Source organism: Hydra vulgaris, chromosome 09 (genome assembly GCF_038396675.1).
Source record: "Hydra vulgaris chromosome 09, alternate assembly HydraT2T_AEP".
Classification (NCBI taxonomy): domain Eukaryota; kingdom Metazoa; phylum Cnidaria; class Hydrozoa; order Anthoathecata; family Hydridae; genus Hydra; species Hydra vulgaris.
Genome location: NC_088928.1, coordinates 63036856 through 63107500, shown reverse-complemented (window position 1 = coordinate 63107500; position 70645 = coordinate 63036856). Strand labels below are relative to the sequence as shown.

The following is a 70645-nucleotide window of genomic DNA, read 5'->3' as shown; positions in this document are numbered from 1 at the left end:
GATAGTGTAGGGTAAATTCCGTGTCTTATAGTATTGGCTCAATTGTGTTACTCCTGGGTGGCATAGTTTGATATGTAGTTGTTGTAGTGTACTAAGATAGGTATTTATGGCAAGACATCTAAAGAGTGCATCTGCTGCAATATTTTCTGGTCCAGATCTATATGAAATATTGAACTGATATTCAGATAGTTCTAAGCGCCATCCTGTAAGTTTGTTACTTTTTTTTTGGAAATTTGATTTTAAGTGGAGTATTTGGGTAAGGTGTCACTAAAGATGTGGTGGTTAGTTGGTCTTTTAGTTGTTTAACGACAGAGAAAGCTTCTTCTGAAAGAGGGATATTTTTGCTTATTGAATCTCGAGAATTAGTTAAGATGATAGTTAGGTTGAAGCAGTTAGGGATCCATTTAACATAGTATGCAAAGAAGCCTATCAAGCTGTTTAATTGTTCAATGTTAGTTGGAGTAGGATAATTTTGTAAGGCCTGGAACCTTTCTGGATCTGGTTTCAGAGTTCTGTTTTGTGTTAGGTGTCCAAGAAAACAAAGTAATGTTTGAGAAAACTTATACTTTTCATTGTTCATTTTCATTCCAAAATTGTTTGCTGCTATTTTAAATGCTGAGAGATTTTTTTCGTGTTTTATTTGATTAGATCCACATATAATAGCGTCATCTAGATAAAGGTAGGTTTTTTTAGTTTGTATTTTGAGACAAAATCATCCATGATGTGTTGAAAGATGGCTACTGCATTTGTGCATCCAAATGGGAGTTTTTTAATTCATACAACTTTTTATTAGCTTAGAGGGCAGTCAATGAATAATCTTTCTTTTTTAGTGGGATTTGGTGGTAAGTATTTTTTAGGTCTATTTTACTGAATATGCTGTTTATAGCTACCTTATTTAGTAGGTCATCTATTCAAGGACATGAGTAAGAATCCAGAGGAGTATGTATATTTATGGTGTTGGAGAAGTCAATAACTAGACAAGGTTTTTTTGATAGGTTTGTGACAAAGTATTGGGCTCTCCTGGGGCTTTGACTGATGTGAATAACATTGTTTAAAAGCAGAGTAATTTCACTATTAATAAAGTCCATATTCAGATTGTGTCGTTGTGAAGGTGTTGCAATTGGATTGAGTTGGGATGTGGTTTCCTATTATTAAGGTACTGTCATATTGGCCAAAAATTTGTGCGTGTGAATTATCTGCAAGACAGATTGATTTACTGACATTTGTGTTAAAGTTAAGATTGTTCTCAGGCATAAAATTTAGATTGTGGCCATATGTGGGATGTTATCTTGGTTGATGTCATTATTACATTCGTAGTTTGTTGTCGCACCTTTTATAGGTGTTTTATTTGGATATTTTGGTTTTATGCTGTTATTTTGAGTTAGTTTGTTACTTAAGCAGGCAGCTGCCCAGTTTCCTTTACTTCCACAGGTATTGCAAGTTGAGTTACGGGCATTGCATTGAGACCTGTCATGTTGTTGACCCCCTCACCAAATACAAGAATGTTTTGTAGCCACAAAAATAGGACGTTGTTCAGGTAGGGAAAAAGTTTTAGTGTCTTTGATTGCTAGTTCCATAATTGTTGCTGTAAGTAAAAGTTTTTCTAGTGAGTGATTAGGTGATTCTAAAAGGCATTGAAAAATCATCGGAGATAAAAGACCAGCTACAAATGCTACACTAATTAACATTTTATTATGTTCATTTAAGGTTAATGGTTTTATAGTAATTTTTCCATGAATTGGTCGACAGACTCAGATTCAAGTTGTTTTGTTGATCTTAGCTTGTGATGCACCATTATAGGTGTAGTTTTTTTTGAAAATTTATTGTCTAAAATAGTTAGCGCATCTTCAAAGTTCAATTGATTCTCAGTTAGTGGGAAAGATTTAGCACCACATAGAACAAATAAAACATCTAATTTATCTGCATCTAATAATTTAGCTTTTAAGATATATGTTTGTAGCATTCTTTTCTAATATAGATATTCTTCTTCTGAGGGTTTATCTTGAAGAGTTTTTTAGAATATTTTATGATCCATTGCGTTAATAAGATAATATAATAAAATTGTTGTACACCCGATCAAGACTAATACAAGTAATTTAGTAGTAAGGTTTTTATTATATTATCTAAAATATAAAGGAACACAGTATATATAATAACACATTATTGCAATAACACAATATCACAATAACAAAAAAAAAGTTGTGTTAATATATCCAGGTTAAAATATTCATGTCTTGTTATAACAAAACTTTCTTCAGAATACTTTCTGAAGCCAGTTGACAATGACAGTACATGAGAATCAAATAAATTGTTTATTTTAACAGCTGTATATTTAGATGATTTACATACATTATACCCAGCAATATAAGCATCATTATGTATGGTTGAAAATTTTTTAACTATAAGTGTGGATTCATTTTCACAGACAAGTTATGTGGCAGTGGTGTAGTGGTAGAGCGCTCACTTCATAAGCGAGAAGTTCCAAGTTCGATTTCCACCACGTCCCCGGTAGTACCACGCTCAACTTGTTTCTCCACACAGCAGCCTTGTTCGTCAAGGTTCGTGTTTTAGAATTATAGAGTTAAGAGAGGGTTATAACCTCAAGTAGTCTATTCATCTGTAGGGGCCTTCTTGGCCTTGGGGAGGTGAATTACAAACAAAACAAAAAAAGTAGATCTTTCCAAATTGCGATACAATTACAATCTTTCCAAATTTTGGGAGACAAAGTTTGGTCAACCCTAAAACTACAATTAAGTCTGGCATGTATTTTACATCATCTTTGATTGCATAATTTGCACAAAAACACTCTTCATATAGTGTAATTTCACTAAAAACAGACATTGGTAACGGTAAGCAAGCAGACATAATTTCAAGACCAGGACCTACATCTACGTTGAGTATAATTTGACAATAATCAAAATAAATTTGATAATAAGCTAATAATTTGACAATGATCAAAATAAATTTGACAATAATCAAAATTTGACAAATCAAGATGTAATTGTCTTTGCTGACGTCATGTAATACTTTTGCAAACATTTTTAAAGTTGTGCAAAATGTGACATTGCTCCTTTGCATGATTACTCTCAAATCGCATACACCAATAACTTGGTGAAGGTCCCAGTTGTAAAATTTTGGTAGGATAGGGAACAAAAAAATGTTGTTTTAGAATAACAGTATGTCCAGAAAGTATTTCTGTAAACAACTTGTGATGAACGGTAATCATCTCTGTTAAATAAATTAAATGAACCATCAATATTGGAGCAAAGATTATTCCACATATTTCCAATAATAAATGAATTAAATGAAAATACTGGTTATCAGTTTCTACAACATTGCCAAGCAACAAACAAAAAATCTTTCTGAACACCAACTTTGCATTATACCTAACTTTTTGTTTTTAGAAACTTGTTTTTCACGTTTTATTGGCAAAGGCCTGTTTTTTTTCAATCAATGCCAAATTTAAAAGTTTGCAGACGGCCATTGAATTCCTTAACAGTCAACAGATAATCAATTAGTAATAAGTGATGAATAACTATTTTTAATTCATACTGTAAACAAACCTCAAGTATTGCATTGAATGTAAGTATGCATTGAATCTAGGCAAATGTTATCAGGAACAGAAAAATACTTGACAAGGGATTTTGTTTATATACACCAGACAATTTAAAATATTCAGTATCACCAAAAAGTACTTGACAATCAGCAATATGACATTCTTTAGTTCTTAAGTCTAGATCGTCTTCATAAAAAGTGTTGTATTTGTTCTTTTGTTGTATAGCAGTTAATTGCAGCTCTTATTAGCATTAACATTTGAACTAAATCCAAAAATATGGTGCAATACAAGGTTGTCTCCAGACCACATAACTACTGCACCAAATATACTAACGTAATTTCTTTTTATATACAATTTTGTGAGCTTTAGTTTTTGAACCTAAAAGAGTTTACTATTTCAAAATCATCACAGTATATTTGAAGCTGAAGAACATTTGGATGTTTTTGATATAAAGGGAGATTCTTATATTGTTCTGCATCACTATAACACGTTTATTTAATGTTACTATCTATTTTATCAACGGTGTACTTTGAAAGCAGCATAGAAATGGTTTCTAGCATAGGAATATATTGCATATTTTTATTTACATAATTTATATTTTTAATAAGCTTTATGATGCATCTCAGATCTGAACCCATTGGTTATTTCAATAGGTGCAACCATTCCTTTTTGTTGTAAGTATTTTCTTAGCAAGTAACGAGATGTAATTAAACTACATTTTACATACTCATTCAATGTCATTTAGAACATCATTTACTCTGCTAGCGTTAGTTTCATTATCGAGTATTGTTTTTTGTACTCTTTCAATTACTGTGGATAAAATATTTTGAATACTTTTTTCCTGCATACTGAATTACAACTTCACTTGTTTTACGACATCTAAGAGTCATTAAAACATCTAAAATCATTTCTTTTTTATTTTCCACATATAATGCCCTTGAAAAAATATTACTACTGTTATCTTTATCAATATGTGCTGCTGTATAAATACCTTGCTGATCTATTAGCTCATCATTGCTTTCCACAGGATAAATGTTTATACTTTCATATTCCATATACGGACCACTTGGATGCTTTCTATATAAATGATTTTTAAGGGCATGGACACAGTCATATGTTCTGCAACAACCACCTTGTCTGCAAGGAATTTTACAATTTTGTGTAATAGAAATACCTTGGCGATAACGAAAATGTTTTAAAAGATCTCTTACAGTCTTTTATGATTCTGAGATTGACTCACAAAATACAGAAAAGTAACCCATTGTTTATACAATCGTATCAAGATGTATATATTAATAAAAATGTTACAAGTAAAAAATGCAAACAAAAAACTTAAAAATATACACAATTTTCAAGTTATTCAAAATTTTAATTTAAAATAGCTACTTTTTAAAACTTCAATTTTTTTTAGTTTTAATGCATGTGTTTTTTGAAAAATTTTTAGCGCATATCTTGTGTCAGCAAAAAAGTAGAATTTGCATTCAACACATCCACTTTAGAACGATGTTAATAAATTTTAACATTAACTTGTGTTAAATGAAAGCAACAAAAGAATAAGTGTTGGTTTTAGACACAAGGTTTTTTACAGTGTAACTGCATTAAGATTTCCTAAAAATAATGAAGAAAAGTGAAAGAAAGTTTAAATATAATGGTTTAAGTGTAATAAGTCTGTACATTTATATAAAACTTTGTTTTATGTGTTTAAAAATATGAATTTATAAATAATTTATATTAGTAACATTAAATAATATATATTAGTTAAACTAAATTTATATTAATGAAGTTTAATATTTTATATTGGTAAAATGATCAATTTTTACAACTATTTTTGTTTGTGCACAGAATCAATGCAAGCTTTTTTTCCAAACTAATTCCAACAAAGTTGCAAATAATAATAAATAGTTGCAATGCAAAGCAAGCAACTACTATTTAAGTTAGGAGTTGCAAGAGAACAAAGAATAACGTTTATTAAAATACAAAAGATTTATTGAGAAGTATTGTTAAAGAGAAAGAAACTGAAGACTTTAAAAACTAACAAAGAAAATGAAGACTTTAAAAACTAACTAAAAATTTTTGCAAATCAAGTTATTAATGCCACCAACACTGAGGTCTGAAGATAAAATGGCTAAATTCAAATTATTCTTACAAAAAGCAAGTAAGTCTGAAGAGTTGCCACAGAGTTTCAGAAACCTTACTACCACCTGACCTCAGAACCATTATATTGAGTTTTAAAGTTGTACCCTCTTTTGGAGATAACAGTAAAAGTTCCATAGCAACTATCATGGAGATATATGCAAAATGCCATCAGTAGAGTAATTGTCTTTGCAGGAAATGATGTAACATAGTGTACTTACTTGCCAGCCTAATATAGGAAGAAGGAGTGTTAGGCTACTTAATAAATTTTTTCTGCCTTTTTTGACATGGTTGGTATATGTTTGAGAGAGTTGCATATAAAGTTCTTTGATTATAGCAGGTTTGAATGTAATACTAAAAAAAAGAGTTGCCTCTTCCACTGTAGTAGGTTTGAATGTAATAAACTAAAAAAATAAAATGTTATTTAATTTTGAATTAATTTAATGTAAAAGTTAATAAAACTAAATTTGTTAATTTTAAAATAATAGTTTATTGTAATATATCATATATTAATATGTTGATTTTTATATATACATATTATTTATGTTATATATATTTATATATGTATAAAATATATCAATGAGTTAATTTATATATATATATATTTATATATATATATATATATATATATATATATATATATATATATATATTTATATATATATATATATATATATATATATTATATATATATATATATATATATATATATATATATATATATATATATATATATATATATATATATATAGGGTGCATCCAACGCCCCATACATTCAAAAATTGATCTGTCCCTATTCTTAAAACTTTCTATTGGTTCTCACAAGACACCCTGTTAAATTTTTTCAAAATTGAATGAGATTTAGGGGGGCCACCTCAAGTCTGAAACTTGCAACAAGACCCTAAACAGAAGGAAAAAAAGTTTTTCAAAAGTATGTCATGTTGGGTCTCAAAAGAAGCGAAACTTTATAAAAATTTCAAAAATAGTTATCATTTTTATGTTAAAAATACCTTGAAAAATTTTTTTGACAAAAACATGAAAAAAAAGGTTTTTTTTAATTTTTTGTTAAAAAATAATAATTTTTATGCAATAAAACTTAGAATAATAATTCTTGTGTAAAATTTTGTTATTTTTGAAATTTTTATAAATTTTTGCTTCTTTTGAGACCCAACATGTCATACTTTTGAAAAACTTTTTTTCCTTCTGTTTAGGGTCTTGTTGCAAGTTTCAGACTTGAGGTGGCCCCCCTTAATCTCATTCAATTTTGAAAAAATTTAACAGGGTGTCTTGTGAGAACCAATAGAAAGTTTTAAGAATAGGGACAGATCAATTTTTGAATGTATGGGGCGTTGGATGCACCCTAATATATATATATATATATATATATATATAAATATATATATATATATATCATTTATGTTATATATATTTTTATATATAATATATATTAATGAGTAGTGATATATATATATATATATATATATATATATATATATATATATATATATATATATATATATATATATATATCACCGCAATTTTTTTTTATTACTTAATAGACTGCCTGCCCCAACCAAACCCTCAGTCGATGAAGCAGCTCTCCCTTGGGAGTCAGGCTATAAGGTAGTCGATGTAGCAATACTCCGTTGCTAGTTAGGCTATTTGTCAGTCAATGTAGCAGCACTCGGTTGCGAGTCAGGCTATTTGTCAGTCGATATAGCAGCACTTTGTTCCGAGTCAGGCTTTAAGATAGTCGATGTAACAACACTCCGTGTATGATTTACAAAAAATAAAAATAAAAACATTTTATAAAAAAAAATAAGAATAAAAACATTGTTTTAAAAACATTCAGAATGTTTTAAAAACATTCTGGTCAATTAAATTTGCGTTATTGCAGTTTTTTTAAAAATTGTTTAATTTGTAATTAATTTAACGATTTTAACTTTCTGACAACATGCAAATGTTGGACGAAAGTCAAAAGTAATTAAAAGTGATGTATTTGTTTGCATAAGAATCTTTTTTTTCTTTCCGTACTCCTAAATACTACAATCTATCTATATATATATATATATATATATATATATATATATATATATATATATATATATATATATATATATATATATATATATATATATATATATATATATATATATATATATATATATATATAGATCTATAGTTTGTTGGCTTTAGAAAGAGCGGAAGGAAAAAAGTGATTCTTACGCCAACACATACGTCACTTTTAATTACTTTTGACTTTCGTCCAACATTTCCGTGTTGGACGAAAGTCAAAACCATTAATTTAATTACAAATTAATTGTTATATAAAAAAACCACTAAAACGCAAATTTAATTGACCAGAATGTTTTTAAAAACATTCTGAATGTTTTTAAAAATATAAACAATGTTTTTATTTTTATTTTTTTTAATAAAATGTTTTTATTTTTATTTTTTTTAATAAAATGTTTTTATTTTTATTTTTTTTAATAAAATGTTTTTATTTTTATTTTTTTTACTGTAAATCATGCGCGGAGTGTTGCTACATCGACTATCTTATAGCCTGACTCGCAAGGGAGTGTTGCTACATCGACTATCTTATAGCCTGACTCGCAAGGGAGTGCTGCTACATCGACTGACAAATAGCCTGACTCGCAAGGGAGTGCTGCTACATCGACTGACAAATAGCCTGACCCGCAAGGGAGTGCTGCTACATCGACTGAGGGTTTGGTTGGGGCAGGCAGTCTATCATTATTAAAAAAAAAAATTCCGGTCTTGCATTTTAATTTTTACTTTTTGTCAACAAAATATGGAAAAAACTTTCGGACAACATCTAAGGGTTCTATATATATATATATATATATATATATATATATATATATATATATATATATATATATATATATATATATATATATATATATATATATATATAGAACCCTTATTGTTCCATATTTTGTGTTCTATATATATATATATATATAGAACACAAAATATGGAACAATGACAAACTTTTTAATGTCATACTTCATAAAAAACTCTTAATATCTACTATGTCCTCTTTTGCCTTAATCACAGCCGATGTTCGCCGGGGAATAGATTCATACAAGTTAGTTATAAAATCCTAGGGTATGTTGTGCCATTCTCTTTGAAGTACTTCAAAACATTCTTCAGCATTTCGGGTAGCATGTTCAACCTTTTTTCTGTCCAGGTAATCCCAAATATGCTCAACTATATTCAAATCTGGACTCTGGGGAGGCCAGGTCATTAATTTAAGTACTCCTTCATCTGCCATTTCGATTAAATAATTTTTTGCCGCTCGGGAACTATGGTTTGGGTCATTGTCCTGCTGCAGAATAAAATTATGACCTATTAGTCTCATTCCAGATGATACAGCATGGTGCCTTATGATATCCACTTAACATTCCTGGGTGAGTACCCCCCCCCCTATTTTGATCAAATCACCTACCCCAGCTAAAGATAAACAGCCCCAAACTTGTAAAGAGTCAGCTCCGTGTTTAATAGTAGGGTTTAAACACTCAGGCTGATAGGCTTCTCCAATTCTTCTTCAAACGTATTGGCGTCTTTTCGTTCCAAAAATTTCGATTTTGGACTCATCGGTGTACAGAAACCGATTAAACATTTCCTGGGCTCAATCTTTGTATTGTTTTGTATATTTAAGTTGTTTTGCTTTATTGCCACACCGTAATAATGGTTTTCGAATTGCAACACACCCTCTTAAATCTAATTTGAGTAGGTGTCGTTGAATACAAGAAGAGCTGACATTTTCCCCAGTTGCTGTGTTAATGTCTTTTGCCAACTTGGTTGATGCTTTTTTTTCTATTTATTAAAAAAGGGTTTTTAAATATTTATTGTCATCTTTTGTTAGCTTAGGAGGTCTACCACTTTTCTTTCTATCTTTAAGGGAGCCAGTTTCAATAAACTTTTTAATGATTTTTGTAACAGCAGTCTTCGAATATCCTTTTTTTTAATGTAGTTATTATGACACGTTGTTTTAATAAATAAACAAAACAAATCCCTTATGTTCCCTCATCAATTTTGTTTATTTATTCAAAATAATATATTCTTTCAACTTCTTTTATATATTTTTAACCTTAAGTATGCTTCAAAAAAATTACATAGAAAAAAAATTGTAAAAATGTCTAATTATACAAGTGGTCTAAAACATAGTATTCACAGTACTGTATATATAATATATTAATAAGATTTTTAAATTTCTTGCTTTTAGTCTTTAATATTGTTAACAAAATCAGTGTAGAGGAAACGAAGAAAAAAATTGAGTTGTACAAAAAAGAAAATGAAAGATTAATAAAGAAGAACCAATCAAAACTTGTAGGTCATTTATTCCTTTTGAATTTTTTTGTTTTAAAATTGTTTTTAGTGTTACTTTGTTATTGTTCCGTTGTTTTGTGTATTAGTAATATTGTTCTTTGCAGTTGGTGATGTTTTTAATAATTTTTTGCAACAAAATGAATGTTTTAATGAGTTTCTTTCTGCAAGCAACAGGTTCATCATTAAGTTTTACTAAATTAAAACCCTGAGGTCTTGATTTGCCAACCAAAAAAGCTAAGGTAAAGCATCCCTGATAAAATGTTATTTGCTATCTTGACTCACCAAATATATTTTTGAAATTATTTTTTAAAACAGGAGTCAAAAATTGCATTTGTAGCATCAATTAGAGTTACTAAGAATTAATAAAGAATGTTAAAGAAATTTGTTGACAGAAGACTATAGAAAAAAAAAACTATAAATCATCAGGTTCTAAATATAAATAAAAACAAAGTTATACATATCAATTATCAAAAAACATTAAACCTGGAGAAAGTTATGCTATGTCAACATGTTTTCATTACAAAATTTGTGAGAAAAAAATGACTGTGTCTAGCTACGTTTACAATGTATTTTTGCACTTTGCCTAAAAAGTTAGTTATAGTAATATCATATTATAGTTAATTATGGAGGTTAAAGCCATAATATGCAGTTGGTTATAGAGGGTGAATCCATAATATGTGGTTATTGTGGAAGGTAAACCCTTAAGATATAGTAAGTAGAGTATGTTATATAGAGCCAAAACATAGTTAATAGGACTAATTTTACACTCAATAGAAATATTACTTAACAGAAAAATGATGTTAACTAAAAGGCTTTCAACTAAAATTAAAATATTTTAAATTAAAAGAATGGTGCCGTTAGTTGGTAATCACTGTTATAGATTCAAGATATATCATTGAGAGATTAGGAATGTGGGCAGTAGCAAGTAAATTACAACATTTTTTAGGCCCAAAAAATATGTTACTAAAAATTGTGTCAATATCTGAGTCAGTTTAAGTAATAAGTTTAGAGTATAGAGATTAGTTTAATTTTATGATTTATCACCATACTACCATCAACTTTTATTTGGTTTGAACAATAAATCTTTTGAATTATTTGAAGAGTTTATTGCTGAAAAATATCTTGCAAACACTTATCACACGTCAAGTTTCACCTCCCAAGGCCGAGAGGTGGCCCTCTTGGCATCTTTCATGAAGATTTTAATGAATTGTAACTGATATGTTATGAATTGCAACTAATATGTTCATGATATATTCTGATAGGTTCATGCGATGATAAAATGATTGCTATATTTTCTTTTTTTTTTAAATCAGTGATTTTACTGGGTACATACTCTATGGATGCCCCCTAACCTAGTTGGACCTGGTCACAAAGCACAGTTGATATGAGAGAGATTAAAAAAGCCAGATTTTTTTTTTTTACATCTTCGCTTCCAACAAGGCTGCAAGCAGCCACTAATTAAAGTTCGAAGTTACTGAAAGAGAAAAGATGAAGATTGTAGAGCAATATAACGATTGACAAACGACTTGAAAGATTGCAAATTATATAAGTCAGGAAAGCAAGATGAAGGAAACAAATTCCAAAGAGCTGATGTTTAAAGAAAAAAACTAGACGAATAAGCCTTTTTAGAGCACTTAGGAACAGTGTTGTCCATCAAGGACAACTTTTATGCTACGGTTGGAAAGGAAAGATTCAATGATCTTAAAGGTAATGCCGGATACACCATAAGAAGAAAGCTTATGGAGAAGACCAGCATGCCAAACTTTATCAAACGCTTTTGAAATGTCAAGAGCGGTGGCCTTAACCTCTCCACCTTCATCTAATGCACAATAAAACCTGTCAGTTATTACTGTTAGCAAATCAGCTGTAGAACGAGAAGATCGAAATCCATATTGATGGTCAGAAAGTAAGTTATTAGATTCAAGATGAGAAATTAAGTGTTTGTTAATTAAAGATTCAAAAACCTTGCTTATGATAGGAAGAAGACTTATGAGACGGTAGTTAGACGAATCAGATCACTCTCCAGAATTTTTGAAGTTAGGGATAACAGATGCCGCTTTCAGCAGGCTGGAAAACAAGACTCTGATAAGCACTTGTTGAATAGTTTTGAGAGTATAGACAACTGCTCCGGAGAACACTTCTGCAAGAAAATAACAGGTATGTTGTCCGGGCAACAAGCTGTAGAAGAGTCTAAGCAGGAAATCACTTTAGATACAGATGCTGGAGTGATATAAATTTCAAGCAATGGATCAACCTGTTTGTTGGCAATATCAGGTAGAACGCAACTAGTGGAATCAAGAGATGATACTGATGAAAAGTTTTTATCAAACAATTTAGCTTTGTCTTTAGGTGAGGTGACAAAGTCTGAACCATACAAGAGAGGTGGAATTATAGATTTACCCTTATTATTGATATTATTAAAGATTCTCCAGAAGTCACGAGAGCCTAATTTTTTAGATGAAATACGAGATTTCATGACCTGAGAATAGCAGGCTTTGGCGTTAGACAAAACCTTTTTACAATTGTTTCTAGCAGTAATAAACAGACTTCTGTTTTCTGGAGAATTGTTTTGCTGATAAATATGGAAGTAACGGTTTGGATTGGCAATCGTAGCAGCACAGTGTGAAGAAAACCATGGAGGAGAGTGAGGCTTGACCTGGAATCGTCGAGAAGGAATAAAAGATTCCATGCCAGCCTGCATCCACGAAGTTATGTAAGAAGCACATTTGTCGACAGGAAGACGAAAGATTTCTACCCAAGGGCCATCACGAAGAAAATCACGGAAAGAATCCCAGTCAGCTTTACTGTAGTTGTAAGAGGTTCGATAATAGGGGGATTCAGGTGATGAAGAAGAATGAGATATTAGTTTTAAAGAGATCAAACTGTGATCAGAAGTACCTAAGGGTGAATGTGGAGAAACTGAGCACTGACTAGGATCAGAAACAAGACATAAGTCAAGTAGAGAAGGTAAATGATTAGGGTTGTCAGGAAAGCGAGTTGGAAAGTTGACTATTTGAGTTAGGGATTGAGAAAGGCAAAAGTTGTGGGCTTTAATGCCTGCAGAGTCACTGACACTAGAGCCAAGCCATTCAGAGTGGTGAGCATTAAAGTCACCGACAACAACTATATTAGCTGATGGATAAAGAGAAAGGGCTTGGTCAATATGATCAGAAATAACATCAAAAAGAGTGCAGTCTTGAGATGAAGGAGAGCGATATAGAACAAAGAGAAAGGCAATAGAGTGAAGTGGTGCTAAACGAAAGCACATGAAAGAATAGTCTGTGGATTCAAACCTAGTTTCACAACAATTGGGTGAATTCTTACGAATGTAAATTTCGAGGCCAAGCATGTGACTATTGCAGTCTTAACGAATTAGAGGAAGATAACCATCAACACTAAGATCACAAGATGAAACAGCCGAACTCAAATTAGTCTCACAAAGAGCAAGTAGGTCTGGTGAACTTTGCAAGAAATAAGACTCAATAGAAGAAAAGTTACTTCGAAGACCACGAATATTAGTGAATGATAGGTTTAGAGAACTTAGTGACGATGATGGTTTTTTGTGTTTTATAGTTTTTGGTACTTTATTCATTTTTAAATTAGATTGAAGAACTTGACTCAAAGCATAGATAGTACTCAGAACACTGTTTAATAGCCCAAGCAATTGCCTCATTATTACTAATAAACCCTAAGCCGTAACAAAGGGCTCCAAATGTGGCCTTTGCAATGCACACCAAAAGTACAAACAGGGACACCACCCATGCGCAACATGGCACTGTTAATACTTTGATATTTTTCAGCTGTTGATAGAATCAGCCTCTCTGAGAGCTACCACAGAGTTCGGGAAACCTGACTACCAGCCAGCCTCAGAACCATTAAACTGAGTTTTAGAGCTGTACCCTCATCAGGAGATAATAGAATGAGTTGCCTAATCATAAAAACAGAGACACAAGCAAAACCCATGCATTGAGTTAAGAAGATCCAGCATTCAACATCCTTCACTGGAAGCAATGTATTAAAAATACATCTGTGCCAGCTTAATAGATTAAGGAAGGGGTGCGAGGCTGGTCAACAGATAAAGACTAGGTAGGCCTCCTAGGTAAAGACTTTAGGGGTAAACAGAATCTGTTTACCCCTAAAGTCTTTACCTAGGAGGCCTTCTACAAGACAGTAGGCGGATGCATTTAACATCTGCCTAAGATGAGTATTTTTATAGAGACACCATCTCTAGCCTTTACTCAACCAAGAGCCCCAAGGCAGAGGGTGTTTTAAGTGGGAGTTGGCATCTCCTAGCCTTTGCCTAAAAAGGTGTATCCTACAAGGCAGCAGGAAATGAAGCAGATTGTACTGGGTTACATGTTACCAGTAGCAGGATAACCTGATCTGACTGTATGGCTGTGATTATCTGACTGTGATGGCTGAAATTGATTTTTAAAGTTTATATAAAAACTTAAAAGCTTTCACTGTGTTTACTTTTTCAGAGCACATAGGGGTTGTTTTTTTTTTTTTTTTTTCAATTTTTTACATTGTTTTTTTAACCCTATAATTGTAAAACATGTACATTGATAAACAAGATCACTGTGCAAAGAGACAAAATATAGAATTTGTAGGTATTTTAATGAGTTTCTTAATTCAGGGTTCATGGCACTCAGGGAAAACCTGGAAAACCAGGAAAAAGTTTTTAAATTCTGAAAAATCAGGGAATACCTGGAAAATTCAGGGAACTTTTTTTGAAAATCTTTAAAATCAGGGAAAACTCAGGGAATGTTTTTTAGTTTTATATAAGATTACATGATAGATACAAGTTGTTATTTTTGAAAATATATTTTTTATATTTATTGGACTTTTATGGTTTCGTTTCCTTATTAAACTACTTTTTATTACTTAAAAACCTTCCTTTAACAGATTGCTATCTATTAATTAAGAAGAAGTATTTAACTCCTTAAAAAATTCTAATAAAATTATTAGGTGAACATGGATTCAGTTGTGAAAGTATTATATCCTTCAACATTAACAAGGAACATTATATACTTTTCACCACCCAAACTCAGGGAAAAAGTACTTTAAATGAAAATGGGTGAAAACCAGGGAATACTCAGGGATAACTCAAGGAAAATGGATTTCTAAAACTGCCATGAACCCTGTAATTTGTTTACTGCAAACAACTATCCCAAACTGCGATAGTGTTTTTGCAGTATGTATGCCACAGTATTGTAACTCGCAATACTATGGACATTCCTATATTAATGAATGACAACTCTAAAGAGCAAGAAAGCGGTTGACTATTTTTGTTTTCTAGTAACTCCTAACTTAATAGTGGTTGCTTGCAGCCTTGTCGGGAATTAATTAGTTATATAAAAAAATTTGTCTGGTTTAACTTTAATATTAAAGGAAATAGTCCAGTTTGACTAAAATATCAAGGTAAATTTGTTTTTATGAATTTTGATAATATCATTTTTCTATCATAGAACCAGGAGGAGGCAATGTATTTGGCTATTCTTCAAAATGAAAAAGAAGATTATGCAAATAAAAGAAAAAAAATTATTCAAGAAGAATTAGACACAGAGAAAAGAAAATGTAAAGAAAAAGAAAATTTGATTAATGACTTGGTAAGTTTTTTTGTTTTTTTTTTATTGTTGCTACGGAATCCGTTGATGTATAAAAGTATTTACTAAGATCAAAACTGATTTGTAAAATTATCTAAAATATGTAGCAGTAAAGATGCATGGCATGCTGGTAGATGACAACCTGCTGAAAAGTAACTTATTGAGCTGGGTTTAAAAATATTAGGTTAAGGGCAGGTCTACCGACCCAAATAAATTTTTTATTAATTTTCAATAAAAATTCTCTTTAAATTTAAAGTGTGTACTATCTTAATGTTGTCTTGATGTTGTTTTTTTTTGACAGTTTTGTCAGACAAAATCTAAATCAAAACAAATTTAGCAAGGCAGTTTTAGTAAGGCAAGTTTATCTGATGGTTTGTGCTGGCCATCAACATTTACATAAACATTTTTTAAAAAACTAAATTATGGAAAAATTAAAATGATTCTTATAGTTGTTTTAATTAACTCAGTGTTTTGTTCTTGTTCAGTTTGTTGCACTCATTTTAATTTGCTTTTGTTTTTTGCTCTCCCATAGTTTCAAGAATTTTTTTTCCCCAAATATGTTTCTTTACTCCCTTAGTTTTTCAGTTTATGTTTGGTTTCATTTCAATGTTTCGAATGTCAATTTTATAAGGTTTTACCCTTACTGTGAAGAATGTTCACAATTTCAAAAGTTCAAAATTTTCACCTACTTATTTGAAAGCGAGAAATAAGATTTAGTAAGTGATGGTTAAGATTTTAAATATTGTTTAAAGAAGATTTTTCAGCAGAGATGCATTGTCCAAGAAAGCACTCCAGATTTGAAAGTCACAAAAAGATAGTTTCTTCCTGGTTTTTGGTATCCATGAGTTCCAAAAATGTAATGAAGTTTGTAGACTACTTATAGGGAAAAAGTTTAGAATTTTAGGTTAGAGGAACAATTAACTTTCGAAATTCCACGTTTAATAACAATAAGTTTCAAGTTTTTTTTATTTATTATAATGTTATTGCTGTCCCCAAGGCTGTGAGGGCCATTGCAGTCAACACAAATTTTGATAAACAAGGCCGCTACGTGGAGAAACAAGTTTAGCGCGTTACTGCCTAGGATGTGGTGGGGATTGAACTCAAAACTTCTCGTTTACCACTACCGCATATCAGTCATTAAACCTTGTAAATCGTTTTCTTATTGCAGATCGTAAGTCACCCAAGTTTTAAAGTCTGAGTCCTTTTGTTATTCGGCATCCCTGCTTATCAGTTATCGACACTATAAGACACCTCTTTTTAAATATAATTATATCTATCATATTTTATAATCTATATATATTTTTTTAATTGATAAGTTTTTTAAAAAACAAAATTTTGAAACTGAAACTTCAATGGAATTCTGCAATTAATATTTTCAAGTTTAATCTAGGTTGTTGATAAACCAAATTTCAAATTCGGCATCGAAGTCAAAACTGAAGTCAATTTTGCTTTTTTATACAAGAACTGATTTTAACAGCTTCTTTAATATCAGTTCTTAGCTACGACTCATTTAAACTCTGATTGATAGGATTTGGTTTAAAATCAACAGTTCAAACTCTTCAAAAAATAGCTTTCCAACTTGAACTTAATTGACAAAGCCATAAAACTTACACTTAACAATCTTATCTGTTATAAAGAAAAAATGTCACTTTTAAAACCTTCTGAAAGTTTAAATTTCCTTATATTGGATGAATTCTTAATTCTTTTAATATCAATGAAATTAATATTTAAAAATATTGTAAAGATAGCTTTAAAGACTTACACTTTACACCTTTCAAATTTATTAGTATGCTTTCATCAAACGGCCTCTTACTCAACAATTTAAAATCCTTTGTTGTATGTCCCCGCTGTTATGCTGTAAACATTAGTGAAACCACAATATATTACACAAATTCTACTAATCTTTATTTTTTTTTTTTTTTTTTTGATTATAGTGTTTTATATAGTTTTCTCTACCGATGAGCTCAAAATTAAGGAAGATATCCACATTGAGATGGAAAAACTTTCACTTAGTAACCACAGTTTCACTTAGTAACCATAGTTTCACAGTTTAAAACGTTATCTTAATTTTACTATAATTTATTATAACAATTTTGTTTTATTCAACGTTACTATAACAATTTTAATTTTTTTTTTACCCTGTAGGAGTAGTTTAAAGATTTTCATTTAAGTTTTTAAATATTTTATGTGTTTTTTATTTTTTTACAGAAAAATGAATTAAAAAATAAATTCAATCATGAAGAGATCAGAAAATGTGTGTATGAATTCTATTTAGATTACAGAAATGTTGTTAAAAAATTTACTTATGACCACTTTAGAATTGAGAATATATCTAAAAGTATATAAAACGTAACCCTGCCAACTTGCCAAAATTGCGTTCTATCAAAAATATTTGGAGTATTTTAAACAGCATCTACAAAATTATTTGGCATGTAGAAAGTCTTAAACAATTAGGTTCTAGGATCAAGTATCGTCTCACTAAGATGGATAATAGTTGATATCTACTATAGCATATTTACGTGAGCTTATGCTCATTTGTTTTGCTTATCTATACGGCTTTTTTTAGGAAAAGAAAAAGAGTAATGATGAAAAGATCGCTGCCCCATCCCAAATTCTCAGTAGATGTAGCAGCACTCCACTGCGAGTTAGGCTATTTGTCAGTCGATGTATGTACTGAAGCCCCCGGCAGCAGGCTATTTCAGTATGACGTCTCACTACTCACCTAAATCAGCAGTATAAGATATATGTTTATATATGTAATATTTATGTACAAAATGGTTGTTTTTTAGATTTATGCTAATGCACCTGCTGAAGAGGTAATTGCACGGCATGTAAACGTCAAACGTCGTAAAGAGGAGGAAGAGGCTAAAAAATCATTTTTTTTCTCCGAAAAAAAGGTAACGCATTTTACTTTTTTTTTTAAATAAAAAGAAGAAATATTTAAACGAATAACGAGTTCTTTCATTTGTTTATTAGAAAAATTTAAAACTAGTGAGTCAACCTATAATAGAAGCTCCATTATTTGAATATAAGGCTCCAATTATTGAGTGGTTTGGACCTACTCCTCCAGACGAAACTGATATTATCAAAATTGGGTAAGATACTTCTAGAAAGTGCTTTCTTATTCAAAGATTGCCTAAGTTTGAAATTTAAATAAGGTACTTTATTTTTAATCTTTAATTTAGGTATTTAAAACATATTCGGTCTGCGCAACCTGCTGAAAGAGCTGGTGGCTACACCGAATCGATTGCTTGCAGACGAGCATTGCAAGAAGCATTTGATTCTCTTTTCATATAATAGCGAGTTTCATAATAATCTAAAATAATTTTATTGAGTTTACAAAACCTACAGTTATTTCAATAAAATGTATTTTTTATTGATTTAGTTAATCGATAAGTTAGTAGTTTTAGTATATCTTCTTTTTTAATGGACAATTCAAAACCAGGATACTTAGGCTTGTCTCTTGAAGTTAGTAAAATTGTTTTTATACAACATACTTATAGATGATTTGTTTTAGTCTTGACCCAAACCCTTATTAGATTTCAATCAATGTGTCTTCCCTTACCTTTTTCTCATTACTCTAATAAAAAAGTAAAAATGTATACACAAAATAAATAAAATGAAATTACTTGGTATCAAAAAAAAATTCATTCTGGCAAAGTAAATTTAAAACATTTCTGAACAAATTTATTTACTGTTAATTAAAACCTATTTGAAAGTATTAGTACATAAAACAAAGTTCAAGAATCTGTTATATAATATAAAGATATAAGACAATTTTGATGTTCTTGTATAATATTTTAAAAAGTTTCTTGATAAATGTGGCTATTGTATATTTAAAGGAGATATTTACTGACGTAATTGTATTTCAGTAAGGGTGTATAGCTTATATTTTTTTAAACAGTAAACATTGAACTTGATGATTTGATCTTAGAATCTCTATTATAAAAAAGATATAAAAAAACTTGTAAAAGTTCAAAAAAGACCAACTAAATTGATACCAGAATTAAGACATCTGGGATATAATCAAAGACTTAAAATATTAGATTTAACAACTTAGAAGTTCAAAGACCAAGAGGTGACTTATCCAATAATATAGATTATATAAAGGTTTTGAATCTATTAATATGAATAAAGTCCATATACAAATGCATTCAATCAATACACCAAGTCCAGCATTCAATATTAGAGGCTATAAACATCGTGTTAAAGCAGAGTTAGTTAAAAATTATTTAAGGAGACAACGCTTCCTTACAAACAGAGGTGTCTTTGGATAGAATAGTTTACCGGAACGGTAAACTATTCTATCCAAAGATTTAAACTCTTTGACTGTAGACTCAATAGTCTACAGTCAAAGAGTTTAAATCCAGACTTAAGCTGATTGACTTGCAATTAATATAGAACAAAAAAAACAGGTTGCAGTCGAATTTTTAGGCAACTATTGTTTTGGCTGTCATAGATATTACCTGGCGTTCTATCTCAACAGCATTTGAATTATTAATTATTATGATGGACCCAATTGTTTAAATCGAATAAATTGTTTTTAAATACCAATAAAACTAAATACACTTCATAAAGAAACAGATATTCTTTTAAAACTTCCGGACCTTTTTTATACAAAACAAATTTATAAAAAGAGAGCTAGATAAAGTTTTAAGGTGTGGTACTGGATGAAAATGTAACCTGAAGGGTCGATATAAGTGATGTGAAAATAAAATATCAATAAAACATTGGTATAATGTACAAAGTTAAGCAGCTATTAAATCTTGTTTGAAAAACCTGTACTTTTCTCTTATTAGTTGCTACCTTAATTATGCAAACGTTGCCTGGTGCAGCGAAAGTTAAATAAAATTCTCAAGCAAACGAAAACAACAAAAAAGGATTATCTCAAACGAAGATCGTTTCTCACTTAATTACTATATAATAAGCTCAATATTTTAAATATTTAATATATAAAAGTTAAGTACTAATTTTTAATTTATGTGATATTTCAGTCTGTTTAACTCAGACGTAAAATACAATAAAAATGTCACAAAAACATACAACACGATTAGAAAAGTAAAACTTGATACGGTTATGATTACAACAGAGTTTGTAAAGTTCAAAAGTATAACCATGATTACTTAAAAAAGAATATTTGATAAATCAGTGTTTATCATTAAGATTTTTATAACCACAGAATTACTTTAGCCACTACTTTAACCACGGTTGCACTATATCATCAGCATAAAGCTTAGGTTTTATGTAATTGAGCAAAAGCTGTGCTACAAAAAATTTTAACATTCATTTCGTGTAGTCGAGTAAAAATAGCTCTGTAAAAATTTTTTTTTTTTTTTCAATTTTATTTAGTTGAGTGAAAATTTAGCATATTTTGGGCGTATCTCGCATATTTTGTCATACAATGTAGGGTAGGGTGAGGTGACATGGATTGTAAGGGTAATATGGATATATTCAATAGTACGCATGGAGTAAGTTATCTATACATAATGCTAAAACCTGAAAATTACCAACAGTTTATACACATAATTAGCTTCTTTTTTTTTGCATTAACAATGTTTATATTTGATTTAAATAAATAGTTAAAATGTAAAAACATTCTATTTTGAAAAAAATATAAAAAACATTACGTTTCAAAACTTTTGCCTGCAGACTTCAGTAAGATTACTTATTCAAGAATAATGATGTAAATTTATTAGTTGGACCACGATATAACAACATGTAAAATTAATTTAATAAAATAAATTTTATTTGTTTTATTATCATGTTTTACTTTAAAATCAATCTTTAAAGTTAATTTTATAATATTTAGATAAATAATATGACTGAAATATATTATCATGCCTAAAGTAAAGTATCAATGCAAGACTATTGGTACATACAATCATAGCAAATTAATGACTGCCATACAGCTTGATAAGGAAGCGGAGTATATTATGTATCAAAGCCTTCTGGCCAAAAAGAGCAAAATTTTAACAGCTCAAGATGTTGTCGCAAGGTTGCAAGAAAAAGAGAAGAATAAAACTAAAAAGAAGACTGTATCATTAAAAAAAAGAAAACTCCTAGTCATAAAGCAATAGTATGACCTTTTAAATTCACGAAAAGCAATAAGTGTGATATATGTATCAAACATATTATAATTATATGTATTACCCCACCAGTGGCGTAATATGGATATATGAAAGGTGTTGTTAAAAATGAATTAGCAAGTTAGCTATTGAAACTATATTTATATTCTACTCATTGTGAAGTTATTGCATACACCCTGAATGTAAAGAAAAATAACAAAAGTTTTTACGGTGGTTATTAACTTAGAAAAAAACTTATATAAAAAAATATATTTAAAATTCTATCCATATTACCCCATCCCGCTCAATTGTTTTTGTTCAACTGCTAAATTAAAAATAATGCGTTTTTAATGTAACTGGGTTGCGCATTCCAACGGAGAAAATTGTAATAAACTTTATAGCAAATACTAAAATGGTTACTAAACTTTAGAAATGGTTCATAACTTTAGGAATGGTTTATAACTTTAGAAATATTGAACGGTGGAAGATGGTTTATAACTTTAGAAATATTGAACGGTGGAAGATGGTTTATAACTTTAGAAATATTGAACGGTGGAAGATGGTTCATAACTTTAGAAATATTGAACGGTGGAAGATGGTTTATAACTTTAGAAATATTGAACGGTGGAAGATGGTTTATAACTTTAGGAATATTGAACGGTGGAAGATGGTTTATAACTTTAGAAATATTGAACGGTGGAAGAAAACAACATAATGCTATTAGTTTTTCCTAAAAAGTACCTTTCTAAAGTAAGTTTCTAAAAATCTTTTTTCGAGATAAAAAGTTGAAAGAGGCTACCAGCCCTCCAGTGTCGTCAGCAATTTTACCATATTTGTTATTAACTGCAGAAACGCTAAAAGTTTTAGAGCTCTAGCTTGCCTGAACGGAAGTAAAGTCTGAAAGTGAAAAATCAATCACAAGATACCGAGACAACAAACAAACAACACATTAAATAAAAGGTTGTAAAAAATTGCTGATTTTTCCTGTTGTGCTTTGTGATTTTAACAAATAGTTCGTTATTCTCTTTATTTCTTGGTAAATCAGTGAAGTATTTTGAAACAAAAAGCCCAAGATTATAACAAACTTTATAAATCTATTAAAATTTTCTTTTTTTTAAATTAACTTTAAGTTAATCAATAAAAAAGGTAAATATCGATTGGCTAGACAAACATTTTTTATACCAACGGCAAACTCAATAACCTCACTACCGATAATTTACTGATTGCCAGAGTATCGGTTAACCTCGTATTTCTTTACTCCAATGTAAAAACTGAAGAATAAGGAGAAAGCCATTCTTACATTAAGAAACGTATTTTCAAATTTATATTTAATAAAATATCTAATTTATATAAAAAAAATGAAATAAAAGCCAACTAGACATAATTTGATGAAAACGTTTTTTTGGTTGAAAAAAAAAACATTATTGGGTATTTAATTTGGTAACAATGAGAACACGGAGAGCCTGATCGAAAGATGTACATACGGCCAATCCAGTCTAAAATTAAAATTTAAGATATTTTTCTTAAACTTATTCTTATTATGAAAACAAAATTTTTAAAAATTATTTAAAATTTTAGGCATCTTGCCACCTTAATTTCAAAGTAAATCAAAAATTTTAATTTAAAAATTATTTGATTCAATAACCTTTTCAGGGCACCAATCAAATGATGCTATAGGTTGTGTTGAAAGAGTAACATTTTGTAACTTAGCAACAGTTCCAATCACACCAATCAGCATTCCATCAGAATCTTCGGAAGTGCGAGATGACGGATAAGAGCTACATAATTCAAATATAAAAAAATGTTGATTCAAAACTTTGAATTACAAATACTTTTTTATAATTTACAGACTTACTATTTCCAGAGATTGAGGGACCCTGTGCCACCAGTAGTCATAAAGATGTCGCGATTTTGAGGAAGATGTTTCACAGACCATATTGTTGAGTTATGAGCCTATACATTATTAAAAACTTTAAAAAACATTTTAACTATTAAATAATTTAAAAAAAAAATTAAGAAAAGTTAAGATGAGGCAGAACACAAAAATTCGAAAATTTATAAATTATTTTGGAGCATTCTGCAACTGAACGAAAAAGTAACGTACCAGTGGTCAAATATTAGAACTTTTTAAAATAAACGAAAAAACTAAATGCAAAAAAGATTTCAAGTGGTACCACTACAAACTAAATGCAAAAAAATTTCATGTGGTAGTGGTGTAGTGGTAAAGCGCTAGCTTCAGAAGCGAGAGGTTCCGAGTTCGATCCCCACCACGTCCCTGGTTGTACCGCGCTCAACTTGTTTCTCCGCGCAGCGGCCTTGTTTGTCGAGGTTCGTGTTTCGGAGTTATAGAGTTGAGAGAGGGTTATAACCACTATTGAGTAGCCTCCTCATCTGTAGTGGCCTTGAGGAGGTGAATAACAAAAAAAAAAAAAGTAAAATTTTTGAAAATCATCTGTTAAGAACTTTGGCATATAAACTTGACACGAGTAGTAAATAACTGAGAAAAAAACAAAATAAATAAGAACTAATTTTTAGACAAAGTAAACTAATAAAAAATAAAAACTAATAAAAAAAGAAACATTAATTTAATGACAAATATAGACAAAGCACATAAACAATGTATAGACACATCCCCATACCGTAACACAGTGGGCAAGAATTCACTTTAACTGGACGAAATTGATAACTAAATAATATTAGGGCTATATTCAGTAAAATTAAGATGACAACTAATATGATGTCTGCGCTTCCTATGAAGGTATTTTTTTAATTTTGTTGCTATGGATACCTATATTTTGCTTAGCAACAACCTACTTTTGGCATATGCTTATATTTTACGTGGTAAATCCACTAAATTTGGCATGAGTACCAATATGAGATAGCGCTTCTAATAAGTGATAATTTTTTTTATTTAATTACTATGGATACAAATATTACTTGGTTACCAGATAATTTCTTTAGTTACAAAGAGGTAAATCGATTTTTGAATACACTTTTTCGGATTTTGACTCGATAATTTTGAATAACTATTAAACATTTAGGTAATTAATGTTTTAGCAAAAATAAAAACAAAAAATAGTGCAAGAAAACAGGCAATAATAAATAACATCAAAAATTTATAGAACAAAACCATTTGAAGATTGTTTAAGTAATTGTAAAACATTTGAAAGAAATGTTTCATGATTTGTTCGGTGTGATGTTGATTTACGCAGTGATGAAATAACACTAGAGAGTCACTAGAAACTAGGAGTCTATTGATTACATCAGTATTTGTTGCTTTTCTGGATGTTTTCGACTGAAATTTTTGCATTAAGATTTGAAGTCGTTATATCTAGCCTCTTGAGCTTCCTCTGACATAAGTCCTATGGGTAATGTAAGGGTTTGAATTATCTCATGTCCTTGTATCAATACTTTGTGCACAGATTGAGCCATGTAATACCAGGGATAAAGGGACACCAGGGATACCCAGAATTTTAGCTGTTTGTTCATTTACTCCAAAAGAACGTCTTGAAGTAACTGTTTAAACTAGATCAACCACGGGAAATCAACAACAAGTCCAATTTTATTCATAAAATCAGTTTAATTACAGATACCTTTTCTTAGTGTTCTTTAGATCTTGCTTGTAACTTTCTTGTTCTTTTTTATATGCAATGTGCAAAATCCTCTCAAAAAAACGAATCCATGCACGGAGACTGGCAAGACAATATTTGAATTCTCTGTGAGTATAATCTATATTAAGGACATCAAGACTATTTATACTTTTTAGAGACACCAAACACTGAACAGTATTGGTATGAGTCAAAAAATATCGTTTGTACTTTCCCATCAGTCATTGTTAGTTCAATAATACAATTCACTTCGACAGAATATCCGCAAACATCTAATAAAATCATACTTTCTATCTTACTTTTAACATACTGATCTTCTTCGAGCACAGATTCCTTGGAATCTGTTTTGTATGCAAATTCTAAGGCTCTGCAATAGGCTGTGGATAATAACTTTTGATATCTCAAAATAGACACCTTTTCATTGCTGTTGTTAAATCCAGTTAAATCCAATGGGACTAGACAAGTAATAAATAACAATTCTTCATGCTTTAAATCTCTGCTCATGTCAGGATTAAAACTTGTTTATAAACGCTTTGGCCAATAGCACCATTAAAACCAGACACATGAGAGTGTCATTTTTTTTATTGCTTTGTCGTTTATTATTAAATGTTTCGGCACAAGTTCCTGAACTATACAAATTCTTTGTAAAGTATAAATCATAAAATCTTTTAAAGGAACTAAAGCTGAATAGTCCTCCACTGTTATATTTCTAGGATAATACTTCAACTTTGCATCCCTGACATCATTGTAAGTGGGGTAGATGTTATATTCTTTCTCCATTCTTTCTAATCAATTGATATCCACTTCTAATCAATTGATAGGAAGCTTTTATCAGACTGGCATCAATTATTAAGGTAAGTGCTTCGTCTGCTGAATATTTACTTGCTTTATCTGTACTTGAAATATTTAAAATGTTCTTCGCAGCAATAACATTAGATTCATCTCTTAATTTCTTACAAGCAGCAAAAAATAATTCATGGGATGAATGAGATTTGAGCAAGCCAGATACACCCTATTTTTTAGTTTTATTAGAACTATCATCAAAAAGATGAAGTCTACTTGCAATTGGTTCATAGTCTTTTTTTCTGACAATTAAATATTCATTAAGCCAATTCACTAACTTCTTTTCAAAATTTTTGACAGTATAGTTTGCAGATTTTCACTTTTTTTTATACAAGTAAACAAATTGTCGAACAACATGCTTAAAATCAACGTCTTCAAATTCAGCAATTTTTGGCTGAATAAATTTTAATATATCTTTAGTAATATTTTGTTTTGAAATTCCAAGATTGTTTTTATAGAGAAAATTATGAATGCCTAAGTTTAATAAAACCATATCTAAACAATTTTTATAACAAATATTTTGTATTTAAAAGTTTAATATTATAATATATATGCTGCGTGGATTACTAATTATTGTTAGTTATAAAGTTATAATTGTTAGTAATTAAAATTAAATGTAATTAAATTACTGTTAGCATTAGTTAAATTACTAACAACTACCAAAAACATTGTTGCTATGCTATGCAAAATAAGGTATCCATAGCAACCAAAAAAATTTAATGTGTGAATCTCATTTTAATACACACACCCAATATCACGTACTTAGCGCAAATAAAAAACTGTTAAAACAACACTAACATTAAATATGTTGTTGCTATGCAAAAATAAGCACCATAGCAACCAAATTAAAACATAAAATCTGAAAAAGGATGTTGCGTTTTGATTATTTACTTTGTTTACTTTAGAGTAGAAAAACTTATAAGAATTAGAATTGTTTTCTGTGCAATTTTCTACTCTTATCAACACAAAATATGGATAGAGCCCTAAGACCTTCTCGCTTATATACATTACCGAACTCACCTTCTGCAACAAAATTATTGTATACATTGGCTCAGTACATTTGAGTATTATCCATACATCGGCTCAGAATATTTAATTATTATCTTGATGAACTCAACAAATTAAAAATCCTGACTAATTTTGTTGTGCCCGATGTTTATGAAATAGTAAGCGATTGTCCAATTATAAAGCAGCAATACAAGCTTTAAAATCTGTGTACATCAAACCATCAAATGAGATTTATGCATGACACCTCTTGCCAACAGCCAGTAAGCAACAGCCAGGAGAAAGTTTTGATGAGAATTTACATGCTCTTAAAGTTTGAGCAAAAGAATGTAACTTTAAACAGGTGTCTGCTATTAAATATTGCGATAAATATATTAGAGATGCATTAATAACAGGGATAAATAAAAAAGTCAAAGCAATTTAACTTAAATTCTGTTTCAAATTACTGGAACTGTGGGAATCAAAGACATGCTAAAGTTGTCTATCCTGCTAGAGAGTCGATTTATTTTAAATGTGAGAAAGTTGGTCATTTTGCCAAGTTATGTAAATCTTCTAAACTTACAACAGCAGTGATAAATCTTGTTGATCAACCTTTGAACTCATACAATCCTTCTCTAACTTGACTAGACTACCCTGAACATAGAACTAATTTAAAGAACATTTCTGCTTCCATTTCAGCTTTGACTAAATCAATAATTGGTATGTTGGTTAATGGTTCATTTGCAAACGCTCTCATTGATAGTTTTATTCACCCTCGATTGGTACAAAAAACTAAACCAAACAGTTCATAGACACAACCAAAAACAGGTATCTATGGCTTCATCTTCTTTATCCAGTACAATTGGTGGAGTAGTTTTTGTCAATATTTTAATAAAAAATGAGCATTATAAACTAGTGAAACTTAACATCTTAAATGAGTTACGCATGGATGTTATTCTGGGTCTTGATTTTCAAAAACAACACAAAGCTGTAACCCATAAAAGACCACCACTATTAATTTGTGGTTTGTCGAAGTTGAATGTATTTCCACCTAGTTTATTTGGCAATTTATCGCCTAACTGTAAACCAATAGCTTCAAAATCTCATTGGTATAGCAAGGAAGACCAGTCATTCATTAAAATGGAAATACAACGTATGCTTTAAGAGGACATTATTGAACACGCAAATTCTTCCTGGAGAGCTCAGGTAGTTGTAACTAAAGGAGAACGCTTTAAAAAAAGATTATTCATAGACTACAGTCAAACAATAAATAAGTATACTCAACTAGATGCTTACCCATTACCAAGAATTGATGACTTAGTAAACAAAATTACTTAATGCAAAATATTTAGTATAGTTGATTTAAAATCAGCCTACCATCAAATTCCAATTACCAAAAATGAAAGAAAATTTACAGCTTTTGAAGCAAATGAGAGGTTGTTCCAATTTAAGCGAATGGCTTTTGGAATTGAAAATGGTGTTGCTTGTTTTCAATGTACCATAAACGAATTTACAGAAAGAGAAGGACTTTAAGATACTTTTGCTTATCTAGATAATGTAACAATATGTGGTAAAACCCAAGGGGAGCATGATAGTAATCTAGAAAAATTTCTCAAGTCAGCTAAAAATATAAATCTTACATATAACCATGATAAATGTAACTCCTCCTAAGATAAAATTTGCATTCTTGGTAATCTTATAGAAGAAGAAAAACTTAAACCAGATCCCTGTCATCTTCAACCTATGAAAGAGATACCTCCTCCTTATGATGCTAAATCCATTAAGTGCATCATCAGACTATTCTCATACTACTCTAAATGGATTCCAAACTTTTCCAACAAGATAGCTTCTCTTACTAGAAATACCAAGTACCCATTAAATTATCAGGGTGTAAATGATTTTAATCAACTTAAACAAGAAATTAAAAATGCTGTGACATTATGTGGACGAAAATGTTTCGTTTGAAGTAGAAACCGATGCATCTGACATTGCTATAGCTGCAGTTCTTAAACAAAATGGTCGCCCTGATGCTTTCTTTTCAAGATTATTTCAAAAACCTGAGCTCAAACATCCCTCTATTGAGAAAGAAGCTTGCACAATAACAGAAGCAGTTAGACATTGGAAACACTACCTTACTGGTCGCTATTTTAGATTTGTTACCGATCAGCAACCTGTGTCCTATATCTTCGAAAAGCAACATAAATCAAAGATTAAAAATGATAAAATTTATAAAAATTGAACTATCTTGCTATAATTATGACATTTTTTACAGGAAAGGGAGACTAAATATTCCAACTGGCACATTTTCTAGAATACATTGCTCAGCAATAAACACTGACAACTTAATTCAGCTTCATCAATCACTCTGTCATCCTGAAGTAACCAGATTTTATGCTTTTAATAAAAATCATAATTTACCTTTCTCAATTGATGATGTTAAACTAATAACTAATCAGTGCAAATTATGTTGTGAATGTCAGCCTAGATACTACAAACAACTAAAATCTAATTTGATAAAGGCAACACACCCACTGGAATGTTTGAACTTAGATTTCAAAGGACCTCTTCCTCCTGAAACTAATAACAAGTATTTTTTAACCATAACTGATGAGTATTCTTGTTTTCCCTTTGTGATCCCATGCCCTGATATTTTATATCAGACTGTAATTTAGTGTTTGTTACAAGTATTCTTGGTTTTTGGTTTGCCAAGTTATATCCATTCTGATAGAGGTTCAGCCTTCATCAGTAGAGAATTAAAACAATACTTACTAGAGAAAGGTATTGCGACAAGTCATACTACAGTATATAATCCCCAAGGAAATGGACAAGCTGAAAAGTGTAAAGGAACCATAATGAAGTGTATTGAGACTGCTATTAGCTTTGATGGGTAAATTGTACTACAACACAATTAACCCATCAAAGCTTGGGAAAAAGTATTACCAGATGTTCTCCATTCTATAAGATCCTTAATAAATACTAAAACAATGGAGATACCTCGTAAAAGAATGTTCAAGCACCTTTGTAAAACAGCCACTGGATGCACTGTACCTTCATCATTGAGTCATCCTGGACCAATAATAAAAAAAAGACATTTACGTAATAATAAGTACGAACCACTGGTAGACGAAGTTCAACTCATTGAAGCTAATCCTTAATATGCTCACATAAGGTATCCAGATATCCAGAGAGACCACATTTTCGCTAAGACACTTAGCTCCAACAAGCTCCGCTCCGATAATTGATCAAACAAATCATATTGAACCTTTACCAGAGAATACTTTTAATAAACTTTTTTACCCTTATAAACCGTTAACACCTGGCAAATATGGACTTACCAATACCTTTCCTGAAAACTCTTCTAATCAGCAACAAGTGCTTCAAGGGACTTAAAGGAACGAGTAATCAATGAAAACTCGATTAAAGCATCATATAGCTCAAATAAATGTAATACAGCACATGACAAATTGTGTCAATTATTAGTTATAGTACAGTAAAAAATAAATTTTTTGAAGATTTTTTTTTAAATCTGTGATTTTCAAAGTATAACTGAGAAAACATGCTATGAAAAATTTATTTCACACATTAGTTTTTCTTATCTCTAAATACTCTAAAATAACATGTACTAACTTTGTGTTTTGACAACGCAGGTGTAATTGAAATATTACACAACATTGATGTCACTAATATAACTTATTTATAATTAAAAATTTTTTTTTTCCAAATTTAAATTTTCAAATGCTCAGAGTCCTGGTCACTAAGGAATTTAATAGAAATAAATTATCAATATAAATAAAACAAAAATTAAATAAGTTTTTAAAATTAGACAACTAAAATTTTTCCCATTTTGTCAACCTACTGGCCCACTGTGCTTAGAGGAGTAAGTGGGGGAGAGGAGGCGTTGCTGGGTGCAATCAATCCCCTTTTTATTTTATATTTAAATATAAGATTTTTTGCAAATCCGGCCACAGCTGTGGCAAAATTATTAGATTTAGCAGGGGTTGATAATCGGGGCTAGAAAAAAATTTATAATAATTTATACATTATAATCTTACTATTTATTAAATACTGGCATATATTTATATACTTTTGAACTCTAATTTACTTCGAATTTACTTCGAAGGTTAGAAGCAACCACTATTCTTTTTTTTTTTTTCTTAACATCTTCGCTTCCAACAAACCTGCAAGCAACCACTATTAGAGTTGGAGGTTACTGGAAGAGAAAGGATGAAGTTTATAGAGCAAGATAACAATTGACAGACTTAACTTAAAAGATTGCAAATTGTATGAATCAGGAAAGCAAGATGAAGGAAGTGAAACTGATATTCGAGGGAACAGTCACAGTAAAAGAATGAGACTTAACTGAATGATGAGTAACATAAGAGTAAATTTTAGTAGATGGCACAAGAGACGCTAGCTCTTTAAAGCAGTGTCCATTATAGTATTTGTAGAAAAAAGAAAGAGAAGCAACATCATGACAATGTGATAATGGTTGGAGGTCAGCTGCAAGAGTGGGTCCAACTTTGTTTACAATGCGTTTTTGCACCTTGTCTAAAAGAGAAAGGGCATCATTAGTAGATCTGCACCAGATATGGCAACAGTATTCCTCACAAGGACAGATTTGAGATTTATAGAGATAAAGAATAGAGACCAAAGTAAGAAAGTGTTGAGCACGATAAAGAGATGCAACCTTAGCATATGCTAATTTTGAAATGAATTTGATATATGGTTTCCAAGAAACCATATATTCAACCTTATAACAATGGGAGAGTGGCTCAACCTTGGCAGGTCTAACTACATTTAAGAGTAAGAGGGTTGTGATTTGTCATTATAGGAATGCCAACAATATTGCAATATTTTTTGCAGTTAAGAAGTGAGTTTTTTAATCTAACAAAAATTGTAGATTTTAAGCCCAGACTTAAAATTCATAAGACACTGCAAGCCTTTGACTGTTACAGAAGAAAAGTCAGATTAAAAACTGGCTGCTTGTTTTAAGTTTGCAAATCAAAAAAAAAAAGGACTTTTTATCAAGACAAGAGTATAAGGTTATAAGGTTGAAGAGTATAAAGTTAAACTGTCAGGAAATAGAATCACTTTAGATGTAAAATTTTCATGAAGATTGTTATTGTTGGTAAGAAACAATTCAGGAGTAAAGATAAAACCTTGCGGTACTCTTAAAGTTACTCGAAATGAAGAGAGTCTTCAAGTATAACTATAATACTGCAGTTAGAAATTATTTAAATCTGCTCAAGATGGTGAAAAATGTGGAGGAGAATGAGACTAAAAATGTGGAGGAGAATGAGACTAAAAATGTGGAGGAGAATGAGACTAAAAATGTGGAGGAGAATGACTAAAAATCGAAAAGAAAGAATAAAAGCTTCCAAACTTTTATTCCAGAAGAATTCCAATGTTTTGCAAAAGCTTCCAAGATACACATTTATGCATGCATAAAACATAAACATATATGCTTGCTATTTATATATGCATAATTAGATGCTGGCATATAATATCCTTACATAATTATACACACACATATCCTTACATATTTATATATTTATATATATTTATATGGTCTAGTATTTGCTAAAAGAGAAGATGATCAGGTGGATGTGTGGTGTGACTCTAACAAGACAAGGAGGCATAGTCTTAGACAGATAAGAAAAAAATGTAGTATCAAACAATGTTTGTTAGAGAAGACTAAAGATTTAGGTATCAGCATGTAGAAAGGTTGCAGCTTCAGGAGAAAATGGTTGTGGTAGAAGTAAAAAAACCTGAAAAGAGCGCTTTACATATTGTATAAATGAGCTTTAGTTAAGAAAAGAAAATGCTCTAGATTGTTTATACTAAAGAAACAGCATAAAAGAGGAAGGCTAAAGCATGATGATGATGATGATGATAACAATGATAATATTTTTAAGAATCATTCTTGAAAATATGCAAACGAATCATTCTTGAAAATATATTTTGAAATTTTTACTTGTGCATATGAATTATTTTTGAAAATGTAGCTTGGCTAAGTTAAGTCTAATTTCCTGAAAATTGATGAAGAAAATTTTGGAGGAAGAATCAATAATGGACTAAATTATTATTATTCTATTTTTAATCAATTTGTTACTAAAGTAATTACAAATAATCAGCTTTAGAAAAAACTCATTTTCAACAGCTTCTCATGGTAAGAGGTCGTCTATAAATTACGTCACTCTTTAGGGGGCAAGGGGGAGAGGTTAGACGATTTGTTACGAGGTGAATGGGGAGGGGGTCAATGATTTTGTGATGCAACATTTTTTTTTCTAAAAAGTCTGAAGACTGACCAAACTACAACACTCAGTTGATGTCTCTGCATGTTGATTTTGATCTACATTGTAAAATCAACTGCGCCTAAATCTTACTTAGTCGATGTACACACTCTGTTAACAGAGTAGTTACAGCCTGTTAACAAACTGTTACAGCCGTATATGCAACACGTTGTGCCTATGGTTGTAACAGTCTATGTACATTGTAACAGTCTATGTGCATACTACGCCTACGTTGTAACATACATAAACCAACTGTAACATAAACCATACTTAAACCAACTGTAACATAAACCATACTTAAACCAACTGTAACATAAACCATACTTAAACCAACTGTAACATAAACCATACTTATGTATGTTACAACTAGGTTGTAACATACATAAACCAACATACATAAACCAACATACATAAACCAACCCTAACAAATATACTAAGCCTATGTTGTAACAGTCTATGTGCAGTGCACATTCTGCGCTTTTATTTTATATGGTCCAAATACAAAACTTTATTTAGTTGGAGAACGAAAGTATGCAGCACAAAAAAAACAACCTTTGCACACTAACTCAAAGAAATAAAAAACTTCACCAAGAGATAATCCTCAATTCCTCGGTTTACTAGCCTGAAGCGGAATCTACTCAGCCACGCTAACCTGACTAATAGTGAGAAAATTATACTTATAAAATAACAATTTAGCATGTTTATATCGGAAAAATAGCTATTTAAAATTGGGATGATGTTTAGGATAGCAATGTTAATTTATACAATTTTACACAGAACTATTGGGGTGAAAAAAAGCATTAAATAAACTGTAAAGTACTAATTAACTAAAAAAAACTAACAAAGTTATAGACATTATCATATTTAAAATCATTAAAAAAAAAATCTTTTAGGGGGAGGTAGGGGGTTACAAAATTATTGCATAATATTGGGGGGGATGGGGGTCAATAAAATGTTATGATGGGTTATGAGGGGGAGGGGAAGAGAGGGGTCAAAAAATGTCAAAATATGCTTATTAGATTTGCTAGCCGTCACAGATATCTACAACCTATGACGGCTTTCAAAAAGTTATTTCACATTTTCCCCAGTAAAAGAAACAAATTGTATAAACTAATTTTTACGTAAAATGATTATTTTTTCTTTAACAATCATAATGAAAATGAATGCTATTGATAAAGTTAAAATAAGAATACTTATCAAGTTTACATTTATTAATAATAACCTGATTTACTTTAACAATTGTTTAGCAAAAATAAAATTTTTATAAATTGAATTACAAATCCTAAATATTTAGAATAAATATTATTTAATTTAAAAATAGCATAAAAAATAAATAAAAAAATGGTTAAACAACCAAAAAATCTAAAAAGTAGTTGATTTTAGGCCTCCCCTTCCAAATTGTTTAACCCCGTGATAACAATTTCTTCACAACATACATAAGATTTTGGACCACTTACTAATAGTTTAACCTCTGATAACAATTTCTCCACAATATACACAAGACAAATAAATTACCAACCAACCCTAAACTTTAAAAAACTTTTGGTTGAAACTGGCAAAAGGTTTTTAACTCATGTTTGTTCATTTGCATTCAATACGATCAACCACAATATTATTTTTGTCAATGTAAGAAAAAAACTAGAAATCTAAAAATTGGCTCCTTACTTAAACAACAGAATTTTTTTTCCACTCAATTACAAAACCAATTTTTAGTAAGACAGTAAATCAAGAAGGAGCATTAAGAACATCGGTACATAGATCAACTAATATAGTGAGAACATGCTAGGGAGTTGTTGCTACATCAAGAAGATTTGGGTTTAAGTAGAGATAAGTCTTTTTTATCTTTTTATTCTTTTGCAAAAAAAACCAAAGGGGATTTAAGTTGACAAAAAAATTAGCAAATGTATATTTATGACATTTTAAAACATAAATCCATGTAAAATATTTTTAACAAAATAAGTAAAAAACAAAAAAGATACCATGCTCCACCTTAATCATCAACAAATTCAAAAATGATCTTAATTTAGCTTGTAATTATCATGAGATGCCAAAAGATGTTATTTAGAGATGTATAAGCAAATGGCAACACAATTTAAACAACAAAGTTAGAATAGCATTGGGAGCTTTTTGCCATAAACCTGTTTTATCTGAATAATGTGCATAATGTGAATGTTAAATACCATAAAAAAACTCACCAAGTTTATTTTAAAAATTTAAAAACTCATTAAGTTGATGTCAAATACCATAAAAAAACTCACTAAGTTGATGTCAAATACCATAAGAAAAATTAAAAAATACATAATAAAAAAAAAGAGAGAAAGATATGTTGACTTTTTTTGATACTTACTAAAAACGGTGTCAAGCGGTTGTGTAGTGGACAGAAAACTTATTAATTGGGAAATGAAATGAATAACAAAAAAAAAAGTATCAATCTGAGTATGTGCTGCTGCATAATTAAACTCCTTATCAACAAGACATACCTGTAAAGTAATCCACAACTGGATGTAAAAAAAAAAAAAATTTGCTATTCATCTACAGTGACAATTACTACAAAAAAAGCTCAAACAAAAATATGTTCATCAAAACCATGTTTTGGATCTAATGTAACAACAGACCCTTATTTGACCGCTTGATTGCATTCCATTACTGCCATCACAAAACTCAAACTTTATGATTTTATTGATATTGCTGTCAACATCAACTGCATGTAAAGCAGAAATACTACTACTTGCAAAAAAAGATCCTGGTTGGAAAGATGGTTTCAAAATCATATTTGATTTGTGCCAGGTATACATATTTTAAGAATTCTAAACAATTTCCACATATTTGTAAATAAAACAAAAAAAGAATAAGAATAAATGCACCAAAGACATAATAAAAAAAAAAAAACTTTTATAATATTGATATAACCATAATTTTGCAACTGAACTTTCTTTGTTTATGTGACACGATGATCACAAAAAGTGACCAATGGAGCGGTCCAGGAAAGTCCACTGTGAACTTTCTTTGCAGTTTTTTGTAAGTTAAAACCAGATTTATTATTGACTCAAATTCTCAAATTATTAACTATCATTTTTGTTCTTATGAGGTAGTGGTGTGCTGGTAGAGGGCTAAATTTAAACCCACTTGATTCTCCATGTAGCTTTAAAGTTAAAAAAAACATTTGACATTAAACATTGATAATATCTATATTTAGATACTATTAATGCAATCAAATAAGAATTTACCGTTTGACACAATGATGCATATCCTTTTGTTGCATGATATGTCCTTAAATCAAAAACATGAAATTTTGACTCTAATGTTGTTGCAACCAACTTGTTCATAACAATATCTTTTCTATCAAACTCCAAACCGCACACCTTAAAATATAAATTTTGTTTGAAACATGTTTTTTTGTAGAAAGATACAGTTTTTTTGTAGAAAGATAGCAATTGTATAAGAGATGTGTTAAAATAGCATGAGAAAGATATGATATGAAAACATAATTGAGATAAGATACAAGTGAGATAAGATATAAGTAAGATAAGATATAAGTGAGATAAGATATAAGTGAGATAAGATATAAGTGAGATGATATGTATAAAAAACTTTTATTCTATAAACAAAAAATTAAACTACATTAAATTTAAACAAAATATGAAACACAGAAAATAAATAAATAAAAAATAAAAGTTAGAAGTTTTTATGACACCACTGTTTCAGGCAGTAGAGCTTTCTAAGCAAGAAGTATCATATATGCAAGGTAGTAGTAGAGTTTTCTAAGCAAGAAGTATCAACTTCAACCCATGTTTTAGAAGAAAAAAAAGTTAAACAAATTTAAGTAGTTAAATATCAATATCTGCAGTAGACAAGCGAATGAAGAAAATTGAAAATATTATATTGCTAATTATCTGCTCTTGAGCAATATCACGGCAGCATCTTTTTGTTAAATCAAAATCATTTGTTATTAATCTTTAAGAGGTACTGGATGTTATTATAGAATCACTTATCAATGGATATGCTATCTTGTTGGTCCTCTTGGATGCCACCAAGGCTGTAAATTGTGTCTAGCATACTTCAACTTAATATGGCTGGCTATGGTTACTATAACAAAATATTAGCCTGTTTTAAAGACTTTCTTAAAACTTTGTGTTCCCAGGGCTCTGTCGTCACACCATTGCAATTCTTATTTTTATTAACAATATGCCAGAATTAGTCAGAAATTTTTGTTAACTGTTCAATGACAGTCAACTGGTGGCCAAATTAAAAAGTGTTCTTAACTTTGTCCATGTCGAGGCTGACAATATATAGAGCAAATTGTTTAGAGTGGTTTTTCAAATGGCATATTTTCAGACAGATTGAATTTAAGCATCAACAAATGTAAAGTTTCAAAGTTTCACAGCTGATTATTGTATCTTAATTGCTCTCTATATATGTTAACAATTGTATTCATTACTCTCTATACATGGTGGACAATTATAGTCATTAAGAGAATGGCTTTAATAGAAGCCAATTTCTTCATAAATGCAATTACCACAAAAGCTTCTTGGAACTTATTTAAGTACCCTGCGCTAATGTAGTGATCAAATGGAATAAACACCACCAAAGATTAATTCTGATTTAGGTATTCTCAGGAAAACATTTAAAAAATGGAATGTGTATGTTTTTTAAACTCTAAACAGCTTAAATTTGCCCTATGCTTAAACTCTGTACACCAGTTAATGACCATTCCTCAGGAATCACATTAAAGAGCTTGAACAGGTACAAAATTATGTTACTAGGTTAATGCAAGAGCACAGAGATTGGGTTATAAACAACCCCTGTCTAAATTAGGTTCTGAATGAAAACGAAAAAGTAACTCAGTTATATAAGATTAAGTTTCTAAAAACTTCAATACAGTTAAATGGCAAAAATTTAAGACAGCATAGTGCTAAACATAGAGTCCATAGAAAGATTACCAGGGATTCAGGTACTCTTACAGCTACAATTTTGTTGTTATCTTAAAGTTGGTCGATCAATTCAAAAGTAGCTTAAACCATATAGAAATGTTCAATTGTTTGTTGGTCTTTTATAGCAAGGTCAGATTCCAAGCTTTTGGAAATTTCTAACTTTTATTTTAGATTTAAATTGATAATAATAAAAATTTTAATAAAATTAAATTATTACAAAAAAATTACCCCATTTTTAAGGTTTGTTTCCCATTTCAAAGACATTGTTCGAAGATCAAACAATTTAACATCCCCATTATCATATCCTGCTGCCACCATTCTTTCACTTTGGTTATACGAGTGACCTATAAACGAAAACGAAAAATTTTTAAAACAAAAACAGAAATATAAATATCCTACTATAAATAAATATAGATATGAATTCCTCTAAAACTAAAAAATCTATTGGATTCGAGCAGACAAAATGTTTTTCTTCTCATTGGTTTCAAGTCAAGTATCACTTTAATTTTTTATTTGTCTCTCTACTTTACTTTACTCCTGATACAATTCTATATCTTTAACATCTTTTATTATCCTTGTATGGAATACTTTCGTCATATTTGTGTTGGTTCTTCTAACAATGCATATTCTTTTCTAGACAAGGTCTTGAAAAAAGCACTGTCAGAAGAACCAAAAAGTATGCAAATGTAGTTTGATCTGCTCTAGATGTCAAGTTGGTGCATTTGGTTGCATCTCTTTTCTACAAATAATAACATGGCTGTTGTTCAAGCAAGCTATCATTTCTTATTCCACTAACCAAAATACAATCTTGTGTGACCTGTCAGTAAAGTCACATTATTTTGCTGCAACTGTTTATTCATGCTCAAAAAATGGTATTCATAACTTTTTTTCCATTAACATCAATAGTTTGGAATTCTCTCTCATCTTCATGTTTTCTTGAATTTTACAACTTTTAAATTGATAAGTAACTTAAATAGTAAATGCTTGCAGCCTTATTGAAAATTTTTATCTTTATAACTTTTAGGTTTTTTGTATTTCTTTTTTCTATTTTTATTCTTTCTATATTTTAAAAAACCTTTTAAAAGCAGGTTTTGTATTTAGAGGTTTATTTTTTCGCTGACTCTAGTCATCTAGACTTTTTTTAATTTTATTTCTCAGAGTTGCGAACATACAAAGTTTTATCAAGACTTTATAAGAAAAAGTTAGTTTATGCTCTCATAAACATAATGATATAGGGAAACAGTGATCTTTTATAACTGTTTCCCAATTTTTCCATATAACTTTTAAAACCTGCTTTTGATTTCCATTTAACTTTTAAATCCAGTGAGATTATATAAAAGCTCATATTTTATTTTTACAATATTTAAAATAACCTTGTTTACTGGATCTTAAAATATAGAAAATAAAACAAATACATAAATACACATCCAAATAAATATGACCTTACTAATATTAATTATGATACATATCTATTAAGGTAGCCTTTGATGCACTTTTCAAAGAAACCCTTTTATGAACTTAAAATTTTACAAATATCAGTATAAAAATATATTTACCAAATGCAACGCACCAACAGTCTCTTTTAGCTTCACCAGGGTTAGGTTCTATATTGGCAACAGGTACATCTTTTTGGCGAGGATCCCAAACTTTAACAGACCCTAAAGACAAAAGATTAAAATTATTATTTCCATTTAAAAATGCTCTAGTTTATTTTATTTTTTACTTTATTTATTAAAATACACAATATAATGAACTAAGCATCATCAGTAAACTTTTAAAGTTTCTCCTCTCACATATCAATGTTTTGATATGCCAGAAGGAACTCTCTCCTACCTAATGTTTTCCTGACTCATACAACTTACACCTTTGCTTTTTTACAATATTTTTTGTTTTTTAGTAACTCTTAAACTTATATTAGTAGCTTGCAGTTTTGTCCTGAATTTAAAATATAGGTGTTTTATTTAATGAAATGTTGTCTTGATTTTGTCCTGAATTTAAAATAAATATATATGTTACATTTAATGAAAAAAGCATAGTTTTAACAAAAAATTGAATTTGCTATTGAAGGTGATACATAATCTACTAAACAACAAACCACAACATTGAACTATTAACAATAGATTCAATGAAAGCACTATTGCTTCAGACAAATCTATAAATTTAATTAAATATGAGATCTTGAGTTCTATAGAAATTCAAAAGGATATAAATTAATAAAAATCAATTGATCTGAAAGGTTAAAAGGTCATATTTCTGTATTTAAGTAAAACTGCAAAACAACTTCTTAAAATTCCAGCAAAAAATGTACTAGATGAACATGTTTTAGCACAGCACAAGATATATTTTGTGCAGCAAGGTCACACCAAGCCAACCAATAGTTTTAAATTGCAATCTTGATATATATGCAAAGTTATCAGAATTTTGAATGAACTCAATAACATAAAAAAATGTTTAAAATAAGGTTGTTTACTCTGGTTTTGATAAAATTTGATTTAACCATTAAAAACAACAACAAAGATTGCAAATCAAGTATATATATATATATATCTATATATATATATATATATATATATATATATATATATATATATATATATATATATATATAATTTAGGCAACATCTTTAATAGTATGTGTAATAATATTATAAGCATTAAAACATCATATACGGTATAATACTATTTATTTCTTTTTTAAGTAATATTTCGGCTCATATAGTGAGAGCCATTATCAAACTAATAAAACCGTTAAAAAAACCGTTTAAAAATTATAATAAATGTAACCAAATGATGTCATTGCAACGTCAGATATTCAACATTTTTTAATTTTACAAAAAATGGTTTCCAATGGCGAGTCATCACCAAATTGCCATTGTCACAATTTAAAAGGTTTTCTTTAAAATGTTGAATATCTGACGTTGCAATGACATCATTTAGTTACGTTTATTATAATTTTTAAACGGTTTTATTAGTTTGATAATGGCTCTCACTATATGAGCCGAAATATTACTTAAAAAAGAAATAAATAGTATGATATAATATATATATATATATATATATATATATATATATATATATATATATATATATACATACATATATATATATATACATACACACAATAGTGCTTAAAAGTTTAACACGCAGCAGAATTAAATTTAGTTTTTTCCATATATTATTTTTTCAGTTGGTAAAGGTTTAAAAAAAAAAGTTTTTCTTCTTTTATTTATCAATTAACTAGAAATAAAATAAGAAAAATTGAAAAAAAATTTGTTTAGGGACATTTTTTTTTTTAAGTACATACATTAACCAGTATTTTAAGTTTTAAAAAAAGCTGCTCATAAGTTTAGCATCCTTAAACCTTTAAGGAGAGCTTTTATAAACTTATTGCAGTAAAAGTTGCATCATAGTAAATTTCTCCTTTTTTAATAAAATATTACAAAAATATATTTAAAGTATTATGTAGTGTTTACAAAGTTTTAATTCAACATGTGAAAATTCAGACATCTATTATTATTTTTATAATCTAGCAAAAATGATGAATTAATATAAAATCTAAAAAAAGTCAAGAAATCAAACAGCATATCATTGGCCTTAAAAAGAAGGTCACCCTAACATTAAAGTATCTTGACTTTTAAAGTTTCACAATCATGTGTAAGTAGAACTATTGTTTAATGAAACTGGTAGTACTGCTAACAAAAAAAGAAAGACAAATATCACTGATAATAATTTTATTTATAGAATTGCCAGAAAAATTCCTAAATACTCAACAAAAGAGATTGCACAAGAATTAAACCTGGCATTTAAAATCAGTTATCAAGACAAACAGTTTATAGAAGACTAATAGGTCGTCTAGATCACCTGACCTGAATCCAATTGAAAATGTTTGGACTGTGTTGGACTGAAAACTTACCAAAGAACCAGTAACTTTAGCTGAAAATCTAAGAGAAAATTTAAAAGAGGTTTTTAATGGTTTGACAGTTAAATATTGTCATAAACTTTGCTGATTCTTTAAGAAGATGTTCATAATGCATAAAAAGTAGAGGTGATCGCATTCCTTATTTAACTTTGAAATTGTTTTAAGGTTCGGCCTTAAAACAATTTCAAAGTTAAATGTGCTAAACTAATGACAAGCTTTTTTTTCTTATTTTATATATGATTAATTTCTTCCAAAAAAATTAATATATTTTTCATTGTTTTTGTTTTTATCTCAATATATTCTGAATGTCCTAAAAAAAATTTTGGGGTAAGAAATAACTAAAAAAAATCTTTTTTTCTATTTTTTAAGTTCTAAAGAAAAAAATTGAATTGCTGCATGCTAACATAACAGTAGTAGTCAATAAATAATAAAAAGTGAAATTCAAAATTAAAACCTCTACACTATATACCATCTCTACTGCCAGTTACAATTTCTGGAGCACCCTCGCCAATTCCAAGACCACCAACTCCATCTATTGAATTTATGATCTCATTATGTCCTTGAACAGAGTAAACAGGAATCGAAGGTGATTCAAGATCCCTAAAATAATTTTCAAACAAAATCAACAATTTTTTAATAAATTTAACAATTTTTACAAGCGAAAATGTCTCAAATTTAAAATTCATCAAAAACCAAAAAAAAATTAAAAATAAACTGTTATCAAACAATAATAAATAGTGGTACTTCTTTCTAATCGAGAATCTTTCTACTTCCTTTTAATTGATTGTTTTAAATATAATTAATGTTTTCACATATTTTAAAATTATTTTTTATTTTCTAGTTGACAAACTTAGTTTATTTTAATGACTTACAACATTGGCAAAGACTTTGGCAAACAAATAATAACTAATTTTATTTAACTAACTTGGGCATGTTAACAAGCAGTTACTCTCTTCTGTCTTCATAACTATAATTAGCCTTCTTTCATTTTTGTATCTTTTACAAATATTTATCACTTTTCAAAGGTGAACACCAGAAAAGCACTCCATATAAAAAATATGCAGTTTAGTTGAAAATATTAGGCCAGATATAGTTGCTACTAATTTGTTCTTGTTTTTCAAATAATTGCAGACAAATATGCTACAATCTTAACATAAAAAACAGAAATGAGTGTTCCTATTACTGAATCTTAAAAGGACTCCCAAGTGCTGAGACAAGTTATGTTTATTTTATAAATAAACATTAGAAAATAAGTTTTGAGTTTATTAAAACTACCAAAACAATTTATTGATTGAAATTTTAACAAAAAACATTTGTTATTTTGCCATCATACTTTTGGTTGAGAGGTTAATGTTAACTCCATGAATCTGCATAGCCTTTCTGTTGTATAAATATCTGGTTTGATTAATAAATGTACTTACCACAGAACTTTTTACACAACTAGATTGGGTTTTCCCCTTTTATAAAAAACGTTTGTACTACATTTTAAACATTTTAGTTCAGCTGGAGACTTAACAAAATAAAAACTGTCATTGAATGGACATTACCACTATTCTACTTTGTTTTATTTTTATTTCCATTAAAATATATCGCTTTCATTTACTGTGAAATTAAATGCATTTTTACTATTTCTTTTTTAATCTTAAAAATTTTTTTTTTTCGGTTTTAAGATTTTATTAGCAGAACTTACTTTTAACAAATATCAGTATGATTTTTAAATCTACTTCTTATTTATAACCTAATATAGCATTTATAGCACTGATATTAGTTTTGTTTTTAAAATAAAAAAAATTTAAGTTAGACTTCTAAAGCATTTACGTATTGATCCTTTTATTTTTATTCAGTTATTATACATTTCATCAAAAAAAAATTTTCATCAAAGGTTTCATATAAAGACCTTAGACCATCAAAAGCTATAGACATGGCCTTAGCTAAATAATGCTTATCTTAAAATGAAGCCAAAAATAAAAAGTTTGCACATAACGCCAATTTGTACCAAAAACATTTTTTGATCATAAGTTTCCTATGCATTTACATTATATTTTCTGATTATCTTCAACTATGGTGCATTCTTGCAGTACATATAACTTCACAGAATGATATAAAACTAGTGCAGATATATCATTTCATGGGCAAGAGTTTGTTTTAAATAATAATTACTTTGACTGCTAAGTTACGTAGAAGTAAAAAATTATAATAATAACAAAAATAATTTTTTTTTAAATGCGTTTAAGTCATTCATAATTACCATTATGAATGACTCAGTGGTATTTTTATTTTGGATTTCTGCAATTTAGGCAAATATTGATAATTATATATGATTTATGTTGATACTTGTTTAAAATGTTTCAACTAATAATTATATATAAATATTATTTGTTGTTTTAAACATAAAAGTTATTCTTTATTAAGTACAAATAAATAATAACCAAGTTAATTCTGGATAACAAAATAAATTTATTTTTTAAAACCAATTCTATACAGTTAGCATAGTTTAGAACTTATTTCTAAACTATGCATATAATTTCACAGAAAAATATAAAACTATGTTATATAATCAAAGAAAGATATAAAACTATGCTATATAGAATGTTATATCTGCACCAGATTTATATCTTTCTATAAAGTTATACGTACTGAAAGAATACACCATACTATATAGCGTAGTTTAGTTTTATGTCTAAATCATTATGTTTACTCCATTGCTATATGTTGATTTTTAATAAAGATGCAAAACATTATTTTTATTTATGAAGTATATTTTATGTTGCAGATTATCTAAAAGATTTATTGTTGCAAAATAAATGGTTTGCTGACATGTGTAAAGGAAACTTTAATCCAATAAAGAATTCAAAATTTGTTCTAAGCATTTTATGCCAGATTTAAATGTTGTTAACGGTTGGAGTTAAGAAGGAAATTCAAAAAGGAGATATACCAAGCATTTTTGATTTCCCAACGAGTTTAGTGAACATAATTATAGCAAGGAAACCTCAAGCAAATAGAAAAATCACAAATAAAAGTGAAAAACAAAATCAAAGCAATAGATGATGCTATTTCTTTTGAAACTACTGTGGAAATTAGACAGTCTCTTTCTTAACTACAGAGCTGGTCTTAGACAGAGCTGAATCATTTTTTGAGAATTTGAAAAAACATCTAGAGTTAACTGATAAATCAGTTAACTCTACTTGTACATACTTTCCACATCCATTTACAAAAAAAATATATATATTTTTATAGAACCTCCACGGATGTTAAAACTGATAAGAAATTCATTAGGTTTGCACAAAATGTTTGATTTTAATAATGAACTGATAAAATAAATCAGTTCATTATTACAAAATTAGTAGCTATTTAAAAAAAGGAAGATTTAGCAACAAAAATTACAAAGAGACATAAATTGGTTTAAAAAAAAGAAAGTAGCTAGCAGCACATACAATAAGTCAAGAAGTTGCAAACACAATAAAATATTTACAAGAAAGTCAGTACTTTATGGATTTTGAATACACCAAAGTCAGAGAAAGATTTGTTTTTGTTATTAATAACATTTTTAATATCTTTTTGACATCTTGACATAACAGAAAGTTGTTAGCTAAGAATTTCAAATCTAGTTTACAACATTATTATAAAAAAACTAATTTCAAAAAAGTAAGAGCCAATAGAGTATTTTATAACACTTAAATGTGCTAAAAATGGAGAACCTTTGCACTTAAGTCAGAGTAATACAGGCTTTGTTGGGATGATTGTAAGCCTGAAATTTTGTATATGAATATAGAATTATTATTTACAAAATTGTGATTATAGTTTTCGGTATATTTAAATTATCTCAAAACTAATTGAAATTTTGTTGTTGTTGCTATAAGAACCATGAAGGATATAATAATAATCCTACAACAAAGCAGTTTTAAGTTTTTTAGGTTCTTAACAGGCTAATTGTATTGACTGGGTACTATCAATATTTTCAGCAATATTCTTCAAAAGTTCTTCAAAAAATATATAAGAAATAAAAACAATTGATCATTAGCTTCTTGAAGATTTTGATAAGGAAAACAAATTGCAATGACCAAGAATATGCTGTAAGTATATTCTGGGTCATTGCAATTTGTTTTCCTTATCGTATAGTTAAAGTCATTCAAAAAGTTTATTATTATATATGAGTGATGTTATTGAATATATTACTGGAATTGTTGCAAAAAAAATTCCAAGTAATATATTCAAGGTTTTAGATTGTGACATAAGCTTAATCTTAACTTAATCACAGATCTTCAACATTGATTTTAAAAAAATGACAGTGCTATTAAACCATACTTAGTTCAACCCTCGAAAGATGTAATTTGCATATGTTAAGTTGCAGATAGTAAAATCAGAATTTTTAAGGAAGAGAAGAGGTTATTTTGAAACAATTTAATGACAAAATTAATTATTAAAACAATTTAATGACAAAATTAACTATTATATTCTATTCAGTATTTGTAGCTCTACTTTTATTGATAACAGAGAACATATGTTAAATAATGATCTAACCTTAGATTATACCACCAAGGAGAGAATATGAATAAATATTGAAAAAAAACTTTGAAGTAAATTAACTAAAAGTATTTTATTCAGTGGTCAATATATACATATATATATATATATATATATATATGTAATTTTTTGTTATTTTTACTATCTATGCAAATCCAGTATACTTAATTAAAGTAAAAAACTTATAGCTTTACAAAATAGTTTTATAGAAACAACTTAGTGATTAGTGTACTAGTGTAGCTTTAACAGAAAATATCCCCACAAAATAAACCCTTTTTTTATAAGAAGAAATTTTCTAAACATTTTATACTAAAGTCCTGCATTATTTGTGCTTTTGTCACAAAGTGACACCATATGCGTAAAAAGTTTGACTTCAACGATTTTTGAAAAAGCTGCGACTATAGTATTTAATAGTCTAGGATAAAGGCATTCTTCTACATAAAAATTAATTGCAAAAAGGAAAACCCAAAGATAAAGTTTATAACTCGAGTTTAAATTATTTGAAAGAAATTCTTTTTATTGATGTCATATATTAACTACAAAAGCGCATTAATCATGCCAGTATTTAAAAAAAAAAAAAAAAATCAAAGAGCCAGAACTTACCTTCTATAAAATTACAAAAATTATAAAGTTTTTTGCTAATATCTTGATAAATAATTTTTTAATTTAAATGAAACTTATTCTTTAAGGATTATTTTTATGAACACAACTTGTCTTGGCACTTGGGGATCACTTTAACAAAGTTATTAGTTCAAATAAGATGTGGCATACTCTAACAATGTTTCAAGATGAAGAGGTAAGACTTAAATGTTCACTAAAAATTAAAAAATTATTTTTTATTGGCATGATTAATGTGCTTTTTGCAATTAATTTTTATGTAGAAGAATGCCTTTATCTTAGACCATTAAATACTATAGTCGCAGCTTTTTCAAAAATCGTATAATTTTGCAATAGATTTCCAGAAATCTGTCTTCTTCTTTTGTAAAACTGATAAATATGAAGCCTAAAAAGGTTTTTTCTAGTCTCTAAATATTCACTGGTATAGACAATACAACAAGAAAAATAAATATAAAAATTAAATAAATAAAATACAAAAGCAGTGTTTAACAACATTTATTCCTTTTTACTTGTAAAAAATGAACTAAGATTACTTATGATCTAAGAAGATTATTTTGAAGATATTAATTTTTTTATTACTAATTTTTAATTCTATTTTACTTATCAACTAAAAACACTTCTGTAACAATAATGGAAACTTTTATTTATCTAAGTTGAGCTTAAGTATTTAACAATAAAAAGTGTTTTGGAAATAAATAAACTATTAGATTCTTTAATTGAAATGTACTTTTTTGCTACTTTGTTTCAGGTATTTAAGTAACAAAGAGCCATCAATCATCATTGCACATCAAATCACCCAGTCCATTGAACCATTTGTTCTTTTTTCATTCTTTTTCTTTTACATTTTGACACATGATTCCAATTTATGAAAAAACACTGTATTTAACAAAATGAGAAATTTACGTTATGATCCTGGTTAACCAATTATTATCATACATTAATGCTAAATAACCTCCAAAAGTGACAGCATAAGGTAGAAATATATTCTGTTGCTTTTTACGTTAAAATATAAAAAAAAAATTTGCTTTTATGTGGGCATGATTATTTTGTATATGAAGCTTACATTGTTACATCATTACATCGTTTGTAATATTCTCTGATAGCAGTGTGAAATATATTTACCTTCTTTGTCAATAAAGTATAACACTAATGGATGTAAAAAATATTGTTGGGTGTTCCAGTGATAATAATGCTTAATTGATCCAAATTTTGTTTTACTTGATTAGGGTACAGTGATTTAGAATGGGCAATAAAAAAATGCACCTGTAGCTTTTCAAAGCAAGATACTTAAAGTTCAATAATAGTTTTTCATACTATTACTAGTAAGATATTGTTTGTAATTTATCTTAAAATGAACTTCATATTCTCCAAATATCTCATACAAACACAAATTTGCCTGGTATTATGTAACTGCCAAGTTATTTTGTACTTTTAGTATTGACCAACTTAAGATGTGAGATGAACAAATTTTTGTCTTTTAATCTTGATTAGAATAAAAAATTCTGTTCTAATCAGGATTAGAATAGAATTTTCTTTTAATAACCACCCATAATTTTATCAAATAACTTGCTTTTTCTACTATTTCATCAAACATTTTCTAAAAAAAACATTAATACAACTTTAAAATTTTCTGGTTAACTTCTTTATCATTTGATTGATGCACCTAACTAATTGTTTGTTTTTTCGATATGATTTGAAGATTTTAAAAAAGATTACAAAAAAATAATTTTTATTTTTATTAAAACCTAAAAACCTGTCTTGTCTTATGACAAGGCTTTTTAAAGAAGTATCAAAACAATGATAATGATAATTTATATAAAGTATTAATGAAAGTTATATATAGTTTTTTTTATTTAGATAATTATGTAATTTTTTATAAATGTTGATTTTTTGAAACAAAAAAAAACAATGTATAAATTTTTAAACAAAGCATGAAATGGTTTTTAATTATTTTAAATATATAATTATTTCCTAGTGTGTATTTGCGTGGAAACTTCTATTTTTAAATTGGTAAAAAAAAACACTATAACTTAAATTAAGTGCAAGTATTTTTAAAACAATCGTTAGAAGTAAATTGTCCCTTTATTTTAAGGGTTTCCCATAATATTTTAAGGGTTTCCTATAATATTTTTTAAACATTAATAAAGATAAAAGATTTAAAGTTTATTATTCCAAATTAAAAACATGATTCAAGTAAACGTTTAAGTTTGTTGAGTTTTATTTTAGTTGAGTTATATTTTAATTTTTTTCTTTTGTTAATATTTCTTTTTTTAAATAAAGTTTTTCTTTTGTTAATATTTCTTTTTTTAAATAAAGTTTTTCTTTTGTTAATATTTCTTTTTTTAAATAAAGTTTTTATTTAGTTATTTTAATTTTTTCTTTAGTTAATATTTCTTTTTTTAAATAAAGTTTTTATTTAGTTATTTTAATTTTTTCTTTTGTTAATATTTCTTTTTTTAAATAAAGTTTTTATTTTGTTATGTCTACGTAAGTTTTTTCAGCGCACTTTTAAATTTTGAAAATATGATAAAAGTCGTAGTCAAATTATTAAAACAAAATATTATTTGCATGGTCATATAATGGAGTGCAAACACATGCCTTCTTGTGAAAGCCTGCAACAGGTGTATGTTTTCAATCCTTTCACAACTCAAGCAATGTCATGGAAATTAAGACACATAAGATAACTAGTTCCAATCCCTTTTATGACCAATGCATGGAGTACTCAATGGAAATAAATGTGGACATTTTTTAACCAATGTTGGCCTTCTAGAATTGCATAAAAATTTGAAAGAAGGTTTGAACATAAAAGCATACAAAGCCTGTAGAATTCCAATAACTAATGTTTATGCTGTCATATCTGTGCTTAACATACCTGAGCTTATTGACAATCAGGTTAAAAAGTATGACATTACCCAGCAAAGAAGATCTCCAAAACTATAAAAAAAAATTTGTTAAGAAGTTTTAAAGTGAGCAAATATAAGAATCAGTTCATGTAGATTTCGTCAGCAAGAACAAAATATGAGTACTGCTAAAAACTGAAGAATTCAGTTGATGATTGTGTATTGCTTAAAGATTTTCACAAAGATAAGAGTGACACCAAATTAATATTTGTAAGTTGATTAAAAAAAAAATGTGATGTGAATATATTTTTTAGTATATAGTTGAAACATTTAACTACAACTTTTTGTCTATTTTATGTGTAACTGAGATAATGTATTGCCTTGTAAATTGCAGAGGAGAATTTAACTTGCAGAGGGGAAGTTCTTTGCCTATCTTGGCAATCACTGAATTTTGAATATATTTTAGCTTACCATTTGTTATTTTATTTTACAATATAATTTTATATCATTTATCAATATTTTTAAAATTGAATACATACATACATAATGAACTTTGAATCTTGGACACAATTTTAAACACATTGGCATGGCATAACCACTAGGATTTAAAAATGTACTGCTTAGACATAAAAGACTTTCTTGATGTCAATGTGATCTGTAAAATTCTCAATATTATCTGTAAAATGCTCAAAATGATCTGTAAAATCTTAATACAGACAGTAAATTTAGTACAGTCAAAAATGTGGCTAGGTGACAAACCTTTGAAAAACTGTTGTCTAACGCATTTAAAAGCCATCATGATTTTAATAATGTTCAGTTGTTACTTATAAACAATTTCATCTTGTTACAAAAACTGCTCACTATATGTATCATTTAAAAATACAACTAATGTGCCTTGTCATCAATTAATGATCGTTATACAAAACATTATAATAATTAAAAAAAAACATTAAAATAACAAAATACATGTGACTTTTGGGTTAAATCATTATATTTCAACCAATTTAAAGAAAATTTTGTGGGGCACCATCCCTGATTTTCCTGATTATTACATATCTTTATCTGCATTATGTAGATAGGTTAAATTTGAAATTTCAGACTTCCTAGTGCAACGGTTTAGAAATTATAACCGTATAAAACACTACACAGTGGCCCCCCTCGATTTACAAATTGCAAAAATACTTTAAAGCCTCGTAACTTTTTTCTAACTTTCATTAATTTTTTTTTTCAAAATATTTTCTGGATAGTCCTGTCTTAAAAATAGTGGTTTTTTTTTAACTTCTATCATATTAGAAAAAATTTTAACCTCCTCAACTTGGAAAAAAAATCTGAAAATTGCTAAAAAAACAACAAAACAAAGTTAACCCTAGTATTTTACTATTCGCCAACAAGTTTTCTGATTGAATTTCTGATTGGTTGCTATTGTTTGCAATAAATGGGCAAAATAAAAGCATCATGTTGCTGTTTAGAACACAAATACATCTAAAAATATATTGCCTATTCGCTTAAAAAGTCAAATTTCTCATTTTATTGATATAAGATTAACAGCATATAAGACCATAAGACCTAACTATCTAAAAATGCAAACATTTTTAACTTGTTGTGTTCATAACAAAAATGGCAGAGTTTTTAAATAACCCTATTTTTCAATGCATTATTGGAAATCAGTGCTCCTTCAACCTGCCTACAGGCCCATATGAGGGGTTCAACTAATTATAAGTTATTTCCTAATAAAAAGAGAGAAATGCTCGCTTGTCCCTTCCTTAATCTGGTCTTTATACTGGATAGGGGCACAAATAAAATATCAGTAACTATTTAGTGTCTTGCATTATTGCTCAAATGTGATACTATAAACATTTTCAGTTAATCCTAAAATTGATTATCCATTCAAATCTTATTATAGATATATAAATTCTATTTTATTATAGGGGATTAAATTGCTAATAATTTGGTACACAATTAGAGCAGTGGATTCAGGCATCAACAGCAACATGGAGCAGAATAAGATGAATTAAACCATTAAAATAATGATTTCATATTTTGCTTGAATAATTTTTTTGCAAATGTATATAAGTATTTGTAACTCAAAATAAAAATCTGTTAGATATTCTAAACTTTGTTGTTTCAGTTTTGTTCATCGTATTATTTGTTTGTATTTTATTATATGTATTTTATTAATAAAATTACATAGAAGTAAGTTCAATAATATTTCAAATTTTTTAAAATAAAGATAACTTTTAAAGAGAACTTTTGTTTTATTGGCATTGAACTAAAATTAGATTGTCATACAAATACATATTGCAGTCATTCTGAAATATTGTAAATATTAAATAAAGACAAACACCTGCTGACCTTAAGAACTGGAATAGCAAATAATAATCTGCATACAATTTGTACTTACCATGGTCTACAATTTATTAAATACTATTCAACAGACCATAAATCATGACAAACCTCTCTTGATTCAATCAAAGATTGTTAAAGAAAATCTGACAACTGCCACTCTGGAGCACAATCAACAGAACTCTGCTTTAATTCCTAGGATAAAAATATGTTGTCGTTCCATAAGAAAAGTCAAGACTGTTGAAGTAGTTGAAAAAAGAGAAGGCCCAGATTTCATATCACCTAATAACTCTGTTTTAAAAATTGATATTCTAAATCCTTGTCTTACAAAACTTAGTGTGTCACCTATTAAACATCAAGCATGAGTATGCTGCAAATAACAAGATAAAAAAGAAAGTTGTTAAACTAATCATTAAATGCATCTAAACAAGAGGAACGACACTACACTTAAAAATTCTTTTTTCTATTATCTTGTAGAACAGCTAAAACAAAAGTTTCATAATGAGATTAATAGTTTATTAAAATTGCTCACCTTAGTTTCTGTTTATTAGACCATTCAGAAAACAATAAATGAATTTAAAACAACTCAATATATGGTGAAAAAAGCTAGAGCTTTGCGAGATGTTAAAGGAATCCTTGATGATAGTAATAGCAGATTATTGCCAGGAGCAAATGATTATATTAGCAAAAAAACAATTGAAGGTAGACAGCACATTTATAGGCAACATATATTATGCAATCTTTCAGAACTTTACCAGAAATGGATAGAAGAATCAAAGTCTAATGATATAGTTGAGGTAGGATTGACATCATTTGCTCTTTTAAGGCCAAAACATTGTATAATTGCTAGAAAATCTGGCACACACACAACTTGTGTTTTTATCCACCATCGCAATCCAAATCTGATGACAAAAGCATTAACAAATGAATTAAAGTCAAAAGATCTGATGGTCTTAGCTGTATGTTCATAAGAAAATAAAGCATATATACTTCATGAGTGCGAGGAGTGTTTTGGAAAAGAAAGAATTGAAAAAAGATTAAATGATTAAGACCTGGTAGGGACTTCACCAAATGAAATAACTTTTAAGAGATGGCTGGAAAGAGATAGATGCTCCTTAGAAACAATAGTTAAAAGTCCTGATGAGTTTCTAGAAGAGTTAACAAACAACTTTTATGAAACATAATTTTGTCAGCAAACCTCATACTTTTTAAAGCAGCTAAAAGAAATCCTGAAAGCAAATAAATGTATTATACAAATAGATTTTGCTGAAAATTTTTTATTTGTCTTACAAGATGAAGTTCAGTCATCATATGCTTCAAAAAATCAGGCAACTCTTCATCCATTTGTTGTATATGTGAGATTCTTGAATGAAAACTTATCCCAAGAAAGCAAATGTTATTGTGTTATATCTGACAATCTGCTTCACAATACTGAGGCAGTCTTCAGCTATGTGTTTTAAAAAACTGATTCTGAAAAAAGAATATCCACATTCAGAAGATCTATTATTTCACTGAAGGCAGGCAAAGTTAATTTTTTAATTCAGGATATTCAAAAAATACTAGTCAACCAATTATAACTAAACCTTATTCAGCACTTGAAACGATGTTTTTCAAATTTGATAGTGAATTAATCACTAAATAAATAGGTATCCTTTTTCTTATAATATTATAGGTTTAACTTGAAAAACCTTTCATGAAAAAGACTACAAATTGAAAACAGATTGGCATTTTTTTGGCACTGCAAATGGAAAAAGTGCATGTAACGAAATAGGTGGTACAGTGAAGAGTTATTAATAATCTGTCCCTTCAAAGGCCAAAACAAGCAACCAGTATCCACAAACACTGTAGCTTTTTTTTTTTATTAATATTAAGTAGATAGTAGATAGTATTGTTTCTGGATGAGTTCTTGTACAAATATATAATAACTCATCCCATTTGATCTTTCCTGGTTTCATTACCTTTTGATACTGTTAACTCTTCCATGATCTTTTAAGTCTTTAATAGTAGAGCAGCAAGCAAGTACGCAAGTATGTTTATTTGAAGTTATATTGTTTATTATGAAGAAGTCAGGTGTCGAATAAAATGCTTTGGTTCATCTTCGTACTTCAAAGATAATAAACATGCCCAGTTAGCTTGTTCTTCATTGCAAAACCCATCTTGTTTTTAACAATATTTGTTTTTTGCTTATAAAAAATCTTTTCTTGTTATAAAAATTGTTTGCTGTATATATCATTTAAATATATGCAATTTAATTAACTGCAACTTGTGACTCTTGGTACCAATATTAATTGGTACCAAGAGTCACAAGTTGCAGTTAATTAAATTGCATATATTTAAATGATATATACAGCAAACAATTTTTATAACATTCATTATATGAAACATTATAATTATGAAAAAATATAACGTGTGACTTCTGTTAATAATTATCAAAGCTAATAAATAACACAAACCACAATCACAACAAAAACTTTTGCAAATATTTTATCAAACTTAAATAAATTTTAGTGTAAAAATTTTGTTTTTACTTTAAAATTTTACCAGAATTGTCACCTTTCAACAGGAATACATTATCTTAATTTTTTATCAATTTACATAGGAAATCACTGATCTGTTTATTGTGGGATTTGTAAACATATTTTGTTTCAGGAAGCTATCCTCCAAGTAATGTAACAAAAAATAATTTAAAAACATTTAACAAAACAAATGATAAAAACTATCGATACCAAATTCCTAATTTTCCATTAAAGTCGCCAGTTGCTATACAGCGAGACTGTAGGTCAGCTGCTCCAAATGTACCACATTTAAATGAAGAGCTTTTTTCTATCTTTAAAAATAAGGATATATAAAGAAATATTATTATTTAATATTATTAAACATTAAAAAGCAATATTAGAAAAAACCAGGTTATACATTTAAAAAAATCCAAGTGATTTATAAACATAAAACAAGTAGTCTAAAAGAACTAAAATATTTTAAATAGTTATTCCAATATATACATACTGACATTTTAGCTTTCTGGATTTAAAATGATTTTATGTTTTTTATTTTTAAAAACTTGCTTTATAAGATTTGAATAATAAATCACAAAAAAAATTATAAACAATTCCATGTTTTTTAGCCATTTTTTAATGATTTTCAAAAATCATGATAATGACATTAAAATGCAAATATACAACTTAAAAAATTACTTGGTTAATAAGCATTTATATATTTACACAATTTTTTTACTGGGTATATTGATTATTTAGTTTTAATGGTAGTAATAAATTTTTTTAATGTAAAAAACAAGGCACATATATATTAGGTACGTGGAAATCGCAATATACGGAACAAATTTTTGTGTTAAAACTTTTTGACTTGTTTTTTTAACTTTTTTTTAGGTAGAGTTAGGCAAACATATTTTTGTGAAGTTTCTTTTTAGAAACATATATACACATCGATTTTTTTTTGAAAGAAGAAAGGTTAATTATAATTTTTATAAGACTTTTATGTATGGTTACTGTGCTTTTTTATGGATTATTTTGCTTCTGAAAATTTGGTTGATTTCTTACATGAATTTGTAGATGAAGGAATGTTGATCCAGCTCTATTTATTATTCAAACTATTTTCTACATGCATTTTCTATACACATGCCAAAATTTAAAATTTTAAAAATAAATGGGAGCAGATAGGTTTCAAAGGGTTATACTATGCATACTGCATTTTTTAGGTAGCCTTAAGGGTCGCCCATAAATTTTGTCATGAAGTTTATTACTATTTTGGACCCCCCTGACACAGATTGTAACACTTAACTGACCCCCCCCCTCCTAAATTATGCAACAAATCTTAACCACCCCACCCCCCATCTCAATATAATTTCTTTTTAATGTTTTATATATTATAATAATTAAAATTTACTTGGCAGTTTTTTATCAATTGTTTCAGTTTAAAATCAAAGTTATTATTTGTACGCGGATACAAATTATTATTTTTACGTGTTCAAATTTTAAATTATTAATAAAAAAACTATTCAACAAGCAAAAAATTAAAATAAATATTTTTAATAACCCGTCAAATTAATCTCGCGGGCAGTTTAACGGCTAAGGAGCGAGGTGTGCAGAACTTTTTTATTTTGTTTTATTTTAAAATGTTGCCAAATAAACATCTCCAACAGTTTTTTAAGTTTGAAGTTTTACGCCCGCCAACCTCGACCTTAAGTTTTCTTTAGTTCAAAAGAAAGATTTTACGGTACATTAATGGTGAACAAGCTACAAATGCACAACTTTAAGAGTGTTCAGCATATATTTAGACCTCTTTATTTATAATGCGTTGTAAATAAATTATGTCACAAAAAATTTTGTTACAACATAGTAATTTTTTGTTGCTCGAAAATTGCATGACAAAATTTGTGGACAACGCCTAAACAACTCTTGCATCACAAAATTGTGTACCTCCTCCCTCTTGTAGAATATTGTCACAAAAATACCAACCCCTCCCCCCTCTCCCCACTCACCTAGTGCATGAAGTAGTTTTGAACCCCTATGCGACAAAAAAGCACTTAAATTAATTTGCGAAGTGACAAGGAAAGATATATCTTTTTTTGGTATGAATTGAATATTAGATAGATCTAATTCAATTTTTAATTCATCTGAGATTGCACAGATGGACAAAATAGATCATAAGGTAAAACTCTATAAACCGTTGTCAGCTGAGACATAATATCATCTAACTTGAAGGTTTTTCCAAAAAAAAGGGACAGAAACTTGTGTTTTTTATGGCATAATGTATTCGAAACTTGAAGTTGTCCCTCTGGGAGTTGTGATAGCAGTATCAATGGTGGTAAAAAACTATCAGGTATGACTGTAAAATACGATCCTCTTGGTTGTTTACAGCAATTCCGATTTTCATACTTAACTATTGGGAGAAAATTGAATGGTGTGTTTGTTTTTCTATAAATTTATCAAATACAAATTAAATAGCTACTTGACAAAAAAAGTTAAATCGATTAAAAAAAGAAACAACTTCATCAATTAAAGTTTTATAAATAATCAACTAAAATGAGATAATTTGCTTAGCATACTAACATACTATAGAGTCAAAGTATTTACTTTTTCACGGTAGTACCAATTCTCAAAATTAAATATCACCTCTTTCAATGTTTCAGTCGCTTAACATTTTTGTACTTCTAGCAACAGCATCTCTTCCTTCTTGGTGATGGAGTTAATTCGCACAGTTTTTTTAAGGCTTTCATCCTTTACCTCTGAACTTCTGGCTTCTCAACATTGAATCTTTTTTCTCCTCGAAGTTCTTTTCTAGTTTGTTTTTTTTCTTTTCTATAAGGTGATTTTCTGGCGCATATGTTAACTGTCCGTATTCTTTTCTCTTCATCAACCCAATCAAATCTCCATTGATCAAGTTAATTTTTTGTTTTAGTGAATTTGAACTTTTCTCTCTGTTTTAGCATATCGCACAATTGAATCTGCAGTACTTGATTTGGTTAGTTAAGATGTTTCTGCAACAAAGTCAATTTCATCTGGGGCTACGTGGAATAAAGTTTTTGATTTATCAATTTCAAAAAGATTTGATTTGGTTACTTTGTCATGAGAAATTGAGAATTTTGTATTATAAAAAAAAATTTTTCCGCCTATTTGAAGCAATTTTTAATTCCTTAACGAGGTATTAGCTCGTTAAGGAATTAAAAATTGCTTCAAATAGGCGGAAAAAAACTTTGTTTTGATAGTTTGTTACAAGAAATATAAATAATCTTTACATTATTTAATGTAATAATTTTTACATTAATTGTAAATAACCTTTGAGTTATCTAAACCGGCAGTTAAATTATGTCACGCTTAAGGGATGAAGTGGGGGAGGATGGGGGGGGGGGGAGAAACAGATTAGTGGTTTTGTGATAACTTGTTACTAAAAAATTACAATGTTGTGACAAGAGGGAAAGGGGTCAAAAAGGTAGAATATTGGGTGACATAACTTGTGGACAACCCCTTATTCAAAGTTTTGATAATTTGAATAGACTTTTTGCTTCTAATGACAAATAAAGCCTTCAGGTATTCGAAGTTTTTGATTTTGCTAATTCTTAGCCATTCTCACAATTTAAAAATCTGTTCTTGTCATATATTTATTCAGCAACTTCTCATATTTATAATAACAGTCATCAACTATTGCTTACATTATTTAAATAAAAAATTGTTGCATTACAAAATTGGATACCCCCTCCCCATTGTAACAAATCATCACAAAACCACTTACCGCCCTCCTAGTGCATGACGTAATTTATGGACGTCCCCTTATTCAAACATTCTTTCGCGGTCTTTCTTTTTAAAAAAATATATAACAGATTATTTTTTGAAAGAAGAAAGTTTAAGCGTGATTTCTATATACCTTTTATGTATGGTTACTAAACTTCTTCAAGGGTTATTTTGCTTAAAATTTGCATGAAGATTTAGACAATGTTCTCACATGAATTTGTAGTCAAAGCAATGTTGATTCCAACTCTATTTATTATTTTAACAATATTCTACAATTTCTATGCACATGCCAAATTTTCTACATACAATTTCTATGCACATGCCAAATTTTCTACATACAATTTCTATGCACATGCCAAATTTTCTACATACAATTTCTATGCACATGCCAAATTTTCTACATACAATTTCTATGCACATGCCAAATTTCAACAAAAAATAATTGGGAGCAGACAGTTTACTAAGTGTAGCTTTTTTGATACCTAAATTTTGATTTTCTTATTTTTTTCAGTAACAGCGAAATATAGGGGCAAATAATGGGGCTGATTTGCAATAAAATACTTATTGCAATACTGTATACTTAGATTTTTATTATTATATAATAAAAAAGAAAAAATACACAAAGCTTTAAAAAATTCTTGCACAACTAGTATGTTATTTTTTTCGTAATAGTATAAGTCTTATTATAATTATTTTAAACAAAAAAAATGTTGACAAATGTAAAAACCCTAATCTTTTTTTTAATGTTATATATTGAAAAAGCTTAACATTTTAGACTCAAACTGTTGCTTTTGAATTAATTGTTAAGTAAAGTATCAGTGGACAATTTTATCAATACATTATACATAAATGTGCAAATCACATACTTTATTAGTTTTTTCTTGACAAAAGTTTTTAAAATATTTTATAAAAGATACTATTGTTATCTTGTATCATTTTAAAATAAAATCTTTTAATTATTGTTATTATCACAATATTGTAAAACAATAGTTAAAAGATAAAGTAGTATACAATTAGCTTACTACTTTATCTTTTAATTTTATTAAATCATTATACAAGCATGCAAAATAATTCTTCTTGTTTAGATCTTACCACACTTTTTGGTGATTTTTTGAGATTTTATAAGTATAATTCATATAATTTTTGGATTTATTATTAATTATGTTAATCATTAAATACAAAGATAAAGTAGTATACAATGAATTAATTTTAATAGACAATAACAGTTTTAACTTTTTTATTAAAATAACATAAACATAATCATTAAGTTAATGTTTTTAGAGTGTTTTAATAATCTTAAAATATAATTGATAGTATAAGCTATAATATTGTTATTGACTATTAATTAATTAAAAAATTACTAATTGCAAATCTAATCTAGCTGAACTATTTTACTAAAGGATGGATTTTTTGGGACAATGCTTTTCCCAAATATTTTAAATTCTATTACAACTTTAAACCAAATTGATTACCAACTTACTGGAATGACTTCTGCTTGTCTTAATGCATTTGAGGTAGTCTTGACTTGTCAATATAAGAGGTATTTCTCCCTTTCTATTACAGTGGCACTCAAGGAGACAGCAAGTGCATGGTTTCAATAATAATAATATAAATAATGAGGAGTTATTTGATATATTTAGTGATGCCAAAGGACTAATGCTAAAACTTGTTATATATTCAGCAAATTAAGACCCAAAAAGAATAGGACTATAAATTATCTAGATAACCTTGAAGAGTTGCATACAGATCAAGTAATAAAGTGGTCTATTTACATGGAACAAAGATAAAGAGAATTTGAACATAATGAAATTTGAGCAGAGATTACTAATAGACAAGACAAAATTTACACTATTTCTTATTGGAAACAAGAATAAATTTATATTGAAGTTGTCAAACATAAGATGAAAAAATTCCAGCAAGCTGCTGATGTTATATCAGGGAAGTAAATATTTTCTTAATTGAAATATGAAAATAATGTAACGATATTTGCAGTATAGCAAGTTTTGTGACTTGAAAAATAAGTACTGCAAGTTTTGTGGCTTGCAAATATGGTACAGCAAGTTTTGTGGCTTGAAAATAGTTGGACAGACAGCTTTTACCTTCACGTGGTGTCTAGTGTTAAAAATGATTTATTTTAGTTCTTTGATATAATGTAAAAATTAAATCATTCACTAAAAGCCAAGACAAGAATTAATTACATTTTTTATTTCAAATACTTGTGGTTTTTATGAGTGTTTTTTTTTAAGGTTGGAGTTGTTAATTTGTTCTTTTACATGAAAAAATGGATAGTCAGATGCATCTTTTTATGTGGTTAAATAGTTTTTTAGAACAATTTCTTTCTTTTTAAATAAGAATTTCAACACTTTTGTTAAATTCTCATTTTAATTTTCTTTTTCCTGGCTGGGGCAAACAGATAGCATGCGCCCCCTTCCATAAAGGTAATTTATAAAATATAAAACAGATAGCATGCGCCCCCTTCCATAAAGGTAATTTATACACCACTAGTTACTATTTTGTAAAGTATTGAAATGTTTAGTTTTTTATACTAGATTCATTCATTTTAGTAAAGATTAAAATATTTTAAAGAATGAAATTTTGATAGGTTGTGCTAAACCTTCCCCATAACTTAGCTAGTGATGCGCAATAAAATAATAATAAGCTGTTGTATATAAATATTACCAATTTTATGAAGAAAAAAACATTCTTTTATGAAAAAAAAAAAAGTATTTTTGTGTGGTATAGGTGGTGAATTGGCACTTTCTCCAGTTCCCTCGATGCATCATTTTTCTATGGTACCTATCTTTCGATACCAAGTTATAGATATTTGAATAAGAATTGAAAAAGTTATAAAAATTTATGTGAAAAATTTTTTTTTTTTGACCACAGTTTTATCCTTATATCAAAAATTTGCTACTAGAAATGTCATTAGTTTTTTCAGAATTGATTGATTTTCATAATTTTTTTAAACAATAACTTTAAAATATTGTATTAAAATGCTTTTCAATGATATGTAACATTCTATTATTTAATTGATTTAAAAAAATCAGTCTACATACCTACATATTTAAATGTTTCTTTTATTATTAATGATTTTTTTCATTGTTACAATTAAAAAATGTTTGTACAATAAATATAATATTTGAACACAAGTGTCAACTGAAAGATCTTAAATTGACACTACTCAAAAAAATTTATATATATATATATATATATATATATATATATATATATATATATATACATATATATATATATATATATATATACATATATATATATATATATATATATATATATATATATATATATATATATATATATATATATATATATATATATATATATATATATATTATGTCAGTGTATCCTACAAATAAAGTGCTAAATGTTCTTAAAGAACAGAGCAATAATAAATTAGTAAAAACACTTATCTAACTTTTATCTTCTACAGCATGTTTCGCTTCCTGATGTGTTTTTATTAATTTATATATAAATAAATAAAATATATTTCAGACAACAGGCATGTACAAATTAGGTGCCAGGTCCATAGTTTTTTAAAAGAAAAGTATTATTTTAAACTTTGATTAACTAAATGCATAGAGTGATTCAGCAAGGTACAAGCCATCAACTGTTTACAAAAGCATGTATATAGTTAAAGATAATTGTATAAAAAGATGGTAATCTGAACTCTAAAAGCATGTAAGATATACTATCATATTTGTTGTATCCGAAAAACATTTTAGCACATTTGTTGTAGCAATACTGAAGGCGTGCCATTGTTTTATCATTATAATTTTGCCACAAAGGAACACCATATAAGCAAATGCAATATGCTTTAAACAGTTTAACCTTCACTCTGGTAGAGCATAAATGAAAGCGTCTAGTTAAGATATTTGTATGTGTGTAAAGGCCCTTGACCTCTTTGATTATATCAAGATCATGGGTAAGGTCATTTTTAATTTTATGATTAAGGTATTTAAAAGATTCAACAAAAGTAATTTCACATCCTGACACGCATAATTCTGGGAAGGAGTTTGATATAACTTTTGATTTTTGAGTTGGATTAAACACCATACATACAATTTTATTGGTATTAAAGGACATGTTAATTAAGGAAGATTCCTTATTTGTAAAGCTATTTAGTTTTTGAAGAGAAAACCAAGAAGGTGCAATTAGAACTATATCATCAGCATAGGCCAACACATTCATGAATATACCACCTATATTTCATCAATACGAAGGTTTGATATTGATGAAATCAAATCTTGTATGTAAAAGTTAAATAAAAGTGGTGACAATATACTACCTTGACGAACCCAATTCCCAATTCCAAAACTGTTTGATTTTGTTTTTTGCCATCGAACAGACATTTGTTGATTACTATACCAAAATGCAAGCAAACAAACAAGTTTTTTGGGAAGAATAATATTTTGAACAACAGCCAGTAATTGACACTGTCAAATGCTTTATTAAAGTCTATGAAGCAAGCAAATAAATGGCCTCCTCTAGATGTGTAATACTGCACAGTCTTTTTAAAATAGTTTGAGCATGATGTTGATGAGTGATTTTGTTTAAAGCCAAATTGGTAATCATCATTTTTATTAATTTTGTACAAATTGATTTTCTGCAATAAAAGACTCTCAAAATTTTTTGACATAGCAGAGGACACAGCTATGGCTTTATAGTTGTTCACATCTGTTAAATCAGCCATTTTAGATTTTACTAATAAATAAATCGTGGCCTCACAAACGTGGATGGTAAATAACCAAATTTTATGCATAAATTAAAAAAAATACTAATAAAAAACTGCAATCTACTTCCATCATACATAAAAGATTCCATACAAAGGTTATCAGGTCCAGCTGCTTCTCCTAGTTTCTGAGTTTTTACTGCAGTGGATATGTCAATGCAACTCACAATAATATCAGAGTTTTCAGTGGAAAATTCCATTTCCTTTATGAAACTGAGGTAATATTTTTCATTGTTAGTTGAATTATACAAATTTTGAAAGTGCTGTTTTCACATATTAGCAATAAGACAATCACCTGTGGCACCTCCAACACTAGCAACAAAGTTCGCTGCATTACTGTTACTGATCTTTCGCACATTATTCCAGATAAATCGGTTTGAATTAGTTCATTATGATGTCTACAATATCTAAGAGCTAATTTAAAAGTAGCTGCTTCATTTTTTCAAAAATGTCACCCTGTTTCTTTTTTCCTTGAAAAATCCATTGCTTGAAGACATCTCTTGCAATGTTGTGTTTATCTTTAACATAGTCATTCTAACCTGGAGTAATATATTCATGGTTTTTATGTTTAAAATTACATTGAGGTATAGTATCAGATACAGAAGATTGCATAGTATTTATGATGCTGTTATAGAATAAATCAATATCTGAGTTGTATTGTAGCCATTTGGAATATTATCATTAAGTAGATAGAGGGGTTCATGTACGTATATTAATAAAGAATCTACTTTTGCTACATAACGTGTTAAGGTAGTTTTGTCACAAATTTGACAGTTAGGAGAACTAGTTGTCATATTAAAATAATGTTTTTTTTTATATATATATATATTTATATATATATATATATATATATATATATATATATATATATAATTAATTAGTAAAAAACACTTATCTAACTTTTATCTTCGACTTGAAGTTTCACCATTGCTGGATCATCAGGAAGAGTTCCTGATGATCCAGCAATGGTGAAACTTCAAGTCGAAGATAAAAGTTAGATAAGTGTTTTTTACTAATTAATTATTGCTCTGTTCTTTAAGAACATTGAGCACTCTATTTGTAAAATACACTAACATAATTTACATATATATATATATATATATATATATATATATATATATATATATATATATATATGTATATGTATATATATATATATATATATATATATATATATATATATATATATATATATATATATATATATTTCTATCTATTACTTACATCTGAAAGGAGATTAATGTCGCCTTTAAGGTCATTGTGCGTGATTTCGTAGATTTGCATAACTCCAGATCCTTTAGCATTTGATCCAAGACAAACAAACCTAGCACTTCTTGGCACAAATTTAGCATCAAAAATAGTGTAATTTAAAGACTTGTTCACATGTGTGACTATCTGTGGATTTTGAATGCTATCCATTATTTTGTGTTTTGAAATTTACTACTTTTTCGCACTTTTAAAATAAAATTATTTCGCGCATAAGTTAATGGCGGCTAATTTATCAACACGACTAAATTTCCGTCCATTTGTATCCTAGGACACAAATAGACGGAAACTAAGGAATCGTCCATAAATTACGTAACGCGAAATTAAACTTATAGACCCAAGACAAAGGATAAAAAGTCTTCCATCGCAGAATTTCATTAGCAGAATCTTAACAGAAGAAAATTCACGAGATTATCTTAAATAATGTGAACTTCAGTTATGATTAAGTGTCTTCTGGAATTTGCATGACTTATCGACTCAAGTACAATCAAGTGATAAAAATTCCTGTTATATAATAAAAAGGCCTGTTCAATTTTCACTCCATTGTTATAAAACCATCACAATGAAAACAGCATAGTGTGATTGTTTTACCAAAAAAATTGCCAAAACCAATGGAAAAAAGTAACACCCTCTCCAATTCAATGAAGAAACTCCTGCAGCTGAAAAAAGGTGCAACACTTGCTTATCTGTGAACATCCTCATCATTGTACACATTGAAAACGTCATGAAAACTTTAGAGAATTTGCATTGGCAGACCCAATAGGTGCAGAACATATTGCATTAATGGTGTAGCGAGAGTAGTATAAAAGGGGCGTTCTAGCTCAAAATTGTATCAACTATATCTTTATCCATATTCTCATAAGTCATTTTAACCATAAACCTATCCATATTCTCATATCATGATTCAACCATACTCCCATCCATAATTTCTTTACTCATTTCAACTATGATCCAAGCCATAATCTAATATCATATTTCAACCATAAACTTATCCATAATCTCATTAACTTTTTTAATCATACTATCCATAATTTCTTATTATATTTCAACCATAAATCTATCCATAATTTCTGAGTTAAAATAAAATAATATAAAAATAAAATAATGGTAGTATAACAACCATAATATATAATTATATAATGGTTACATCATAACTATAAACACTGAGCCAAAAAAAATTTTTAATTTTAAATCAACTTTTTTAAGTTAAGCGTAAATGTAATATAGCTACGCATAATAGTAAATTACACTTATTATAGCAGCAAAACTTCCAGAATATCCAACTTGTGCATCTCCAGAGTTTAATGTAACTACTAATTTTCTTCCACTACCAACACTAGGCATAGAATCAGATTGATTAAAATCTCTGTAAAATGAGATAGTTGTTGTAGAACTAATTGTTGCATTTAATTGATGCAATAGTTCAGATTCTGTTATACTAAATGGTGTAGCATTAGCACCGCTCCATGAAGAAAGATAAAAATCTTCTAATCCAGAGGAACAGAATATACATGCATTATTAACATCAAATCCAGGAAATAATAAATAATTACGATAGTGATATGGTGTCCAAGGTTGTATCATATTGTCAGTATGAACAGGAGAATTGAATGCATCATACATACGTACTCTTGATTCCCGCCAATCTCCAGATTTGCCAACAACATGCATTCTAATATATTTTAAATAAACACCATTCCCATTTCCTGCAGTGTTCAATAATATATATTCATTACCATAAATTGTGTTCGTATATCTAAATATTGCTGAGCATAATTTAAGAGATGAAATGTATGGTGGCAATGATGAATTTCTTGAAACAAAAGGTTGTATCCAATATAGAACTGGATTACTTGTATTATTGTAAAGTTCAATTGCTAGATTGTTATTAAATGGTAAATCAAATGTGAAGTATCCTCCCATCGAAGTAGCATCAAACTTATTACAACCTTCTAAAGAGTTATAATAAAATGCTCCTCCTAGTGGAGTAAACAAAAAGTCACTGGCTAAACCTATAGTATCTATTCCAGTTGCATCTGGAATATGAGAATAATAACCAATGCAGAGTCTATTATCTGCATATATTTTAATAAATACGTTACCTGGTACAGTTCCACCACTTGGTGCAAATCCACGAAGTGCTAACCCTAGTTTTCTGAGAATACCAGAGCTATTATTAAATGTTGTACTGTATACTAATGATCCAGTAGTACCTGTATGTGGTTGAAGAGTCTGATACTTTGCTCCAAGGCATGTTAAACTTGAATTTGGTATTATTTCTAAACTGTTAGAAGAAAATACTAATTTATCAACACAATTTTTTGTAGCAGCATTACTTGGGTTCGTAGGTTCTGCTACATTTATTAAGTTGTTTTTATTCATGTCAATATTACTAATCGCATTATTTAGCCCATCCCTCCTAATAAACAAATTATTAGCTTGAGTTGTTGTTAACTTCTTTGTTACTTGTTTTGTAGTTAAATCAGTAGTGGGTCCGAATTTATCAACAGGCATTTTCTTTTTATTTAAAGTACATTTTTTTAAAAAAATATATTTTTTAAAAATTTACCATAGATTATTAATAATATTCTCAAAATCATACCCTCCATCTAGTTTTTTTAAAACGTATAGGCACAAATGTCCACAGAATGAGGTATTTCCAAACTGAATTCTGTTACTATTATAAAAATAGTGACCTTTTAAATAATTATCAATTTCAACTGGTGGTGGTAAAACTTAGTGAAATCCCTGGTCAAAACTTAGTGAAATCCCTGCATACTTGAATCTCCTGTATTTAACATTCCACATTTTTTTTTGTGTATTTTTAGGTAATTCATCTCATGTACAAATACACCTTTAAAATGTTTTATTTTTAGTTTTTTTGCTGCTTTGATTAACTGAAAATTTATTAGTGGCTCATTTGGTAAAATTATTCCTTCAACATTGATAAGTTTATAATAATTGTTATTAACCGTTTCGATTTTTTAATTATAGTTTGTTTTTTTCTAAAATAACTCTTTGACCTCTTTATTGACCTGTTATTGACCTATTATTGACCTCTTTGCCTAATTGACTTCTTTGTCTAATTGATTTCTTTGACCTATAAACAATTTTCTTCTTTTAGTTTGTACTGCCCATATGCTAATGTGTGTATGCCATCTTCTAAAATAACTATTTTATTGTCTTCTGCGCTTAATGCTATTTTATTGATTTCTTCTGTGTAAATTTTATGTAAATAGGATCTTATTGCATTTATTTTCCTTATATGATTCCTCTTATTTAATAAACAATCTTTGTAATCTTCGTGTGTTATATATTTTTTAACAACATTTTTCTTTACTCCCTTACATTTTTTGTTATCTTTTCCGTGTACTTTGTAAGAATAAAACTTTGATCTGAGTCCTACAAATCCTTCAATTTGTGCTTAGGGTTTTTCGGTTCCGGGTACCCGGACTCGGCGAGTCTGTGGGTAAATACCCGGATCCGATACCCGGTTTAAGGCTCGACGAGTCTCATGGTTTGAATGTTTTGCCTTGTTTCGTAGGCAACGGCGCGTCGTCGAGCTGGATCTCTACCTTTTCTAGAAAAATATAGTAGTAGGGTTTGTGAATCTAACTTAAAGTTGAACTTGGCCACGGCTTTTTAGATGTTTCGAGAACATTCAAGTTTATGTCTGTTTCCATGTATGTCCGAATACACACTAAAAGAATTAACTTCATAACTTAAATTTTTTCTTATGGAATGTTTTTATATATAAGCGAATGCTTTAAAGGATTTGCTAATATAATATGTTTCTATATTAGCAAATGTTTTAAAAGCATTCGCTAATATAAAAACTTTGGATTAGAAAGATTGAAGTTAATAAGTTAATTCTTTTAGCGCGTATTTAAAAAACTTAAAAAAAAAACACTTTTCATTTATTAATTACTCCTCTATTTTAGGAAAATTTGGACGAGAATCTCCTAGTCTCTAAAACTTGTGTTTGAGTCACACTATAGACTTAGCTGTTTGTTATGTACTATATAAAAAGAAAAATATTTTAGTCTTGCAAGATGAAAATTACGTTGATGGAGATAGAAATGAACATGGTCAAGATGATATTAATGATGATCAAGATGAAAATTATTATTCTGACGAGAGCGACGGTGACGTCGAAGAGTACGGACAAATTGAATTAACAAATTTAGGCAATGTAGAAGAAAATATAAAAAGTGTTCGCATAATTTTTAAATTTTTTAAAAGTTCTTCTGTGAGAAATAATATTTTGCAAGAAAAGATCAAAATAGTTTTAGGAAATGAACTTCAGCTAGTGTTAGATGTAAGAACTCGTTGGAACTCAATGATCGAAATGATATCAAGATTTTTAAAATTATTTTATATCATTTAAGAAGCTCTGCAAGATATTGGAAATAAACATTTAATAGAAAATATTAACATTGAATTATTAAATGATTTGGAAAATACTCTAAAGCCTATTAATTTAACTGTTGAAGCTCTTAGCAGAAACGATGGTAATCTTGCAACAGCCCGATTAGCAATTGATTTTATGTTAAAAAATTAAAAGAATCCAATGGTAATTTAAGTAGAGAGCTATTAATGACGATGAAAACTCGAATAAATAGCCGTAAAAACCAAGAAGTAGAAGAGCAATTAGATTCTCTTGTAAATGGTACTTCAAAGAAAATACAATTATTTACAACAAATTTACTGAAGAGATTATTTGGTGAGGATGAAGAACAGCAAAACACGCATGAACAGGGGCATTCAGCTGAAAATAACAAAAATAAAACACAAAACACACTATCATTAACACTGGAGGAAGAACTTCATAAAATATTTAAATTGCGAAATGTCCAATTTTGCCAAGTTGCGGAAATAAATTAGCTGATATTAAAAAAGAATTTTTATTATTTTCAAAAACTAAAAAAAGAACTGTATATTTAGAAAAATTGTATCAAACGTTAATAACGATAAAACCAGCATCAACAAATTCCGAACATTTTCTATAGCATCCAACATCTGTACATGAATTTGTTCTAGATTATTCAACAATTCATAAAACGCATTAGTTTTTTTAAAGTAAAAATAATTGCTCTGTTTTGTATTTAACACTAGCAAGTATTTTAATTGAGTTGAGTTTATTTTTGCTAGTATATTTACATGCATTTTATAAAATGCGATATTTTTAAATGGTAATGTCAAGTTTATTTGGTAGTTTAAGATTATAATAAAAGTATAGAATAATATATTTACGTTAGACAATGAACTGGCTAAAAGTTGTTTTATTTACCTTAACGTATACCAAATCCATTTTTGAAAATCGGCGTGAGAACAAAAAATCCTTTCACGCTATTGTTAAAATTGCAAGTTAAAAAGACGTATTGGATCCGGACCCGAACCTGAACCCGATAAATATTCTTAGACTCGACTCGGACTCGTCGGGTCTAAAAAATGCCGGGTTTTCCCAAACCCTATTTGTGCTCCTTCAGACTCATCTTTAAACATTTCTATTACTTTCTTACTTACACCAACTTTAAAATTTACCTTATTAATTGCTGAATGCTTTGTGTCAAATTCACTTGTATCAAATTTGCTTTCAATATCTTTAGAAATATCTGCGAATTTGTATCTGTGAATAATAGTTTTACTCGATCAGAATATTTTTTCTTTATATAATCGTAGTGAAATTCATACATTAGGGTTTTGCTCAAATCTAATATACACATACCTAAGTAAATTGGTTTAGCATATTTTAATTTTGTTCTTTTC

The 70645-nt window shown here is 28.5% G+C and overlaps 2 protein-coding genes across 3 annotated transcripts in view; one reads left to right on the top strand and one right to left on the bottom strand.

Moving 5' to 3' along the window:
• Positions 1-19060, top strand: part of LOC100211005 (CDK-activating kinase assembly factor MAT1) — a 30983-nt gene extending 11923 nt beyond the window's left edge. The window contains exons 4-8 of the mRNA XM_065806302.1: positions 9939-10042; positions 15511-15651; positions 18438-18545; positions 18625-18743; positions 18834-19060. Of these exons, the coding sequence (XP_065662374.1) occupies positions 9939-10042; positions 15511-15651; positions 18438-18545; positions 18625-18743; positions 18834-18945 (584 nt within the window). The 3' untranslated portion in view covers positions 18946-19060. The remainder of the gene's footprint in view (positions 1-9938; positions 10043-15510; positions 15652-18437; positions 18546-18624; positions 18744-18833) is intronic.
• Positions 19061-23014: 3954 nt separating this feature from the next.
• On the bottom strand, positions 23015-65117 carry LOC100199007 (dynein axonemal assembly factor 10). 2 transcript variants are annotated; one of them, XM_065806300.1, is made up of 9 exons: positions 64835-65117; positions 55342-55442; positions 42760-42890; positions 39929-40030; positions 38601-38716; positions 36669-36803; positions 23569-23666; positions 23359-23491; positions 23015-23209 (listed from the first exon to the last, which is right to left on the bottom strand). In XM_065806300.1, the coding sequence occupies exons 1-9, from the start codon at positions 65027-65029 to the stop codon at positions 23135-23137; spliced, it is 1086 nt and encodes a 361-aa protein (XP_065662372.1). In that variant the 5' UTR covers positions 65030-65117; the 3' UTR covers positions 23015-23134. The 2 variants fall into 2 exon arrangements, with proteins under 2 accessions (XP_065662372.1, XP_065662373.1); XM_065806301.1 differs by lacking the exon at positions 36669-36803 and having other exon boundaries at positions 64835-65105.
• Positions 65118-70645: the final 5528 nt, after the last annotated feature.

Excerpts from the sequence above, each read along its gene's own strand:
- LOC100199007 (XM_065806300.1), bottom strand. The coding sequence starts at position 65,029 with ATGGATAGCATTCAAAATCCACAGATAGTCACACATGTGAACAAGTCT. Across the intron at positions 42,891-55,341 it reads AATGGAAAATTAGGAATTTG|GGATCTTGAATCACCTTCGA; the intron begins GTATCGATAGTT and ends AAATTATTTTAG. Across the intron at positions 38,717-39,928 it reads CTGTTGGTGCGTTGCATTTG|GTCACTCGTATAACCAAAGT; the intron begins GTAAATATATTT and ends TTTCGTTTATAG.